The 60,948-nt window shown below is 44.8% G+C and overlaps 2 protein-coding genes across 3 annotated transcripts; one reads left to right on the top strand and one right to left on the bottom strand.

Annotated features, from left to right (window-relative positions):
• Positions 1–1,782: 1,782 nt before the first annotated feature.
• On the top strand, positions 1,783–54,483 carry STX3 (syntaxin 3). 2 transcript variants are annotated; one of them, XM_049892087.1, is made up of 11 exons: positions 1,783–2,030; positions 23,320–23,403; positions 37,437–37,536; positions 39,106–39,180; positions 40,260–40,327; positions 41,894–42,002; positions 43,417–43,490; positions 43,675–43,809; positions 45,799–45,909; positions 47,431–47,546; positions 49,977–54,483. In XM_049892087.1, the coding sequence occupies exons 1-10, from the start codon at positions 2,001–2,003 to the stop codon at positions 47,527–47,529; spliced, it is 885 nt and encodes a 294-aa protein (XP_049748044.1). In that variant the 5' UTR covers positions 1,783–2,000; the 3' UTR covers positions 47,530–47,546; positions 49,977–54,483. The 2 variants fall into 2 exon arrangements, with proteins under 2 accessions (XP_049748044.1, XP_049748043.1); XM_049892086.1 differs by having other exon boundaries at positions 50,397–54,481.
• Positions 54,484–55,343: 860 nt separating this feature from the next.
• On the bottom strand, positions 55,344–60,582 carry MRPL16 (mitochondrial ribosomal protein L16). Its single transcript, XM_049892089.1, has 4 exons — positions 60,407–60,582; positions 59,980–60,045; positions 56,889–57,037; positions 55,344–56,033 (listed from the first exon to the last, which is right to left on the bottom strand). The coding sequence occupies exons 1-4, from the start codon at positions 60,459–60,461 to the stop codon at positions 55,548–55,550; spliced, it is 756 nt and encodes a 251-aa protein (XP_049748046.1). The 5' UTR covers positions 60,462–60,582; the 3' UTR covers positions 55,344–55,547.
• Between the last annotated feature and the right edge of the window lie 366 nt (positions 60,583–60,948).

The following is a 60,948-nucleotide window of genomic DNA, read 5'->3' on the forward strand; positions in this document are numbered from 1 at the left end:
TTGTTTTCCTGGTTTCCTTTTCAAAGTTCTCTTTGTTGGTGTATAAGACTCCAACTGATTTTTGTATGTTGATCTTGTATCCCACTACTCTATTAGTTCCAGTAGTTTTCTTGTGTAATCTTTAGGGGGTTCTCTATGTATAGCATCATATCATCTGTGAATAGGGATAGCTTTACTTCTTCCTTTCCAATTTGGATGACCTTTATTTTTTTTTCTTGCCTTATTGCTCTAGCTAGGACTTCCAGCACTATGTTGAATAGGAGTGGTGATAAAGGGCATCCTCGTCTCGTTGCTATTTACTTATAGCCTTTTAACCTGAATACACAGAGCAGATTTTTCTTCCTAACTTGAGAATTCAATTCTTGGTCCATCAGTCCCATTTACTGAGTTCCATTCTCTCCTGGATATGCCATTTGTTCCTAAGAAGACAAATACAGAAGGGTGGGGGAAGAGGGAGAAGAGGGAGTAGAGACTGACAGCAGTGCAAGGAACCTTCCCACCTTTTCAGAAGATAAAACTCATCTAGGAATGGTCAGAAAAATAAAAAACAAAAGACAAACCAAAACCCATTGCCACTGAGTCGTTTCCAACCCATGGTGACCCCATGTTTTACAGAGCAGAACTGCTTCATAGGGTTTTTTTTTTCTGAGTGGAGTCTTTATGGAAGCTGATTGCCAAGCCTTTCGTCTGAGGTGCCACTGGGTGAGTTGGAAACGCCAACCTTTCCGTTAGCGGCCAATAGGATCACAAACTGCTTGTCCCACCCAGGTTCCTTGGAATATCAACATCACATAGGAAATGAGAATGATTTAAGCTTTTCAGTACAAACATCTTTATCATTTCAGTCCTGCTCTGTAATTAACAAATTACATTTCCACTTCCTCATATGGGCTTCACAATAAACTATGAAGTGAGTTTTATCTCCGATTTATAGACACAAAACGGAGTTTCCTAGAGAAACAGTGACTTTCCCAAGGTTATACAAATTGTTAGTGGCAGGTGTTCTGACTTCAGCATTCAACCGCTTATATTTCTGAGGCATCCCCATTGCCAACAGCATAAAATGCAAATTCTTAGCCCAGCCTGAACCTTCCTGCCCCAAACCAAAAACCAAACTCGATTACGACTCATAGCGACCCTATAGGACAGAGGAGAACTGCCCCATAGCTTTTCCAAGGAGCACCTGGTGGACTTGAACTGCTGACCTTTTGGTTGGTAGCTGTAGCACTTAACCACTATGCCACCAGGCCTTCCTGCCCCACCTCCAGTTATTTCCTCTTGGAACACCCTCCCACCCCGACAGAAATTCCAGCTGCTTCTGTGCCTGCTCAGTCGCGGTGCCAGTTACTGGGAATGCCCTTCCCCCAGACAGGATTGGTTGCTTTCTCTTAGACAGTCTCATAATATTTTCCTCCCACCGATTGGAGCAAAAATCCATTCTTAAGAACTTGTCACTTTTTTACAGTATACTGTCCCTTCCTAGCAGTAAGTCTGTCGAGGGTGGATCCTAGTACAGAGCCTGGCCCAGGCAGGAGACTACTGAATGACAGTGGGATGGAAAGGGATGGGTTTGAGGTCACACAGGCCCACCCGCTCTTCCTGGGCCTTGAGGCAGGATCTAGTAGGGCCCGAGCACCCAACCCACTTCCCTGGAGGTGCCCGAGTTAGGGGAGGTGGGGCTCGAGACCCCGTGGGTGGCGGGCCCTTTAAGGAGGCGCGCGGGCGCGGCCAGGTGAGGGGCGGGCCGCGAGGATCAGCGCTGCGCCGGCGCCGGCCCGGGAGCCGGATTTAGAGCGCGGCGCCGGCTGGGACCGGAGGGGGCGGCGCGGTGCGGCGCGGCGGAGCCTCGGTGGCCTCCGACGCTCCTCCTCGAGCGGCCGCCGCCCGCCTGCGGCTCGAGCTCCCTGGTCCCGGCCGGCTCTGCCGCCACTTCTGGCCGCTCACCTGGGACGCGTTCACCTGGGACGCGCTCCCCTGCCCACGGGCGCTCGGGCCCCAGGATGAAGGACCGGCTGGAGCAGTTGAAGGCCGTGAGTGCCGGAGGGCGGGGGGCTGCCGGGGGTTCCCGGGGCTGGGGCTGTGTGGGACAGGGCCTGCCTTCCGCTCCCTAAATCCAGTTGGTAGGGTTTGGGCACGGGGCTTGCGCTCCCCCAGCCCCCGCATCCCATGCCTGTTGCGCACCCTCCGTTCTCCTGCAGGGTCATGTGCCGAGTGATTCATCTCCTGGCGGCAATTTCCCTGAACGCCTCGGGCCCCCCTGCACCCCCGGATTCACAGCGGGGGCGGGGGTGGTGCTTGGGCTCTGCGGGGCTCTCACTGAGGTCAGGCCGGGGGTCACCTCACCACCTGTCCGCTGTTACCTGGCACTGTGCCCGGAACGGCGTCCTCCCATCCTCGTTTCTCTCCCGGTGAAGGGGAGGGGGTCTCGGAACATCCGCCCGCTTTTCTCCGGGGCAGCGGCGCGGAGCCCCTGTGTGACCGCTGGAACTGCAAGCCGGCCATGTGCCGGGACGGGTCCAGCTCCTCGATGTCCGGCTGTTTGTAATTATTAATTTCCCCTGCCATTCCTTCGGGCAGCTGTGGTCAGGGCAAAGGATTTGAAGGTAGACTGCCTCCAGCGGTTATGCAAAAGTTGTAAGACTATTGGCTACTTACTCCTTTTTGAGCCTTTGTTTTCTTATCGGTCAAATGGGGACGATCCTTCCGTACCGGGATCAAATGACATAGAAACAAGGCATAAAAAAACCAAAACCAAACCCATTGCTGTCCAGTCGATTCCGACTCATAGCGATCCTATAGGGCAGAGTAGAACTGCCCCATAGGGTTTCCAAGGAGTGCCTCCCTGGTGGATGCGAACTGTCTGTCTTTTTACAGAAATGTTAAAGCGTGGGGTTTTGAGTCTGATATACATTGACTCATTCAATAAATAATCATTGAGCGCCTTCTGTGGGCGGGGCCCAATGGTAAGTCCTGGAGATTCCCTGACGCAGCCTCTGTCTGAATGGATCTTAAAATTGAGCCCTTGCTACTCAAAGTGTAGTCCATTTTCTTGGGAGGTTGTTGGAAATGCAGAAGCTCAGGCCCCACTCTAGACTTACAGAATCTGCGGTGTTCATTAATCTCCCCGGGTGATTCACGAACGCTGTAAACTTTGGGAACCATTGAGCGGGATAGAACTGGCTTTCATCCTGGTTCCACCTGCTAGAGCCTAAGGGTGGTTTTGAGAACTAAAAGCAAGATAGCATGCAGAACCCTTAGTACGGTGCCTGGTACAGAGGACTTAATAAACGTTAATATTAGCATAACTGGAAAAGCCCTTTGAAAAAATGTAGGTCATGCCCAGGTGTCACAGACTATTGGGATGGTGTCGCAGTTGGTTTTCTTTCTCTTCTATCGTCTTGGGTGAGACCCTCATGATCCTGCCACCTGCTCGGGGTGGTAGGGCTAGGTAGTAGGGAGCTGGAGGAGGGGCAAAGGACAGTTGTTTATCGTGCCAGTGAGCCTCCTTGCCTCCTACTTGCCCTTGGTCACCTGAGCTTCACATCATGGTGACGTTGACAGGGAAGAATTTATTATCCCTACTTTTATAGATGAGGAAACTGGAGCTCAGCCTGGTAAGTGGTGTGCCCCAGGTCACAGAGCTCCCAGCTGTCTTCCCAGCGCATTTTCTCCCGACGGTGATGGTTTGAGGAGGCAGGAAGGAAAGAAGGGCATGGGTTTGCAGATCATCCCGTATCAGCACACACAGCGATCATAAAACAGTGCAGAACTGAACGGCAGACGGAGGCATCTCCTTTCCTTTAGGTAGGAAACTCATTTCCAGAGCATGACCTCTTTCAACAGCCCAGTGTCAACAAACAGCAGAGTCTGAACTGAGCTTTGCTTTCCAAGCATAAACTCAACTTGCCAGGGAACCCGAGCAAGTCCATCAGCTCTCTGTGCCTTGATCTTATCCTTTGTTAGATGGAGCTAATGACCTGTTTCCTCCCATTGCATCTTGGGGATGTGGTGAAAGTGAGACTGTAGATGGGTGCTGTTATTATGGGACTGTTCTGAAATTATGGGTTGGCTGCTCTGGCATTTTGGAGCAGGAACATGCGTGGAGCTGGAGTGCAAAGAGGATGGAATTGCAGGTTCAAAAAGTTCTAATTGTGATTCTGCCGCTTAATAGCTGTGTCCCTTTGTGTCGCTTTACCTCTCTGCTTCTCGAGCCCTCCTTTGTAAAACCAGGAGTTGGGTTCACCTCGGAAGCCTCTTCTGGCAGTGTTACTGTTTTCCGTGAAGAACGTTGTTAGGGTTTATGTGAATTTTGGGTCTAGTTCCCCTCCTGTGTGCACTTCCCCAGTAGAAGAGGAATTTCCCCACTGCAACAAGATACATCATCTTCTCTATCTGATTCTCACTATCAAGTGTCTGTTAGCCTGCACCGAACAAATTTCACAGTGGGCAGCCTGTGCAGTCTTTCTGCAGAAATCTTTCTAAACCCTTGGGGAGGGAAGATGATAACTGTCTTCAGAGAGCTGGAGGGCTGTCATGTGCTGTGTAGCTACAAGGAGAAGACTCTGGGGTTGATGGGTAGAAATCAGATTGATGGGTAAGAAAGCATTTTTAGCACTCAGAGTTGCCCATTGGTGGGGTAGGCTGGCTGGAGAGGTAGTGGTCCCCCTGGCTTGGGAGGGAGTCAAAAAGTTTGTTGGAATGTTGGAGGAATTTGGAGCCCTGGTGGCATAGTGGCTAAGCGCTTGGCTGCTAACTGTAAGGTGGCCAGCTGCTCTGCTTCAGAAATACATGGCACCCTTCTGTAAAAATTATAGCCTTGGAAACTCTATGGGGCAGTTCTACTCTGTCCTGAGGGTCTCTGTGAGTCGGAATCGATGTGACGGCAGTGGGTTTGGTTTTCTTTGTGGAGGGAGTAGCTGAACTAGGAGGCCTCCATCCACCCTGGGAATTTATGGTTCTATAAAATGCTTCATTGCTTGTGACTGTATTCTAAAACCTAAAAACCAAACTCACTGCTGTCGAGTTGATTCTGCCTCATAATGATCTTACAGGACAGAGTACAACTGCCCCATAGGGTTTCCAAGGCTGTGAATCATTACAGAAGCAGACTGCCACATCTTTCTCCCGCAGAACAGCTGGTGGCTTCGAATTGCCATACTTTTGGTTAGCAGGCAAGCGCTTCAACCACTGCATCACCAGGGCTCCTAACCCTGTTCTAAGTCCTGTAAAAACATAAGGCTCTGGGGAAGGACTTAGGGCTCAGAGTTGCATCTGTGAAATGGATCATCATACCTTCCCCAGAGGATCATTGTGAGGGTGAAGTGATATCATCCCTGACAATCGTCCACCCCAAGGGAGAGAGAGGTCTCATAAATGTCAGTTCCCTGAACTTGGCCTGCTGGAAGCAGCATCCACAGGGAAGGACAGACCTTGCTGAGGGCCTAGTCATAAGATCTCCTTCGCCTTATCTCTTGCCCTGCTCCTCCTGGTCAGCTTTCTCTACAGTGACCTAGGACAGGCTTATCAGGAATGTGCAGTGCCCACACCCAGCCTATCTTGGAAGGTGGTTCCTGCTGATTTCCCACTAGCTGAACTTTGCATCCCCTGAGTCCAGACAGTTCCTTCTCCAGGGTCCTTTTGCCTGGCCGTCTTTTCTTTCAACAGGCATTTACTGCTCACCTACTAAGTCCCAGGCCTTCTGATAGGTGCTGGGGTGTAGTTGTGATTAACACGTTCCTGGCCCCTGGAAGTTCACGGTCAGGTTGGGAACACATAAGAAACAGATATTATGATACTGTCTTTCTGAGAGAGGCAGCCATGGGAAGACTGTATTGGCTGGCCTTGGGGAGTTGGGGTCAGGACATTGAAGGGGTGGCATCCTGGAAGAAGTGAGACTTGAGCTGAGGTCCCTCTTTAAATCCTTGTTAAGATTCACGTCCAATCTCTTCAGGTGCGCCAGTCCCCTTAAGAAGAAAGGCAGGGGTCCTTAACTTTCTTGACATCTCCCATCAGCAAATGTTTTATGTGTACTCCATCAAAACCATTCAAAATGTGTGGAGCATCTCCAGAGACACATGCCTATGGAACCCACCAACCACCATGACCAGTGCCTTTTGAACCCTGTGTCCCTAGCACTCTGCTAGGCATGGCATTAGTCAGAATCACTATACAAAGTCCTGATCTTAAATACAGTCGGCCCACTGTATCTGCGGGTTCTGCATCAGTGATTCAGCCAACCGTGGATCGAAACTATTCAGGAAGAAGAAAAAAGTTCCAAAAAGCAAAACTTGCATTTGCCACATGCCAAGTACTACATTGAATCCAGGCGAATAAAATGATGTGTAGGCAGCCCCTGCTGTAGCCTCCCACCACTTCGCAGAGCCTCAGTCTCTCTCTAGCACTTGGTGTTTCAGCATTGTTCACATCTTGTCATTATTCCCTAAGTGATACAGTGTAACAACTTTTTACATAGCGTTTACATTGTATTAGGTATTTTAAGTAATCTAGAGATGATTTAAAGTATACAGGGAATGTGCATATGCAAATACTATGCCATTTTATATAAGGGACTTGAGCATCCTCGGATTTTGTTACCTTGGGGGGGGGGTCATGGAACCAGTCCCCTGTGAATACAGAGGGATAACTGTAGTAAATGGCCATATAAAACCAAAACAAACCAAACCTGTTGCCATCGAGTCTATTCCGATGCATAGCAACCCTATAGGACAGAGTAGAACTGCCCCATAGAGTTTCCAGGGAGCGCCTGGTGAATTTGAATTACTGACATTTTTGGTTAGCAGCCGTAACTGTTAACCACAACGCCACCAAGATTTCAAAATGGTCATATAGGGAAAACAAAGTAATGTATTTCATGAAAACAAAACCCGTTGCCCTCAAGTTGGTTCTGACTCACGGCAACTCCATGTGTGACAGAGTAGAACTGCTCCATAGGGTTTTCTGGGCTGCAGTCTTTATGGAAACAGATTGCCAGGCCTTTCTTCACTGCTGAGTGAGTTTGAACTGCTAAACTTTAGGTTCTTAATCGAGCGCAAATCATTTGCATCACCCAGGGACCTATTTCATGAAAAAAAAAAAAAAAAAACCCCACTGCCGATGAGTCCGTTCCGACTCATAGCAACCCTATAGGACAGAGTAGAACTGCTGGATAGAGTTCCCAAGGAGTGGCTGGCAGATTCGAACTGCCAGCCTCTTGGTTAGCCATAGCACTTAACCACTCCACCACTAGGGTTTCCATTTCATGAAAAGACATCCAAAATCAAAGGTAAGTGATGATAATGGAGAAGCTGTATGTAATGATGGGGAGCCCTGGTGGTGCAGTGGTTAAGCACTTGGCTGCTAACTGAAAGGCCGGTGGTTTAAACACACCAGCAGCTCCGTGGGAGAAAAGACCTGGTGATGTGCTCATAAAGATTACAGGCTAGGAAATCCTGTGGGGCAGTTCTACTCTCTCCTATAGGGTTGCTAGGGGTCGGAATCAGCTCTATGGCACACAGTAACAACTTATATTACGATAGATGAACTTCTTTGGAGACTACAGGGAACTAGAAATGACTTGTCCCTGGGTGATACAGATCGTTAATGTACTGGGGTGCCAATTGAAAGATTAGAAATTTGAGTCCACCCAATGGTACCTCGGACGAAAGTCCTGGTGACCTGCTTCCCAAAAATCAGCCATTGAAAACCCAATGGAGCACAGTTCTACTCTGACAAATATGGGGCGTCCGTGAGTCAGAACTGACTCAACAGCGACTGGTTTTAGAGATGACCTGGGATGTGCTGGTTCTTTCAAGGCCAGGGCTGATAGGGACACACTAACGGAATCAACCAGCCAGGGCTCTAAAGGCCGATCTTGCTTTTGATTCTGTTCTGTCTTGTATCTGGCTGCTTCCTAAAGGGCTTGTCCTTGAAGCCTTCCCCCATTTGAAGTTCCAGGATCTCTGTGGCATCAGGGTTCCACAGGATAGCAGCTATACTGTAATTCCATCAGAAATATGGAACCAATTTACTTACCCTCCAAAACTTAATTAGTTCGTTCAACAAAGATTTATTGAGCCCTTACTGTGTGCTGTGTGTGTCGGATCATAACCAAGTCTTAAAACATACCAGCTTGCCCCTTCTTTGAGACTCCATCCTTTTTGTGATAATTTGGTCAATGAATCCTTCCTCACTTCTGCTCTGCACTGCAGGAATTCGCTCCCTGGCAGAGCTGTTTTCTATGAGCAGACGGGAAGCAGAACTGAGACCAGAGTGGTGGGGATTGAGTAGGGATTACAGACCCATCAGCCGGTGGCCAGAAGAGATGAGAGAAAGGGATTAATTTTATTTTTATTCCTGTGAGTGTGGGGGAGCTTGGGGAACTAGCAGGAGCTAAAGGAGAGATGTTACCTCATGTAGTCCTTTGTCCCTTAAAGTGTTACCTTCCCCATTTGCCCAAATTCCTACCCATCTTCCAAAACTCTTTGTACATAGTAGTCCCACACTGCAGCCTAGAATATTCTTCCCATTACAGGAGCCCTCATGGGCTATACCTTGCGTTGCAATGAAATCCTTCTATTAAGTTAGTAGAGTTTTTTGTTTTTGTGAAGTGGGTTTGAAACCACCTTCTGACTTGTTTTTTATGAGCTGGACTCTTTGTTTCCTGTGTCCTGTTGTTTTTAGATTGATGGTTCCCTGTACTTGTCACCACATCAACTGCAATAACAATGATCACTTATTGAGCAACTATTTACTGTTGGACAAGGCTTGTGGTAGGTGCCTTACGAACCTTGTCTCTAATCCTCTTATTAAGGTGGTTCTATAGTATCCTCATTTGTCAGGTGAGGGAATTGAAACTCAGATTTGGCTGAGATCCTCAGAATTGAGCATGTTTATCTGGCTTCTTTTTATCACCCTACAATGTATTTGATCATCTCCTCAAATACACTGTATGACCTTTGATGCAGAGGCAGATATACCATTCCTCTGGGGCCCCAGTGCCTAGCACTCTGTGTGGTATCTATTAAACATTTGGCTTTTGGCCGATCAACCCAGATTGGCCCTTAAAAAAACCAAATTCATTGCCCTTGAGTCAATTCCTACTCAGTGATCCTGTAGAACAGAGCAGAAATGCCTCATAGGGTTTTCATGGCTGTAATCTTTACAGAAACAGACTAAGGAGCCCTGGTGGTGCAGTGCTTAAAGCAATTGACTGCTAACCAAAAGGTTGGCGGTTCAAAACCACCAGCAGCTCTGAGCAGTCTGTTTCCGTAGAGATTTACAGCCTTGGAAACCCTATGGGGGTTGTTATGAGTCAAAATCAACTCAACGGCAATGGGCAGTGGTGGTGAGTCTTTATAGAAGGAGCCCTGGTGGTACAGTGGTTAAGCAGCCAGCTACTCTTTAAGTTACCTAGTGCTGCTATAACAGAAATATCACAAGTGGATGGCTTTAACAAAGATATTTGTTCTCTCACAGTCTGGGTGGCTAGAAGTTGGAATTCAGGGTACTGGCTCTAGGGGAAGGCTTTTTTATTATGTCGGCTCTGAAGGAAGGCCCTTATCATCAATCTTCCCCTGGTTGAGCACCTTCTCCTTGCCGAGACCCTGGGTCCAAAGGACGTGCTATGCTTTTTGTGCTTGTTTCTTGGTAGTATGAGGTACCCATGTTTTTCTGCTTACTTCTTTTGTATCTCAAAAGAGACTGGTTTAAGACACACCTAATCTTGTGGATTGAGTCTTGGCTCATTAACGTAACTGCCTCTAATCCTGCCTCATTAACATCATAGAGGTAGGATTCACAACACACTGGAAAATCACATCAGATGACAGAATAGTGGACAGTCACACAATACTGGGAATCATGGCTTAGCCACATTGATACACATTTTTGGGGGACACAATTTAGTCCATTACAGCTACTAAGCAAAAGACCACCTTGAAGACTAAGGTGCGCCTGACCCAAGCCATGGTGTTTTCAGTCACCTCATATGTATGCGAAAGCTGGACGCTGAATATGGAAGACTAAAGAAGAATTAATGCCTTTGAATTGTGGTGTTGGTGAAAAATATTGACTATACCATGGACTGCCAAAAGAATGAACAAATTTATCTTGGAAGAAGTAAAACCAGAATGCTCCTTAGAAGCAAAGATGGTGAGCCTCTGTCTCACATTCTTTGGACATGTTATTAGGAGGGATCAGTCCCTGGAGAAGGACATCATGCTTCGTAAAGTAGAGGGTCATTGAGAAAGAGGAAGACCCTCAATGAGATGGATTGACACAGTGGCTGCAACAATGAGCTCAAGCATAGCAACGATTGTGAGGCTGGCGCAGAACTGGGCAGTGTTTCATACTGTTGTACATAGGGTGGCTATGGGTCAGAGCTGACTTGATGGCACCTAACAACGGCAGCAAACAACAACCAAAAGGTTGGCAGTTTGAATTCACCAGCTGCTCCTTGGAAAACTATGGGGCTGTTCTACTCTGTCCTATAGGATCGCTGTGAGTCGCAGACTGCCACATTTTTCTCCTACGGAGTGACTGGTGGGTTCGAACGGTCAGCATTTTTGTAAGCAGCCAAGTGGGTAATCACTGTGCCACCAGGGCTCGCTTTTGACTCATAGCAGCCTTTTAGGACAAAGTAGAACTGCCCCATAGGGTTTCCAAGGCTGTAATCTTTTAGGAAGCAGATTGCTACATCTTTGTTCTGTGGAGTAGCTGGTGGGTTTGAACTGCTGACCTTCCGGGTAGCAGCTGAGCACTTAACCACTGCGCCACCCTTACACATCCCCTATTCATCATGATGCCTTTCCCTCTCCCTGTGCCCCAACTGTGAGTTGGTAGAACTGCGCCTGCCTGGAGTGGATCATTTACTCAGGGAATCCATAAATTTGCTAATGAAGCCAGAGACCACTGTTTCATTCTGCAGGACTTCTGACGAAAAAACCAAACCCATCGTTGTCAAGTTGCTTCTGACTCATAGAGACCCTTTAGGACAGACTAGAACTGCTGCGTAGGGTTTCCAAGGAGCGGCTGGTGGATTTGAACTGCTGACCTTTTGGTTTGCAGATGAGCTCTTAACCACTGTGCCACCAGGGCTCCCCAAGGCTCCTAGTTATAGCTAAACCCTCAGCCCAAGATGTCATGGGTCACCCTTGTCCAGAAAGGTGATAAAGGAGAAGATATGATACTACAGTGAAAATGTAGCTGCCCCATTCTTCCCCTGGCAAAATCCTCATCCCTAAAGGCTCATTTCCAGTGTTACCACCTCCCGAAACTTCCACATCCCAGGCAGAAAGCATTGACCATGCCCTTCCTGGGCTCCCACAAAGTCTTTATTTTTGTTGATCTATAACAGCAGCCACGTGATGTTGTAATTTCAGAAGCTGCCAGCCTTGCTAAGTGCTGTGTTCTGGAGAGCGTACCTCGTTCTCCGTGTATCTTCACTGCCCAGTCCGCAGCCTGAAAACTGTATGCCAGGTGGTCCAGTGGATGAACGAGGATATTCTGCGAATGTATTCACCTGCGATTCTGTGGTCCCCAAGGGTCCCAGGCACCTTTACATTCGGCCCCTCCTCAGTTCCCTCTCCCCATCGCCGCCTCCACATTGGGTCAGCCTGTTTTTTTGGCATCGGGCCATTTCCATGGCAACATTCCCCAGTCTCTGTCTTGAGGCTGAGTGAAGTTCAACCCCCACCTAAAGAGATTAGTGGAGCATTTACTGTCTGGGTGCTTTTCACAGCCTGGGTTAGGGAGGCTTGATATGTGAGCAGGGTTGTTTCTTTTTTTAAAATAAACTTTAAATTTTGCAGTAGTTTTAGATTTACAGAGAAGTTGCAAAGATGGTACAGAGATTTCCATATATCCCTACCCCAGTTTCTCCCATGATTAAAATCTTACGCGACAATGATAACATTTGTCAAAATGAAGAGACCCACATTGGTCCGTTACTGTTACCTAAACACCAGACTTCATTTGGATTTTACTAGTTTTTCCACAAACGCCCTTTTTCTGTTCTAGGATCCCATCCAGGATAGCATGCTGCATTTGGTTGTCTTGTCTCCTTTGCTTCTCGGGCCTGCGGCAGTTTCCCAGTCTTTCCTTGTTTGGATGACCTTGTCAGTATGTTACTTGTATTTTTTACAAGGCTTTGGAAGAGAGTTTCCTGTGGCCTGAGCTGCAAGCAAGCTTGGGGTGGGGCCTGGGGGATCTCTTAGAGGCATCTCAATGTGATGGTGGAGAGCAAGGCTGCTGCAACCCGCTGCCCAGGCTTTCCAGGCGCAGGCAGCCACCAGTTGCGTGATCTTGGGCAGGTTACTGGACATTTTTATGCTTTAGGTTTCTCAGCTGTAAAGTATGGAACACTCCTGGGAAGGTTGTTGTGGAGATTAAAAGCCTTAGTAAATATAAAGTACTTGTCTTAGAAAAATCCTCAGCACATGTTGAGTGTGCAATAAAAATCCTGTTGCTGTCGAGTCTATTCTGACTCATAGCGACCCTATAGGACAGAGTAGAACTGCCCCATAGGGTTTCCAAGGCTGTAATCTTTCCAGAAGCAGATTGCTGCATCTTTCTCCCTCGGAGGGGCTGGCGGGTTCAAACCACCAACCTTTTTGGTTAGTAGCTGAGCGCTTAACCATTGTACCACCAGGACTCCTTCAGTGTGAAATAGAGGTTGTCTGCCATTGAAAGAAAAAAATCTGATAAATAAGTCAGTTAGAGTTCAAAGGTTTTATTGGGTGGAAAAAACTGTTCTTGAACAGGGAGCCCCCCTCTGAAGAGATGAGCTAGTCACATTACAATTGTGACCTGTTTATATACAGTACAAACTGTTAACGGATTTCCCATAAGGGAGATTTAAAATGACTAGTTGCTGTTCACTTAATCAGCAGGAGGTGGCTTGGACTGGTTTATTAAGTTTGCATGTCTGCATTCTGTAGGCTAGTTATGGCTTATCTAATTATTTAAACATTTCCCAGAACTGTCTTTATTACAAGTTTTTAGTTTCCATAAAGTCTTAAGAGTTTAAACGGGGAGGGGGGCATTTTCTTTAACACGATTTTAACTATTAACTAAGTGTTCTGGAAGGATCTAGAGGGGAAGGGGCATGTGGGACAGAGGCTGAAAGGAAGACCTGGAAAGAAGGCTGAGGATGGAGTAGGGAAGAAGACATTGTTAGTGCCTTCCCTCTTCCTTTCTGTATCCTTGAGAACTGAATGTTGTGGGAGTGTCGAGGGGCATGGAGAAAGGGAAAGTAGGTCAGAAAGAGCATGAAGAATGCTGAGGTACTACCAAGAGGAAGGACCTGAAGTGGAATTGGGTGTTTTAAGAGGAAGTGGAAGATATTCTTTGAATCTCATTGACTAGCTCCTGAGATGAGAGAGAAACCAGGAAAAAGGTGTGGTTCCCTCGCCCTGAGTGGCCTTCTTTTGGGTGTCCTTTGGGTAAAGCTGTTCAGACTTCAAAAGTAAGCCCAGGAAGTCACTTCTGTGAAAATTCGCTAATGCCTTCCTTCTTCCCCTGGCTCTACTTTGGATTCAGGTGAGGTTGGGCACCCCTTCTTCTTCTGGTTGTATGGTTCCTTGTACTAAGTGCTGCCTGACATCCTGTGTCATGTGGTCTTATAATCATCTCTTTGCCTGTCTGTCTCCTGCTGCAGATCCTGAAGGGCAGAGGTGCTAAGTTTTGTTTGTGTATCTCCAGTACTTCTGCTATTGTTTAGCAAATGGTAGACATCTAGTACATGCTGTTGCATGAATGAATGAACTAATGCATCTCGTTACTCTGGATGGGACCCTGTAGTGAGGAGGAGAACACTGTGGTGTGGTCGGTTGTAAGACCCTGAGATTCTCCTCTAAGTAATTGAACCAAGCTGGGTTCCAGTCCTGGCTGTACACCTTACTGTGTGATTCCGGATGAATTAACCTCCTAACTGAGGAATCCTCATTGGTATAGATGACATCCACCTGGCGGGCTTTTCCCCCTCTTTTTCTTCAGGTCAACTTCTATCCTCCTCCTAGGAATGATCTTTGTGAGCAGGTTGATTGGGGAGGCTTTCCTGGAGGTGCTGGGGTTTGAGCTGATCTATAAAGGGTGGGTAAGATTAGGATAAAGAGCCCTGTGGTGCAAGGGTTAAGCCCTTGGCTGCTAACCAAAAGGTTAGTAGTTTGATTACAGTCTAGGAAACCCTAAGGGGCAGTTCTATTCTGTCATATAGGATCATTATGAGTCGGAATCGACCTGACAGCACACAACAACAAGATTAGGATAAACAACCGGGCTAGATTCCCTGCCAGTGCACCTAACGTGCAGCCACCATCCATCCGTCAGTAGAATTTTCTGTCGCTGGAAACTACCGTGTTGCTATGATGCTGAACAGATTTCAGTGGAGCTTCCAGACTAAGATGGATTAGAAAGGCCCGTCGATCTGTTTCTAAAAGGTGTGACCAACCAACTCACTGCCGTTGAGTCGATTCTGACTCATAGCGACCCTGTAGCACAGAGTAGAACTACCGGCTGTAAATCTTTAAGGAAGCAGACTGCCACATCCTTCTCTCAAGGAGCGGCTGGTGGGTTTGAACTGCCAACCGTTTGGTTAGCAGCCAAGTGTCTTAACCACTGCACCACGAGGGCCCCTTCTGAAAGGTCACAGGCATTGAAAAACCCTATGAAGTGCAGTTCTACTCTGAAATCATGGGGTCACCATGATTGGAATTAACTTGAGGACAACTTTTTTTTTTTGGTGTTACCAAAGTAGAAAGGGCATCTTCAAGTAGAGTGTGGAGGGTAAGAACAGGGGCCCTTGACTTTCATCCTAAGCTGAACCACTTTGCATTAATTATTTAACCTAATTAAGCTATGATTGGCTCATCTGTCATGGGGAAAATAATATATGTCCCTCCCAGACTTGATGTGAGAATTAGTATATTTGAAAATGTGAGCATGCCTGTAACAACACACACATATTATCTTGTATTGGTATTATCATTGTTACAGCAGAATGTGTGGATTGGGGTCACCAGGGACTTTGGCTTTTGGCCAGTTGTCCACCTCTTCACTGGCCCTGGGCTGATGTGAGAATGAGTTGATAGCTCAGTATCTTCCTCTTTCCCTTGGGGTTAATTCCTCCCTCAAATTGCTCAGCTGAAACAACGTCTTGAAAGCACAAGTGTGCAGCTCACCTAGGGTATCGTTGTCCCTCCATTTCCTCTGGATTCATCTGAAGAGTGTGTTGGGGAAGATGCAATGCGGGGAAAAGGGGAAGTGCCGCCTGTGGGGAGTTTCACTGCAAGAGAAAACACAGCGTGGGAGGGAGAATTGGGCATAGAGATGGGTCATCTGACTCTTGAAACGGGGAAGAGAGTACCCAGTGCTTATAGGGAGCTGACATGCTTCCTCAGAATTCCTGGCTCCTGAGGTCCAAGAAGAGGGACTGGAGAAACCAAATGCTGGGCAGTGTGGGCATGGGTGTGTGTATGTGTGCATGGAGCCCTTGAAGTGGTGGTGTTAGTCTTGAGAGTCCACAGACCCTCATCCCGGAGGGAGGGAAGTGGGCAGCAGGGACAGGAAAAACCAGATGTCATTGACTCTGAGTCAGATTTATCTGGAGAAAAATCTGGGTTTGTAAACAAGAGTCTGTGCCTGTGGAATAAAGAGCTGTTTAAATGTGGAGAGAAGTTATGAGGCTTTGTGCTCACTTGCTTGCTTGTGCTGGAAGGGCCCCTGCCCCCGCCAGCCAGCTAGCCCACAATCCTTTAATACCCTGCTGGGGGAAGTTAAGGACCAGATGTCCCTTTCTAGCCCAGGCTGTGGGTCCTTTCCGCTGTTATTATTTTCCTCAATCAGAAACCCTTTCCTGGTAGCCCTCTTGTCTCCCTGGGGCCTAGCTCTCATGACTGGGAGGGAGTCAGAGAGCTGGTGAGTGATGCCCTCTCTGTTTGGGATGACTCTTTTATTTTTTTCTTTCGTCTTCCCTTCCTTCTGCCTTGCTGCTCTGATTTGTAATTATCTTTAAGGAAATGCTGATGATTTGAAATTACGTTGCAGCCATGTTTTAACTTGGAAAGGAGAGAGAGGACTGTCTTCCTCTCCTCCCTTCTTTGAAGGCATCCATTCATCTACTTCAGTGGTTTTTAACTTTCATGTTCTCACACTCATGCTTTTTTTTGACAGCGGAATTCTTTTTTAAAACAAAATCTTATAGAGTAGTCCCCTCTTATCCGCGGTTTTGCTTTCTGTGGTTTTAGTTACATGTGGTCAACCGCGGTATGAAAATACAGTAAGATATTTTGAGAGAGAGAACACATTCACATAATTTTATTATAGTATATTGTTGTAATCATTCTATTTTATTATTAGTCATTGTTGTTACTCTCTATGTTTAATTTATAAATTAAACTTCATCAAAGATATGTATGTATAGGAAAAAAATAGTATATACAGGGTTCGGTACTATCCATGGTTTCAGGCGTCCACTGGGAGTCTTGGAATGTATCACTTGCAGATAATAGGGGGACTATACAACTCTAGTGTATACAGAAGATAAAAGTGGAGCCATGCAGATTGGAGGGGAGAGGTGGGTGCCGGAGAGCCCTACTTCCTTGCCCTTACCCTCTCCCCTGGCTTCCCTGGGTAGTTGCTGAGCCATGTTTGAGGTATCCTGGGGATCCACAAAGCCGCATTGGAAAGCTAAGCTTCTTACTTTGTGAGAAAACCAAGGCTTAATGGAGACAAGGGCCATCCCCAGCTCTTCTTTGTCAGCCCAGTGTGCTTTCTCACAGCCGGGGTGCTGCTCCCCTGGGCCCATAGCTGCTTTTGGTGATAGGCTCCTTTGCAGGGGGTTGTGATGGAATAAGCAAGGGCTTAGAACAGGCACCGTGAGTTTGAGCCCTGGCTCTGCACGTTGGTAGCTGATAGCCATGAATAACTTGTAACTTCCCTAAATTGCAGTTTTCTCAACTACGAAATATAGATGGAATTTGTAAACAGCAAGATCAACACTGTGCCGGTCTAGCACCTAGTAGGGACTTGGTGGGTGGCAAACATTTTTATTAATTAAATGAGCTAATTAAGAGGGACCTGCAGAATCCCAGAGTGGTGTAATCTATCAACATGCTCAGCTGCTAACTGTAAAGGTTGGAGGTTCGAGCCCTCCCAGAGGCTTGATCTGCTTCTGAAAAAATCAGCCATTGAAAGCCCTATGGAGCACAGTTCTGCTTTGACCCACATGGGGTTTCCATAGTCAGAGTCGACTCAATGGCAACTGGTTGGTTTTGGTGGTCAAATAGACTAAGGGTGATGGAGAAGGCAGTAGAGTGGGCACTGACTGAGGAATTGCATATTAAGCTTCCTGAAGCTCAGTTCTGAGTCTCTGAACTCTTTCCACTCTCAGTCCAGAGGAGGTTGTAGCCCTGGCTGTCCTCACCGAATTTTGGGACATGTTTGGGGAATGGAAGGGAGATGGGCCATTGGTTCTACCTCAGTGCTGCCTAAGTCATTGGCGATATACCCATGTCTTTGTTGGAGAGGCGATGAGAGGCTGGGGAGGTGGAGGCTGGGAGGAAAGACTTGGAAGGGAGAAGGTGGATGGCTGGGGCTGTGGTTCTCAATTACATTTTTATAGTGGCTGATATTGCAGCTACTGCACCATTGCTGTTACCACATACCATGATTCTTAGATAACGATGCTGAAGTTCCCTTTCTGCTATAATCAGTCATGTGGGCTGAGGCTAAGGGGCTTTGTGTGTTTTCTTTGCCCTGGGCCCCCTTGAGCCTATCACTACCTGTGTCAGAAGATCCAGATCCCACTTTGTGGAAAAGTCTGTGGTAGCTCCAGCTCGAAGCTAAACTTTATTGCTGCTGTTGTCATTGTTATTTTATGTTTTTGGAAGCTGCATGCTATAGTGGGAAAAATGCTTCATGGGAAGATAGGAATAGGAAACCTGGGTTCTATTCCTGGCTGTGTCAGTAACTCATTATTTGGTCTTGGGCTTTGGTTTCCCCGTTTGTAAGTGAAAGGATTTGATGATGGAATCTGTAAGGCTGTGTTCAGCTCTAAAATTCCTTTATCTTTTTTCATTTCCCCTTTAAAACCGAAAACCAAACCCACTGCTGTCGAGTTGATTCCTACTTATAGCAACCCTACAGGACAGAATAGAATTGCTCCATAGGGTTTCCAAGGCTGTAAACCTTGATGGAAGCAGACTGCTACATCTTTCTCCCACGGAGTGGCTGGTGGATTTGAACTGCTGATCTTTTGGTCAACAGTCAGGTTTTTTAACCACTGCACCACCAGGACTCCTCTCCCCTTTAAAGATAATTAAAAAAAAAAAAAAAGACAAAATACAACCATACCTGTTGCCATTGAGTTGATTCTGACTCATAGTGACCCCATGTGTGTCAGAGTAGAGCTGTGCTCCATGAGGTTTTCAATGGCTGTAATCTTACAGAAATAGCTCACCAGGCCTTTCTTCTGTGGTGCCATTTGAGTGGATTCCAACTGCCAACCTTTTGGTTAGTAGCCAGGCACAAGGTGTTTGTGCCACTCAGGGGCCTTAAAGATACTTAGGTCTGAGTTAAATCTTCTTTAGAAGCTGCATAGCTTGATCTTAGCTGGTGGTGTTTGCTGCCATTGAGTTGGCTTTGACTCACGGGCAATCTCATGCACAACGGGATTGGGCAATTGTGATCCATAGGGTTTTCATTTGCTGATTTTTCTGAAGTACTGTTGCTTCCTTGAGTTTTTACTATGTGCTTTGCATTGCCTAAGAAACTTTAAAATATTTCATCCTCACAATAGCCCTGGTAGACACTACTATTCCTATTTGACAGATGAGGAAATCGAGGCTCAGAGGTGTGAAACCATTCGTTAAAGCCTCAGTGACTGGTATGTGATGGGGCAGCTTACAACCCTGGTCATCAGGATGCTGTGGAGCTGACCTTACTGACATAGCCTTTGGTGTGAGAGTGTTCTCCTGTGGAGGAGGAAGACTCAGAGTAGACTCTGCTTTCTCAGACCCATATCTTTATGGCTAGATGACAGGGAAACTGACACTTGTTAGGCACTAGTGTGTGCCTGGTATTCTGCTAGAGACTTTCTATATGTGATCTCCTCTAATCCTCGTAAAAGTCATAAGGTATGTGGTGTTATTACCATTTTACAGGTGAAAAACCTGAAGCTCAGTGAAGGTAAGGGACTCAATTGAGGTCTCACAGCTAGTAATTGGTAGCAACAGATTTTGGACCTAGGTCATGGGTTCCCAAAGACTTCCCTTTTCCCAGTTCATACATTTCCTCATTGAAGATGGACCAGGCTGCTTTGCTAGAATCTACTCTAAGCCAAGAGGTGGCCATCTTGGATGTGAGAAATCCCTGTACAAATTGCAGGGATGTCAAAAATTTGTACAATGATGGAGAGTTAGGTACCTGGATCTCATACCCTAGGACACAGTTGTTCCTGCATCTGGAACCTTCTTTTAATCCATCACACTATGGTAGCTTCTTCTTACTCCCTTAGCACTTGTGATTGTTTGAAGACTGAATTGATGCACATGTGTGTGTCTCTCTGTGTGGGGGTGTATGTGTGTACACATACATAGTAGGGTCTTTCCCCTCAGTGTGGGTCCCCAGAAGACCTCTGAAGAGAGGACACTCTGAACAAATGTTATCTTAACTCACCTTCCTAGAGGAAGATTGTGTTCCTGTTTTTCTGGTAAGGATCACAGAGATCCTTCTCTGGAGATGGAGCTCTCTGGAAGCCACTGGGAGGCCTGAGTGTGTGATAATATTTGAAGAGAACATGTTGCCTCAAACTTTACAGTCGTCTGGGTGAATCCAGGCTACTGATCTCTGGAAGCTAGTTATTTATTCAACTAAAATGGGTTAAATTTCTGTTACATACCTAGTGCATGGTAAGTGCTCCGTATACATGCTCAGTAAATTAATTAGTGACAAGTGCAGTGCTGAGTTTTAAAAAAAAATTGTGCTTTAAGTGAAAGTTTACAAATCAAGCCTGTCTCCTACAAAAATTTGTATGCACCTTGCTATGTTCTCCTAGTTGCTCTCCCTCTAATGAGACAGCACACTCCTTGTCTCGACCCTATATTCCCCATGTCCATTCAGCCAGCTTCTGTCCCCCTTTGCCTTCTCATCTCCCCTCCAGACAGGAGCTGCCCATTATCTCATGTGTCTACTTGAGCTAAGAAGCTCACTCCTCACCAGTATCATTTTCTGCCTTATAGTCCAATCCAATCCATGTCTGAAGAGTTGGCTTTGGGAATGGTTCCAGTCTTGGGCTAACAGAAGGTCTGGGGACCATGACCTCGGGGTCCTTCTACTCTCAGTCGGACCGTTAAGTCTGGTCTTTTCATGAGAATTTGAGGTCTGCATCCCACTGCTCTCCTGCTCCTTCAGGGATTCTCTGTTGTCTTCCCTGCGGTGCTCAGTTTTAATTGCAGGTGACAAAGGTCTATTCTGGCTAAATGAATCTTAAAAATGTATTAGAAGGATACTGTTCAGCCCATTGAAAGAATCCCACTGCTATCAAGTCAGTCCAACTCCTAGCAGTAGATCTCTATGGAAGCAGACTGCCAAATCTTTCTCCCAAAGAGCAGCTGGCGGTTTTGAATCGCCAGTCTTTTGGTTAGCAGTCAATCTCTTTAACCATTGAGCCACCAGGGCTCCCCTGGGGACAATCTGTAGAACCTGCTCTCAACCAAAGAGTGGCTCAGGAAGGAGAGGAACTAGGGCAGCTCTGGGAATCTCATGGACAGCTCTTGGGTGCGGCCATGGTTGACTTGGTTCCATTTACTTCAGACTCCGTTCACCACCCACATTCCTTAGGGAGCCTGGGTCATGATGATAACTTCCTCAGGATCACATGAGAAGAGCGAAGGGTAGCTCCCCAAAAGGAATGTGCTCTGGGCAGACAGATGCACCCTCAAAGTATTTACTCTCATAGATACATAAGGCAGTGCTTATGCTCCAGGAGTGTATAGTCATCTGGGAAAGGCAGATAAGTAAAGGGAGAATTAGTAGTAGGCTATGATGGTTACAACGAAAGGTTTGCACAAAGTGCAGTGGGTGTTTAGGGGGATTTTTAATTTTGCATGGGGGGTATGTGTCAGGGAAGGTACAAAGAGAAGGTTGTTGAAGCTGAGTTTTAAAGCCTAAGTAAAATTTGCCAACTAGTCCAAGACATTCCAGGAAGAAGCCCTTGTGGGATATAGCTCAGCGAAATGAAAGAATGGTATGTTCTGGAAATGCAAGGAGTTCCAAGTGCCCATTCTAGAGAGTTCAATATAGGTGGGAAGTGTAGGTGAGACCAGATCTTAAAGGGGCCTGCATGTTCTGTTAGGCATGGGGACTTTCAATCCTAGGAGGTGACTTGTCACTCAATTAAGTGGCAGAGGGGCATGTTCAGTTCTCAGTTTTAGGAAGGTGATTGTGGAGGCTGTGGCAAAAAACAAACAAACAAAAAAACCCAGAAACCAAACCTGTTGGCGTTGAGTCAGTTCTAACTCGTGGCAACCCCATATATGTCAGAGCAGAACTGTTGCACAGAGTTTCCAATGGCTGTGATTTTACAGAAGTAGATTGCCAGGCCTATCTTCTGTGGAATTGCTGGGTGGATTTTAACTGCCCACTTTTCATTTAGCAGCCACATGCAAACCATTTGTGCCACCTGAGGCTGTAGCCAAACCAAACCAATCCAATCCCCATTGCTGTTGAGTTGATTCTGACTCATAGTGACCCTATAGAACAGAGTAGAAATGCCCCATAGGGTTTCAAAGGAGTGGCTGGTGGATTTGAGCTGCTGACCTTTTGGTTAGCAGCTGAATGCTTAATGACTATACCACCAGGGCTCCGGAGGCGGTGGGAGCAGTGTCCTCAAATGCAACTCAGTGAATGTGGCTGTTAAGCTTGGGATGGCGATGGTTCCAGACAAGCCAGAGGTTGAGATACTAGGCAAGCCAGTTAAAAGAAACTCCCCAAGGGGCTGGAGAGCCCCAAATTCCCATGGGAATTTACAAAAACTCTATCTTCTGCTATGGCCGGGGGATTGTAGAGAGTGGAGGAGAGAGGCTGCTGGTGGCTTTCATTGCCCCTGGAGTTCTGAGTGTTTGAGAGTGACATATCTCGGGCTTAGATCACCACAGGCCACTGTAGGTTGTGTAGGGTTTACCCTCCCCTCCCACCCCCAACCTAGCTCTTGTTATGTGCCTGAAGATCGGCAGTGCGTGGTACAGCAGTAGCCTGGAGAGAGAATGTTCTGGAAGAAAGTAGAAACAGCTCAGGCCCTTGATGCTGGGTGGGATTGGAAGCACTTTAGTGTCTAAAGTGTCTTCCTTTAGACACTTCTTTCCATTTTGTGATTTTGCAGAGGAAATTTGATGAGATTGAGAAAGCTGGGGTCCCAAGAGGTTGCTGTGAGCTGAGGGGGAGAGCGTCCGTTTCCTCATAAACATGAGCTCTCTGATAGGGAACAACACACAGGCCTGTTTCCCTGGCAAGATAAACAGGAAACTCTTTCCTGAAACAGGCAAATCTTTGCTTCTATGGTGAGGATTTGGTGCTTTGGAGGAATTGTGGCTAGAAGCTGTTCTACGATAGACTGCTGGTTGAACAGTGTGGAGAAGGGATTAGGAACACATGGTCCAGACCGTCCCACCCTCACATCCTAGTTATGTGACTTCAGCCAAGTTATTAACCACCTTAAGCTTTAGGCTCTCCAACTGAAGTGTCTTGTATGGTGAACCCTGTAAGAGCCAGAATGCAATGTGACTGCCTTGTTTTTCTGAGTCTCCCAAGTCTTCTACCTTTGATGGGATGCAGTCTTACCACTTTTCTCTCTCTCCTTTTAGTGGAAAATATTTGAGTTTTCCTTCCTGAGAGACTTCCGCCTTACACAGGTTCCAGCTTCACAAATAACTACAAAAGCTAGCATTCACTATTTACAGTGTGCCAAATAAAGTATTTCATATGCATTATCTCATTTATTCCTTAAATAACCCTATGAAGTAGGTGGTGTGATCATTGGCATTTTACAGATGAGAAAACCGAGGCACAGAGAAGTTAGTAACATGTCCCGTCAATCCCCCTAAAAATCAGTACACGGTGGAGCTAGGATTTGAGTTTAGACATTGTGACAGCAAGCAGAGTTTGATACTTCATAGAGTTGTGGTGAGTTTTAAAAGTGATTATGTCTGTAAAATGCTAAATGTAGCTCCTGGCACTTCATGAACGTTCACTAATGTCCACTGCTTACTGTGAGCGTTATTAATAGTAAAGTTTTTTCTCTTACCTTGCTCCTTTTTGCTGTTACAGAAGCAGCTGACACAGGATGACGATACTTACGAAGTCGAGATTGCTATTGACAACACAGCTTTCATGGATGAGTTCTTTTCTGAGGTAGGCGACATTCCTGTGGCTTTTTTTCCCCCAAATGTACATAAGGAAACATATGCTTCCTCAGTAAAAAGCTAAAAACCTAGATCTTTCAAGGGTGGCAGCAGAAAGTCAGTCTTCAGCTGGGGTGGAATGGCTGGGCCAAGGAGTACAAGGAGATTCTCTTCAACCCTCACTTAGGTGGATTTGGATTTTTAATCTTACTAAAAAAACCAGCAGAAAGTAAATTATATGTAATTAAAGAAATGCTTGAGAGTCCTGTGCTACAATGATGACATTTTAATAATAATCCTTTTCTTGCCTAAAAGTGCATAACTTAACCAACCACTGGTTCATGGCTATGAATGTGTATAGAACCCTTGTATCTTTAGGCCTGTGATTCAGATAGGTCAGATTTATAGAAATGCCTGTAGTCCTTTTGACTTAGTTCTAGTGGTAACTGAGAAACCAAGAAACCAATGTATTTTTTTAAATTTCACAGAGGCAAAAATGGTTCTACCGTGTCTACAGGTTCACGTACTCTGATTTTGAAGGTCTTCACTGGGCCTGCGCTGCTGTAAATGGGTGGTGGAAAGCTTGTTAAAGGCAGTAGTGTATTGTGGACATATCTGGCTTTGGAGCCAGATAAACTTGAGTTCAAATCTCAGCCCTGCTTCTTACTAGTGGTTAATTTCGGGCATGTTCCTTTACCTGCTAAGCCTCGATTTCCTTATGTGTAAATTGGGGCTGATAATAATTACCCCATACCGTTATTATGGGAATCGCTGGGTGGTGCAAACAGTTAAGTGCTCAACTACTAGTTGAAAGGTTGGTGGTTCAAACCCACCTAGAGGTGCCTTGGAAGACAGGCTGGAGACCTGCTTCTGAAACCCTATGGAGCAGTTCTACCCTGACGCACGTGGGGTTGCCATGAGCCGGAACCAACTTGAAGGCAACTATGTCAGAGGTTTCTTGGCTGAAAGCAGATGATAACAGAAAGATGTTTACCCGTGTTTTATTGACTACGCAAAGGCATCCAACTGTGTGGATCATAGTAAATTATGGATAACATTGCAAAGAATGGGAATTCCAGAACACTTAATTCTGCTCATGTGGAACCTGTACATAGACCAAGAGGCAGTCATTTGAATAGAATGAGGAGATATTGCATGGTTTAAAGTTTAAAATCAGGAAAGGTGTGCATCAGGGTTGTATTCTTTCACCATATTTATTCAATCTGTATGCTGAGCAAATAATCTGAGAAGCTGGACTATATGAAGAACGGCATTGGGATTGGAGGAAGACTTATTAACAGAACGCGATATGCAGATGACACAACCTTACTTGCTGAAAGTGAAGAGGACTTGAAGCATTTACTGATGAATATCAAAGACCACAGCCTTCGGTATGGGTTACACCTCAGCATAAAGAGAATAAGACTCCTCACAACTTTTCCGGTAAACAATATCATGATAAATGGAGAAAAGATTGAAGTTGTCAACGATTTCATTTTACAATGTGTCCGCAGTCAACACTCATGGAAGCAGCAGTCAAGAAATCAAACGACACACTGCACTGGGCAAATCTGCTGTAAAGGACCTCTTTAAAGTGTTAAAAAGCAAAGACGTCATTTTAAGGACTAAGGTGTGCCTGACCCGCCATGCTGTTTTTAATCACCTCCTATGCATGTGACAGCTGAACCATGAATAAGGAAGACCAAAGAAGAATAGATGCATTCGAATTATGGTGTTGTTGCAGAATATTGAGTATACCATGGATTGCCGGAGGAACGCGCGTATCTGTCTTGGAAAAGCTACAGCCAGAATGCTCCTTGGAGGTGAGGATGGTGAGACTTCATCTCACATACTTTGAGCGTGTTATCAGGAGGGACTGGTCCCTGGAGAGGGATATCATGCTTGGTGGAGTGGAGATTCAGTGGGGCAAGAGGAGGACTCTCAGCAGGATGAGTTGGCACGGTGTCTGCAACGATGAACTTGGACATGGCAACAGTTGTGAGGATGGTGCAGGACTGGGCGGTGTTTTGTTCTCTTGTTCATAGGATCACTATGAGTCGGAACCGATTCAGTGGTGCCTAAGAACAACAACAACAATGGGGTTATTAAGAGGATTAAATGGGATAATGTTTGTAAAGCATTCAGTGTAACGCAGATATGTGCTCCATGGATACTCCCTACTCCACCGCCCCCCAAACACACACACACACACACACACACACACAAAAACAGAAACAAATCTCATTGTCACTGAAGTTTCTGCCATCCAGCTATAGTTTCTTTATTTAGGTTTTTTATTTTCTTGGAAAGATGACAAGGCACATAGTATTGTATTCTTTTTGCAGGGAGAATGCGGTAGCCTCCTCTTCTTTAGACCGCAGGTGTGGAAAAGTAATCTCTTAGTTCTTCTCTGAATGGAGTTGAGCAGGGCCTGATGGTTTATTCTGTTAGAGCAGTAAATGCTTTTAAGAGCAAACCTGAGTGCGTGTGACCTCACTGGAGAGTTGAGTGTAAACACCCGGCAGAGCTCTCCCCTCCCTCCCTCATGGGTAGGTCCATCCTTTGGTCAGGAAGTCATAGTGAGATCAAACAACACGTGGGTTTTATGAGTCTGGCATCATTCTACTTGTGGATTGTGGAAGGGAAATGACTTTCTGTTCATTGGTGTTGGGGGTGGGGTGGGAGGGTGGATTCAGGGAGATGTTTGAAGTCATTATAGCTTGTCCCTACACTCTTTAACACATTAAAGAACTTCCCTATGGATAGTTTGGATAGATTATGGATAATTATGCATTGATCCTTTAAGGATAAGGAATCTTCCCCAATAACTATGTTCTACCACTTTTCTTAAACCAGTAAGAGGATCCCTGAGAGGCAATTTCCCTTGCGAGGTTGGAAAAGTGTGGGATTTGACCTCCAAGAAATGGATTTGAGCTCATCTCAACCACTGAATAGCAAGCTACTTCACTTGTCTGAGGAGCCCCTGAGGGGCACAAATGGTTAAGCGCTTGGCTACCAGCTGAGAGGTTGGTGGTTTGAAACCACCCAGAGGTGCCTTAGAAGATGGGCCTGGCAATCTGTTTCTAAAAGGTCACAGCCATGAAAACCCTGTGGCGCACAGTTCTACTCTGTAATACATGGAGTCGCTGTGAGTTGGAATTGACTGGAAGACAACTGGTTTGGTTTGGTTTCACCTGTCAGGGCTTCAGTTTCCTCCTCTGGAAAATGGGGATGTTAATACTTACCTTTGAAGACTGTATGAAAGGATTGTATGAGAGCATGTCTGTGCAAGCATTAGCTGAACAGAAAAGCGCTAGATGGATGATAGTTATTTTTGAAGAGAGCTTTTTGAGGACTTCACAGGGCCTCTGGGGTTGCTTCCTTATTGTTTTCTCTCTGTTTAAGTGCTTTACTATCATTTGTTGTTGTTAGGGGCCATCGAGTTGGTTCTGACTCATAGTAACCCTATGTACAACAGAACAAAACACTGCCCAGTCCTGTGCCATCCTCACAATTGTTACAGTGCTTGAGCCCATTGTTGCAGCCACTGTGTCAGTCCATCTTGTTGAGGGTCTTCCTCTTTTTTGCTGACCCTCTACTTTACCAAGCATGATGTCCTTCTTCAGGGACTGGTCCGTCTTGATAACATGTCCAAAATATGTGAGATGAAGTCTCAACATCCTTGCTTCTAAGCAGCATTCTGGCTGTGCTTCTCCCAAGACAGATTTGTTCATTCTTCTGGCAGTCCATGGTATATTCAATATTCTTCAGCAACACCATAATTCAAAGGCATCGATTCTTCTTTGGTCTTCCTCATTCACTGTCCAGCTTTTGCCTTAAAAATACCATGGCTTGGGTCAGGCACACCTTAGTCTTCAAGGTTACATCTTTGCATTTTAACACTTTAAAGAGGTCTTCTGCAGTAGTTACTATCATTCAGAAAATAGAAATACCCTATCACATTTGGGGTGGAGAAGGAGGCAGCATGATGAGGGGGAAATGACATTCCAAATCTGGCACTTCTTAACTATGTGGTCTTGAGCACATTTCATAACCTGCCTAAGTCTCAATGGGTTCGTCTGTGAATGGGGAGAAAAATATTCACTGCCCAGATATATTGGGGATTTCTTTAGGAGATAGCCCTCACAAGGTGCTTAGCCTGAGGTAAGGAAAATGTTACTTTCCTTCTTATCTGAGAGCACAGAGAGGATGAAAGTTGGGGGGCAGGGGAGAGGCAAGTAGGAGTACATGGAAAGAGAGTGTGTAGGCTCTGGCACCCCACAAACCTGGGTCTAAATCTCAGCCCTGCCCCCTCACCAGCGATGAAACTTGGAAATGTTGTTCAATTACTCTAAACTCCAGTTTCCTCAAAAATAGCAATAGTGATATGACTATGGAATCCATGGGTAGCGTAAGTGGTTAAGTGCTTGGCTGCTAACAGAAGGGCTGGTGGTTTTAAGTCCACCCAGAGGCACCTCGGAAGAAAGGCCTGATGCTCTTCTTCTGAAAGATCAGCCATTGAAAACCCAGCAAAGCGCAGTTCTACTCTGAAACGCGTGGGGCAACTGGCCGTTATTGTGAATGTCAGATAAGAAAGCACAGGGCACCGCTAGCACACTGCTTGGTATAAAGTAAATTCAACTTCAGTATATTTTAGTTTTTATCTCCATTGTGTCCCCCAATGTTTTCGTGACTAAATGGACTACAAAGTTCATTTTATAGAACGTGGTCTGGAAAGATCCTTGAAAATGAGGTAAAGTACATGCTGCCTAGTGGGCATTTGATGAAACGAGGGCGTTTCCTTCTCCATGTGACTGGCAAACACGTCCAGGGCACCCTGCAGGCTGTATCAATACAGATCTCTTGGGGAGGCACTCTTGTGGTAAAACTGTTTGGCCCACTTCCAGCAGGTCACCCTAGGTTATTTGCAGAGGACTGAGAGTGTGAATCATAGCTCGAGAGGCGTTTGCATGTGACCCTTGCTCTGCCAGGTGCAGACAGGGAGTCACAGGACCAGGGTATTTTCAAAAGGTGCTTTGCACTGTAATATTCAAGTGGCTTCTTGAGCTTCTTGGCTGCTGGAGAGAGAAGACTTGGGCCCCTGGGATTTCAGGTCACCTTGGCTGATTAAGCCAGAATCCTGTAAATGATAAACCCCAGGTTTTTGTATTATTTGCTGTTGTCTACGTTTTTCTTGTTCTGTTTGCTCAGTTGGCAGAGGGATCAGAGTTTCAGAAGAAACAGGCCTGCCTTAGGAAGCAGAAACATCAGGGCTTTATTGTTTAGTATTCATTCATTCATCTGTCCCTCTGTTCATCCAAATGCTTGAGTCTTTACTGTCTTCCAGACAGGTTATTAGGTACTGGGCATGCAATGGTCTATGTTGACAGGGTCCTTGGCCTCTGGTGTCTCCATATTTCACACCAGTGAGGGTGATAGAAAATTTTAAAAAGTTCCCTGATAATAGAAATGTATACAAGGTGGTATGGGGACACTGAGGAGGAAGCATTAAATTCGGCCTGGAGGAGGGGAGAAAGTAAGGGAAGGCTTCGGTGGTTCTTACCAGACATACACATCAGAATCACCTGGGGGCTTTTTGCACATGCCTGATTCAGAGGGACTGGAGTGGCTCAGGCTTCTTCATTTTAGGAAGCTTTTTTAGATGATTCTGTTGCCTACCACAGTCGTGAACGCCATTGCAAAGTGAGGGTTTTCAGTAAGAAAGTGATCGGATCAAAGTATGTTTTAGAGTAGTCACTATGGTGGCAGTTTGCGGAGGTGGGGAGTGGGCAAGACGAGAAATAGAGCAGAGAGTTGATCCATGCACCAGCCCATGGTAAAAAGATGAGAGCTCTGGCCTGCCTCTGTAACCCTGTGCAGTAGCATGGCATATCATTTAGGGGTGCTTTAGGCCAACTGGAAACCCTGGTGGCATAGTGGTTAAGCGCTATGGCTGCTAACCAAAGGGTTGACAGTTTGAATCTGCGAGGCGCTCCCTTGGAAACTCTATGGGGCAGTTCTACTCTGTCCTATAGGGTCACTATGAGTCAGAATCGACTTGATGGTACTGGGTTTGGTTTTGGTTAGGCCAGCTGTGGCTTGAGCAGTAAAGATATGTAAATTATTTCACATAAGAAGTGTATAGAGTTAGAGATAGTACAGTGACTCAGAGGTGTAAGGGTTCTAGGTCAGCGTCTCTGTGAATTCTCTTAGGATTGAGAGACAGAGTCTCTTTCGATTATCTGTTGCTATGTAACAAATCACCCCAATAGTCAGTGGTGTAAAAAAACAAGCATTTCATTATGCTGACAGATTGCATGATCAGGAATTCAGACAGGGCACAGTGGGATTGGGTTATCTCTGCTGTGCAATTTCTGGGACCTCCAACTGGGAAGACTTGAACAGCTGAAGTCTAGGATCCGACGGAGAATTCTTTACTCACATGTGTAGTGCCTGGGCTGAGGTCACTCCAAGGGAAGCTCAGTAGAGAGTTCCACTTGGAGTGTCTACACTGGCCTTTATGTGGCTTGAGCTTCTAACAGCATGGCAGACTTCAGGTAGTTGGACTTGGTACATGGAGACTCAGGGTCCCAAGAGCCAATGTTTCTGCTACGGAAGTCATATAGCACATCACTTCTACTGTGTAGTCATAAGCCCTCCGGAACCAAGAAAGCAGTACATAGACCCCACCTTCAATGGGATGAGTGTTCCAGGATTTGTGGCAATGTTTTAAACCACCCAGAATCAAGCTCCAGGTATGACCTCACAGCAGCATCTCAAACAGTAAGAAAGGGGGCAGGCAGAAAAACCCAAAAATCTTTTTATCAGGGAGGAAGATTACCCAAATCCTCCAAGCTGACTTCCCCTTGTGGCCCACTGGCCAGCACAAGGTCACATGTCATGGGCATGCTTAGCTGGAAGAGAGACCAGGAAAGTAAGGATTTAGCAAAGGGACTGTAGAACCAATCATGTTTCATCCTCTGGGGCTGGGAACATTGCTGCCCAAACAAAATCAGAGTTTCATTAACAAGAAAGAAAGGGCAGGGGCAGGGGGAATGGATGTTGGGTGGGTCAAAGTGTTTGTCACTGAAGGCAGTGTGAGATGCTGCCTTAGTTATCCGGTGTTGTTGTAACAGAAATACCATAAGTGGATGGCTTTAACAAACAAATTTATTTTCAGAGTTCAGGAGGTCAGAAGTCTGAATTCAGGGCGCCAGCTCCAGGGGAACCCTTTCTCTCTCTGTTGGCTCTGAGAGAAGGTCCTTGTTATCAATCTTTCCCTGGTCTAGGAGCTTCTCAGCACAGGGACCCCAGATCCAAAGGATGCAGTCTGTTCCTGTCTCTTCTTGCTTGGTGGTACTGAGGTCCCTTTCCTCCCTGCTTGCTTCTCTCTCATATCTCAAAAGAAATTGACCCAAGATACAACCTAGTCCTGTAGATTGTATCCAGCCTCATTAATATAACTGCATCTAATCCTGCCTCTTTAACATCACAGAGGTTAGGATTTACAACACATAGGATAATTACATCAGATCACAAAATGGAGGACAACCACACAATACTGGGAATCATGGCCCAGCCAAGTTGACACACATTTTTGGGGGACACAGTTCAATCCATAATGGATGCAAATGGCTTCTGTGATTAAACAATCTTGAGAAATGCTTCATAATGTTTTCTCGAGATTTAAAGAGCTCATTAACTTAAACTTTGGGTTTAAGAAGTCCTGTAATAAAGAAACCGGCTTAACTTGATTATGCTAGCATTTTTTTCACAGAACCCTTTCTCTCTCTCTTTTTTTTTTTATTGTAAATATATATGTAAGGAGCTCTGGTGGCACAGTGGTTAAAGTGCTTGGCTGCCATCCAAAAGGTTGGTAGTTCAGACCCACCAGCTGCTCTGCAAGGGAAAGATGTGGCAGTCTGCTTCTGTAAAGATTACAGCCTTGGAAACCCTCTGGCTATAGAGGTGCTATCAGTCAGAATTCACTTGATGGCAATGGGTTAAATGTATATGTAACAAAACATTTGCATTTCAACAATCTTCTCATGTACCGTTCAGTGACATTAATTATGTTCATCATATTGTTCAACCATCACCCTTACCTATTCTCGAATTATACCATCTCACAGAACCCTTTTCAACATGTAACGCGACATGTAACTTATATTAACAAGGATGAATGCTGTATGGATAATGCTGTTATAAAGTTTTCTTTTTTGGGTATACTTAAAAAAAAAAATCCATGTAACCATTTTGTAGTTGTGTGTGGAGCATGCTTGTCTTCTGAAACTACTTGTATTCATTCATTCAGCAAATTTCTGCTGAGTGACGACCAAGTGCTTGGCACAATGATGGGTATCGAGTAGCCTATGAGGAACAAGACACAGCCCCAGCCCGTAAAGAGCTCTGAGGTGGGAATGGGAGAGGTGAGAGTGGACAGAATGTGGGAAAAGTGCTGTGGACCCCTGGAGGGTGGAACAACTACCTGGCCAGAAGGTCTAGGGAGGTGAGCAGTCTTGAAGGCATAGGGATTCAGTGGGTAGGCTTGATTTTTGATAAGAACATCAAAGTGAATGTAACTTGGAAATCTAGGCATTAAATCAAATCTAGCAGATTAAAAAAACCCCAGTGCCGTCAGATACTTCTAAATTCTTTCTTTAAGTAGAATGTTTGTATAACAGGAACCTATCAGCCCAGTTGGTAGATGCTACGTTTCTGCGCTTTTTTTCAGTTGGGCAGACAGGAAATCCCTGTCAGTCATTTGCTCATTTGCTTTCAGGTCCATTCCTTGTCCTTCCTGTGCTCTGGATTGCAGGGAACAACATTTCTCAGGTAGCCTTGCCAACAGGCTTTAGGTGTGTTTGATCAAGGGGAGGCACTGGCAGAAGACTCGAGGAGGGAAGAAGCCACAGTTCTCCCCAGGCATGTCTCCTCCATGGCCTTGGCTTCCACTTGATAGTCCCTGGCTCTATGGCCCCGGTTCTGCTGGTCAACTTACCCTTGACTCTAGTTCCAATCAATAGGGCTTTGACTTCAGGCTTCAGTGGCTCTACCTTCTTTCTTTGTCCCTCCTGCCTGCTATTGGTAATTTCCAGAGTACCTGACCATCCTCTGTTTGACTTCTCAGTCCTTCCATCACTGTGTGAACGATTTCCTCAATTAAATTACTTTGGTTAAAATAACTGGATTGTACTTTGGCTAAAATAACTGAATTGGTTTCTGTTTTCCTGACTAAATTTTGAGTGATGCAAAGCCCAGACTCACTTAACTGATTTGGTATTATTGTCTAAGAGCATTTGTTTTCACTGATCGGTATAACTGACATTCTTTATTTCTTATTCATAAAAGGAAAGTTGGAACAGTCTTTCTAGTCTTGATGAAACTTCTTAGGGACTTGATTTCTGTTGCTTGGTTCATTGAGGTGATTCCTGTCTCCATTCTCATTAACGTTTGTTTTCTAAAGCAAAGAACGGAACAAATTAAGGAAGACTATTTTGGATTATACTATTTTTTGGGGGGGAAGGGGAGAGAAGTAAAGGTGTATGAATTGTGAAATTCATTTATTTGACCCTGATAACCCCATTACTCTTGTCACCTTAAAGGGGTGGCATGTAATGGTTTTTAATAAGTAAAGAAGCACTATTTGATGCCTAACTAGGGATACAGGGCAGATGGGAGTTTAGGGGAGGCAGAGACTAATTCATGGGTCGAATGGACAAAGCTTTTTGCCTAGCCCTCCACCCTACTCCGTGGAAATCTGCCAGTTCTCCAAAGTAGTACTTTCTCTGCTTTCCATTGTCTAATGAGATTCTACTGGCTAATTAGGTCCAGAGGGAAGAGGCCATGCCTTGAAAATAACTCCTTCATTTTAAGTAGGTGATAGTGATTAGTATAATATAGTAATTATAATTGGTTCCATGAGGTGGACACCGAGTGTGAAGAATGGTTGACTTTCTGTCCTTGATTTCCTTGGGTGGCCACTCATGACACCACAGAGAGTTTTGTTAATATTAGAATTGCTTTGAGGATTAAATGAGACATGCTTGTAAAGGCACAGCCCAGTACCTGGCATAAAATGCATGTACAGTAATTGTTGATTGTTTTTGTATTTATAATTACCATTGTCTGACCTTTATTGAGCATGTACTTTGTGTTAAGCACCCGACATGCATTATTTCATTTAATCCTCATAAAAACTCTGTGAAGTAGGAATTATGATAATCCCCATATTGCAGATGAGAGAACTCAAGCTCAGAGTGGGTAGGTGGCTTGTTCATAAAGCGACTAAGTGGTGGGGCCGAAGTTTGAACCCAGTCTTTTTGACTCTAAGCTTGTTTGCTTAAACCCTGTACTCTCTGGATTCTCACATTACTGACAAATTATTAAAAAATATGTTAAAGATAATGTACCATAAGGAGGCATTGGGGGTGTATTAGCATGGTGATTAAAAAAAATCTTTTAGATTGGGTCACTCATTGTGTAAAGAGCTCTTGAGGGCGAAGCATGGTTAGAGAACAAAGAAATAAAGTACATTATGTCAGTGAAGGGTGACTGAAACAATCACGAAAAATAGTGAGCTGGGCATGTACATTACGCTGATGCAGGCTGAATACACAGAGACTTGGGAGAGAAGATAGGGGAGCCTGGTATATGTGGTTCTTGCCCCTTTGCCTCGTTCTGGCGATAGGGTGTGGCATCTAGCAGATGCCTGGATTCCAGCCTTGGCTTTACCTGTTTCTGCAGTGTGGCCTTGGGTAAGGGCCTCTACCTCTTTGAGCCTCAGTCTTCTCGTGTATAAAAAGGAGATAGTGGTGGTGACCTCACAGAAATACTGTGAAGGGCCTAGTACCGTATCTGATTCAAGTGTATGTTCAGCCGGTTTTAATTCTGCCATATATATTGTGCAGAGTAATGTTAGTATTCTTAAAACCGCAAACCCTAGACAAACACACAAATAGCTGTTGAGCTTTCCCATTCAGCGTGTATAGATTTCCCACTAGGTTCCCCTCACCCCATGATTCTTTGGTTAGCTGGCGGATGTGCAAAAGGAAATAGCATGTACCCGCCACCATGAAATACCCAGAAGTCACCTTTGGAGAAGACCAGTACTTCCAAGAACAAAGAAAGACCCAGTTCAAAGAAGAAAGCTCTGTGATTGGCCAGTTGCCCATCCTGAAGTCCTCATGATGAAATGGGCTCAGTGATTATTTACTGAACCGATTAAGCTGCTGTGAAATCAAAGTTCCTAAATCACCCTCAGACGAGGTTGATGAGGACAGAGGAGAGAGAGGAGCTATAATGGGCGGACAAGGGTGGGAGTAGGGTCCACACATTCCCTGGGCTTAAGTAATTCTGCAGGCCAGTTGAAGATGGAGCACGTGGGGTCCAATTCTCCCTGGAGCTGGATAAACCATCTACTATTTTTATCTAGTCTCCAAATGCCTGGAGTGACTCTGCATGAGGCCCAGCAATCTTATCCTAGCGTCTTCCTTTCTGCTGTCTTTCTATCATTGACCAAACTTCAGGTCAGGGTGCTCTTCAATTTATGAAATAATATTCCAGAAGAGATTTTCCAGGCATCCAATCCATCAAAAAAGCAAAAATCTAAGGCCTTATAGCTTGTTAAAATATGTTAAACTCATTTAAAAATGGTTGGTGCATATTTTTTCCTTTTTTTAAAAAATTTATTGTGCTTTAAGTCAAAGTTTACAAATCAAGTCAGTCTCTCATACAAAAACTTAAACACACCTTGCTATGTTCTCTTGGCTGCTCTCCCCCTAATAAGACAACACAGTTATCCTCTCCACCCTGTATTTTCCATGTCCATTCCACCAAGTCCTGTCCTCCTCTGTCTTCTCATCTCACCTTTAGACAGGAGTTGCCCACATAGTCTCATGTATCTACTTGAGCCAAGAAGCTTCCTCCTCACAGTTGGTGCATTTTATCCTCCTTAATCTTGTAAAACAGTGTAATTGCTTTGGCAAGACTTTCCTGTGAAGGAAATGGAAACATGGTGTGGTGCAATGACGTTTGATGAGTTGTAAGAGTAGCTAGTGTTCGATGTGAGCAATAAAGAGGAAGGGAAGGGTAAGGTGGCAATTTCTGGGTTACCTAAGGGCCAGTTTCTGAGGTGGTAACCTCAAGAGAAAAGCAGTGTTCACAAGTGGTAACACAGGCCCTTTGTATACTTGGATAAGTTTGGGATACTGCTAAAAGCGGAGCAGGGTGGAGAAGTGAAAAAATTAAGTGTTAGATCTAAGAGAGAAAGCATTCCAGTTGGAGTCTTAAGAGGCTGTTTGGGTGTTGCTTCTGTCACCAGCTGTGTGACCTATGACCTCTCTAACCTTTAGTTTCCTCATCTGAATAATGCTGCTAATACATCCCGCGATTTCTGTGAGGAATAAATAACATTTGTGAAAGGTGTTTTGCAGACTGATAAAATGCTTCACAAATGTTTGGGTATATACGCGAATGTGTATTTATACTCTGATGATATTAATACATTAATATTTTATTCTACATCTTTAAGCAAGTGATTGTATTCTCAAACTGTGGTACATCAAAATCAATATACTTGTAGACGGGGAAATTTCCTGTTCCAGTGGCAGAAACACTGACTTGAGTGTTAGAAGAACTCGTTTCATTTCAACTACTTTCTGTGCAATTTGGAGAGCTACGATCAGGTTTTTTAATACAGGTGAGCCATTCCCTGGAAGAAAAAAGGGATGCTGGAAGCTGGGTCTATAATGAGTACTATTTTTGTTGCATCTCAGATGTTAAGATCCTACTCTATGGTATTTACGGATAGTGGTTCAGCAGTAGAATTCTCAGCTTCCAATGTGGGAGGTACAGGTTTGACTCCTGGCCAATGCACCTCGTGTACAGCCACCACCCATCTGTCAGTAGAAGCTTGTGTGTTGCTATAATGATGAACAGATTTCAGGAGAGCTACCAGACTAAACAGACCAAGAAGAAAGGCCTGGCGATCTGCTTCTGAAAAATCAGCCAGTGAAGATTCTATAGATCACAGCCAATCTTGGGGATAGCGCAGAAGCAGGAAGCGTCTTGTTCTATCGTGCATGGGGTTGCCGTGAGGTGGGCCACAACTTGACAGCAGCTAACAGCAACAACAACAACAACATACTGTCTTGTACTAGATTTCTAATTGTCAGTCGTTCCAGTGTTGACGGGTCCCTCATTCTGAATGTGCGGCAGATAGACGTCATGGGTGGTGAGTCACAGGTGGTGAGGTCTCTCATATGTGGGCAGCTACTACATCTTTGCTCCCACCTCTGCAAGAGCCATGGTGCCAAGAGCTGCTGGTGCCTTTGAAGAGGGAGCTGAGCTTTCTTTTTGTACTTAGTCCTCATTTAGTAGTGTCTTCTGATGGCACCCATCTGGGAATGATATACCCTTATATAATCAGGAATCTTTGGGATGTGAAGAGACTGGCCTGGGCTTCTGGTTGCTGATTTTCTGATGGAATTGGTAGTAAGACGCCTTTTACCAGAACATTTGCCCAAGAGAACCTCTCTGGAGGTGGGGTCATTGCTCAGTCTCTCTCTCTATTTCTGTTTTTGTCTTTCTCTTCCTTGCATTTTCATCTCTGTTTTTCACTTTCTAGGTTTGCTCTCTCTTTTCACTTTCTTTCCTTCCTTTTTTCCTCTCTTCCACCCTCACTGTCTTCTGTTCTCACTATGAGCAGTTAAAATGTCTGTTTGATAAAGTGAGCTGATGATTCTTCCTGGATTTTCATGGCTTTTCTGGACTCTGGCCTGAATGCTCCCATTTAAGGTTGCCATATTTATCCCTCTCAGGGAGCAACGTATATGGGTTTTTGGTGACTGCCCTGCTGAGATGAGTTTATGTAAGTATGAAAAGGGTACCCTCTTGGGAGTTGAAAACTTTTTAGTCATCATACTCTACTGTAAACCCAGAAGCTGGGTGGCCTTCCGTGGGGAGCTCTCTTAAGCTTTTATCTCCGTTTGTGGACATATCCTTCCTCTTTGATGACATAGGTTATTCTCTTCCTGACTGTAGATTGAGGATACTCGGCTCAACATTGACAAGATCTCAGAGCATGTGGAGGAGGCGAAGAAACTCTACAGCATCATTCTCTCTGCACCCATTCCAGAGCCAAGTGAGTGTTTAGTCAGAGCGAGCCACCCAACAATGGCTTTGCGTTGGGGCTGAGGCAGTCTTGTTTCCTCCCCTCTGTGAGCAGCAGGCGAGTGTACATGTTATATTACGCTAATGTACACGTCATGTCATCTCCTATCTCCTTTACTCTATCTGAGCTCACACTGCCCAGCCCCAAGTCAGCTCTTCTCTTCATGGTCTCATTCAAACCATTTAGACAAATTTTCCTCTACATCCCAGCTAGTGTCTGTCATGACTAGCAGTGATTCTTACTGCTTCTCACATACGCCATGATGTCTTGCCTCTGTACCTTTGCTTATCTGTTTCTCCTGCCTAAAATATTTTCCAGCCCTCTTTCCAAATCCCAACCATCCTTCAAGACCCAGGCCAAGTCCCATTTTTCCCATGGTGCTCCAGAATGGTTCAAGTACAGCAATCCCTTCCATCCCTAAACTCCTGTTATCCCCACTGAGGCAAAAAAAAATTATTTTCCCCCTAATTGTTCCACACTCTTAGAGTTTAACGCTAATTTTAGGTTCCTTTATGACAGATTTCAATCCTGATCTTGTTATTTGATTTCTTAAATTCTTCAATGACTCCATTATCTAAAGATTAAAGTTGAAACATTAGCGTAGCATTTGAGAATTGTCTTGATCACATTCTTGCCGTTCTCTCCATCCTTTTCTCCTGCCATTCTCCCCCATTTTACCTCTGCTTAAACCAAACAAAAACTCCAGTTGTTCTCCAAATGCTTCTTACTCCCTCCTGTCTTTTACATGTTGTTCCTTCTCTCTGGGACTCCTTCTCTGTGTCTCCTTCTCTACCTGGCTAACTCTTAGTCATTCTCTGAGACTCAATCCTACTGTCTTGTTTCTAGAAACCTTTCCAGATCCCTCCAGGCTGTGCTAGGAGGTCCTTTAAAACCACCTGTGTGCACCTTGACCAGAACCCATACCTTACTCCATACTGTATGTTAGAATTGCTGATTTATGTCTCTTAACCCTCACTAGGCCCTGAACAACTTGAAGGCAGCTTCTGTGTCTTCTCACTAATCCCTTGGTTTCTAGCTCAATGTAGTAGTTGGTCCCCAAGGGAGGGTTTTGGAAAGAATGGCCACAGCTAATACTTATTTTGCCTCATAAGTCCTAGGACACCACTGGGCTTAGCTTGATGAGTCTTGATGAGAATCTCTTTTCCCCAGAAGTTCCACCGAACCCTTCCCTCCCTTCTGAGCTAAAGGCCTCATGATAGACCAGATTATTTCCTCTAAATGCAAGGTCCTCAAACTTTTGTGTGCTGGAGAATTACTCGGCAGGGCTTGTTAAAAAGGTAGCTTCTAGGGCTCCAGCCTTGGATGTTTTTATTCTCTAGGTTGGAGGTGGGGGACCTGGAAAATGCCTTTGCAAAATAAACTCCATGTGTGATTCTGATGACTGATGTCTGGGGAGCACAGCTAAGAAACACTGCTCTCGGGTATGGGTGCCAGAGAAAGTTCCTCTTGATTGCTGTAGTACACATAGCATTTAGTCCTCCCTTTTCTAATGGCTTCTACCTGCCTTTGTTTACCCAGAAACCAAGGATGACCTAGAGCAGCTCACAACTGAGATCAAGAAAAGGGCCAACAACGTCCGGAACAAGCTGAAGAGTAAGAAGGGGACAAAGGGAACAACCCAGTCACCACCCCATCTTAAATCCCCAGGGTCTGGCTCCCCCAGACACTTCCCTTGATGGAAGTGACACCACTTCTGCCACCTGGGCTTGTGGTTGGGGCACTGCTCCTTGAATGACCTATCGTAGCCCCAGAAATCTGCCTTTCCTTGAACCTTGACTGTAGGTGAAAGAGTCTAGGATTGAGACTTTAAGAGATGAGAATTAAAATGTGTAGTTGTGTGATGTGGTCCATTAATGTTATCCCTTGACTTTTCTTTCGCCAGTCCCCAATTTCCCCAGCATTTTCATACATTTGAACAGTAATTTTAATAGATCTATAGAGGCAAAACATGTTATTCAGTCTGTAGACATTGCTTGGGGGACCAGGTGCATTCGCCTCCTAAGACCCTCTACTTTAAAGCATAGTTCAGTGAATCTACTGTCCTAGATCTAATTCTCACGGGCGCCCAGAAAGTTTACTCAGTGTCAGGGCTACAGTCTGTACTCTTGTCTAGTGCATTTGGTGAAGGTGTGCTGTTGGCCAGAGGGTGAAGGCAGCATTGCTCAACCCAGTTCACCATTTCTTCCCACCAAGCAAATCACAATATTGTTTTCATGGGAGAAGAGGGTGGAATCATTAGTAGCAGCTTCCAGTAACAACAGGGATGGTGTGCCTGCCACTGTGCCAAGCAAATTGTGTGCATTCTCATTCAGTCTTGACATCAGTACCAGGAGGGAGGTACTGTTGTATTCCATTTTACAGACAAGAGAGAACAGGAACACTAAGAGAGGTTAAACGGCTCCCCCAGAGTCATACAGCTAGTAAGTGACACAATAAGGCTTTGAACCTAAGTCTCTTGGCAACAAGGACCCATGCTGAGGTGCTGTTCAAAGAGCTGGTAATAGGTGGGGTTGAGGCCCCCCTGAGAGCTGGCCGTTTGAGATTGCACCGATTGGTTGTTACATCTCCACGGGCTGGCTGTGTGAGAATGAGAAGAGGTTTGCAGTGAATGGTGTGTTTCTTGGAAGAGAAGGGTGGATCTGTTGCTGGAATAGCCCTTTTCTGCTCTCCAGGCATGGAGAAGCATATTGAAGAAGATGAGGTCCGTTCGTCAGCAGACCTTCGGATACGGAAATCCCAGGTAAGATTTTCCCTGATCTAACAGTGACCTGCTCTACTCTTTTAATTTTTTTTCTTAGCCATGGAGTCTTTTTTTTTTTTTTAAAGTACATTTCTTATTTGGAACTCAATCGAAGAACTGGTGAAGGGGAGCTGCCCAGGTTGAAGCAGCAGTAAGAACTAGAGTTCAGCCCATTTGGCCCCCCTCTGTCACTCCCCTTCTCTAAAGAGGCCCCTGAAGAACTAAGGGGCCACAGAGCACAGCTTAAGCTGCTGATTTAGTATGCCTGTCCTGTTTTCCAGATGAGAAAATTGAAGTCTTCTCTCTCTCTAAAGATTTTAAGTCATCAGGTGTCCAGTTTGGAGCTAGGTACTTTGGAGCCATCAAAGATACAATCCTCATAATGAATTGATATGACATTCAAGTGATGTAAGGGAATTATTACACAAGACCTAATAGGAGAACAGTATAAGAAGATACATAATCAAATGCATGGTGCTCTCAGTATTAAAAGATCTCAGGAAGTATTGTGGGTACTCAGTGGAGGCCTTTTATGTGGCAAGAGTACCAACACAGACAGGCTCAGAGGGAGAGTTTCCCCTTTCTAAGAGGCATGAGAGCAGGATCGGTGTGTCTGTGTGCTGGTGGCAGCGGTGGTCAGTGGTGAGGGGCAGGCAATGAAGAGAACAGTCTGTCAGGAGAAAAAAAATTGTTTTGCGATAATGGGAGTTGATTTTTTTGATAGCTAATGTAGTGTCACATTTTAGAGGTCTTTGAATACCAGTCTAGAGAATTTGGATGTGATTGAATAGCCTATAGGCATTCACTTCAGGCTGTATTATTATTGGAAGATAATCTGGCAGCCTTTTGAAAACTAAATCAGAGTTGGGTAGAGTCAAGAGTCAGGTAGGTCCCTAGTTCAGTTTTTGTAATGATTTTGGTCTGAATTAGCATGGTGGTAAAGAGATTAGACAAAGTATGAATATTGGTGATTTTTGCAAAGGAGAAAGCAGGGCTGGATGCTGAGAAGTAGGCCAGGAATAAAAAATATTATGAAGATTTGAACTTAGGCCTCTAGGACAATCTTAAGGCTGATGAAAGAATATATCTAGTTATAAGCAAGAAAAGTTGGGGAGATCAGTTAGGGTAAGAACTCAAGGATCTTTGGCAGGTATTATGTGGGAAGGGAGCCTGGCAGTTGTGGGAAGGGAGCCTGGCAGTTGTGGGAAGGGAGCCTGCCAGTTGTAGAAAGCAAGCCAAGGGTGGTGCCAGCAAAATGTTCACAGTCCATGTGAATGCTGGGCTCTAGATCAGAGATTATCTCCTTTGACATTACAAGTCCTGTGTGAGGTCAGCAGGGCAGGTAAACCAATACAGAAAGTATGCTTTTGAAAGGTCAGTGGACTCTCTTAATAGAGCAAAGCCAGGAAACTGAAAAGTTGAGTCTCATACTTGGTCTTTTGATTCCAAGTCCAGTGCTGCCAGAGACCAGGCAGGCTATGTGGTGGCTGGGGAAGGGTTCTACAGCCGTTAAGGACATTCCCCTCCCTTACATCTCGTGGGCTTACATTGTACCTTTTCCCACAGCACTCTGTCCTCTCCCGGAAGTTTGTGGAGGTGATGACCAAATACAATGAGGCTCAGGTGGACTTCCGTGAACGCAGCAAAGGGAGAATCCAGCGGCAGCTTGAAATTAGTATGTAATTGGAGTCTGGAGGGTGCTTCTCCACCTCTTCCTGCCATGTGATTGTCCATCCCAAGCTGTGAGATCTGGGAGAACAGAAAACAACCCTGTGTGTCTTCTGCATGATTATTTCGTCCCTGAGTCCAGGACAGACTATAGCATTGGCATATTCTGGATAATGTGTCTTAGGCTGAAAGTTGGCACAGTGCCTATCAGGTCCAAGTAATTTTACTCCTTTGGGATCTAGCATTTCCTAATATGTTAAGGGGAAATACTTGTTAAATCAGTGGTCTTCTGTGCACCACCCCATCAGATCCTTTTTTCTGCCTGTTGGACAGCCAAGAATATTTATGAAATAAAAGGTGCAGTGATAGTTGCTATGAGGAATAAAGAAATGAGTAAAGCCACACCCTTTAGGAATTTAGTCACATGGGAGGCAGGGCGGAATGTGCTCCAAGTGGGAGAAGACTATGAACAAACACACCACCAGGGCAAAGCAGGTGTGTGGAGGAGTGGCAGGTTGTCCAGTGCCTGGGAAAAGCTTGCGTTTGGGAGCAGCAGTGTAGGTTAAGATGGATTGAGGGGGCGGGGGCTCATGTAGGACCTCGCACATCATCCTAAGGGCCTTGGGCTCTGTGGCATAGTGAACGGGGCTAGGAAACCTTCTCAGCTGGGAGCTAATACAGTCAGATGTGTGCTTTAGGAGGGTAATTGTTGATAATGTTAGTATGGATTAGATTAGGCGAGAAATCAGGAAACATTAGGAGGCTATTGGGGGAATGTTATAAAGACCATAGTCTGTATGGTAAAATCACCTTCTCTGATAAGGACCAAGATCTGAAGATTAATCCCATCTCCACTTCCCACTTACCTATTCATTATCTGTGACACCAGCCTCCCCACTCCCCCTTTCTCTGCTGGGTTTGATAATTTGCCTGTAACGTCTCGCAGAGCTCACAGACTGTACTTACGATTATGGGGTTTATTAGGGTAAAGGATACAACTTAAGAGTAAAAGGATATCAGCGTCAGGAAAGGCACATGGGCTCAGTCTGGAAGGGTCCTGGAATCTGAGCTGCCATTTTCCCAAGGAGAGCATGTCTCTCCCGTCAGCACTCAGACACATCTTATTGCAGAAAAGCTCTCCCTTTGAGCCCCCATGTTCCAGGGCTTTTATCAGTCAGTCCACGGGCTCATTATCAGTTACCAGTTAGGCTTCCTAGCCAGACCAGGGCCCAACAAATGCTCAGCTATAATCAATGTGCCTTAATTACTTAGGAAATCCCTTAGGTTATTTTTCAAAAAACTAAGGGCAAAGGCCAAATAAAGGAATTCATTGTACCACATCATATTCCTAACTTCTAAGGAACTTTTGAAGTGGTGTGCTTTGATCTTATATTTGACTGTACTTTTTTTTTTTGATAAAGCCGGCAAAAAGACGACAGATGAGGAGCTGGAGGAAATGTTGGAGAGTGGAAACCCTGCCATCTTCACTTCCGGGGTGAGTGATTTGGGGGCTAGATGGAAGACCCAATCATGGAGAAGAGAGGCCATTGTGGATCTCCGCGTAGTGTTAGCAAGTGAAGGCGGGAGGCAAGAAGCTCTCAGGCGTGTGTGTGATGTCCATGGCAGAGGTGTGGCCTTTAGGGCAGGGTGGCTGATGGTCTGTGTGTGGCCTGTGGCAGATCATCGACTCCCAGATTTCCAAGCAAGCCCTCAGTGAGATCGAGGGACGGCACAAGGACATTGTGAGGCTGGAGAGCAGCATCAAGGAGCTTCACGACATGTTTATGGACATCGCCATGCTGGTGGAAAATCAGGTAACCAGCAGTGGCCCCTGGTGTGGGGAGGGAGGCGAGGTGAGCTCAGCTTCTCCTGGAACAGCCAGGAGGAGGATGACTGATAATGGAGAATACTGGAAACAGGTGTGGTTGGTCGGGAGACTTAGTGGGGACTTGCATAATGAGGTAACGAAATCCCAGCACACCTTTATTGCATGCTGACCCTTTGGGTGACCTCAGCCTTGCCTAGCAGTTTGGCTTCACAGCCATTGCTGTGGTACTACTCTGTCCTATAGTGTTGCTATGAGTTGGAATTGACTCGATGGCAACGGGCTTGGTTTTTTTTTTTTTTTGGTCGAGTTCCTAGTTCCCTCTGGACTCAGGACCTCTGTCCTGTTTCATTGGAGATATGGTTCTGAATGACGATACTTTAAAACAATGAGGTATTTTACTATTGACGTTGAAAAGATAGGTGATCTTTTTCTAAGTTCTCAATGAAAACATAGGTTTAACAGAGGTTTTCCTTTTGTTATATTTCTGTTTTTTTCTCCTGTCTTGTGTTTTTCTAAATCTTTTTACACTTTTTGTTAAGGAACACAAGGAGGCAACAGAATGAATGAAGGAATAGCAGATTAGTATTTACAGAAACACTTGAGACACACATGGTGCATAGTTTGGCAGCTTGTCCCCGGGCATACTTGCTTGGGGATGTGATTCTAGATGGTCTACATATGGTATGAGTTTCACATAATCAGATGATACAGTTAAAATGCCAGAGGTTCGTGGTATTGGGTCACTATTACCGTGAACTTCCAGTTGCTTGCCACCTGAATAGGATTGAAAACTGAATGTGATTCCTTAGACCACAGGACCTCACTGAGGCCCAAGCACTGCTCGACTGGTTGTTGCATCAGTTCCCTTCTCAGGGCCCAGGTGCTGAGCCCCGAGTCCCTTCTGGCCTTTGAGAACATTTCTCAAGTCCCTCCATCCCCACTCTTCTTTTTCCCCCACACTGCCTTGCCGAGGAACGGGCTTGAGATTCAGGTGATGGTGGGTAAGTGCCTTTCTCTGTTTACAAACTGCCACAGAGTGGTGGGGTTAGGTTGAGGAGAATCTAGGTAGATGGTGGGAATTCCCATCCTAAAATGCCCAGGAATTGGCTGAAGGAGTGACCAGACTTCTCCATCTGGAAGTAAAAGCTGGGAAATGGTTGGAAATCATATGAAGAGACCATTGTTTGGAGGGGAAGATATAACCAGATAAATGGCTTGGGTAACCCAACTTCTGTGGCCTGGGAATGTCTCTTAGAGAAAAGCAGATGTTCCCAACCTCAGATATTTTGAGCCTCCACTACTGCCAGGAGTCACTGGGTGGTGCAAATGGTTAAGTGCACGACTACTAACCAAAAGGTTAGAGGTTTGAACTCACGCAGAGGCTCCTCAGAAGGCCTGTTGATCTGTTTCTGCAAGGTCGCAGCCTTGAAAGCCCTATGGAGCAGTTCTGCTCTGCACACATGGGATCACCATGAGACAGAATTGACTCGATGGCAACTGGTGTGTGGGACTACATGCCAGGCAGAATCAGTTCAGGGCTGAATGAACTTGATTTATGTCTGTTGGATAGAAAGAGGCCAGTATCCTGGTGGTGTCCTAAGAAGGTGAGGTATTCTTATTTTGGTTCCTACCCAATTGCTTAAGTAAAAAGCATGGGGATATCTCAATATATATATACATTACCTGGCATCTGGACAGTATGCTCCAGGTGCCCAGCACAGGGCCTGTCACAGAGAAGGAATTCAGTGAATATTTCTGGAATGAGGGACCACCACCAGGATTGGGGGACTGCAGGTAATCACATGGGAAGTATGAGTGTGCCCCACTGGAGTGCTTCTGGTAGGCTACTCTTACAGGTATCTGGGTGCTCCTCTTGGCCCCTGATGGTTATAAGAAAGAGAGCCCCTTCCCTGCATCAGCCAAGCCCTTTCTGGGGTGGGTTCTGTTGGGTGTGACCATTGTCTGTTGTTTGCAGGGTGAGATGTTAGATAACATAGAGCTGAATGTTATGCACACAGTGGACCATGTGGAGAAGGCCCGGGAAGAGACTAAAAAAGCAGTGAAATACCAGAGTCAGGCCCGCAAGGTGAGACTCTCCCCCACTTTTTGAGAAGAGAGTCCATTCTGCTTGCCGTCTCTCGCTCTCTCCCGCTCTGCATCTGTTTTCTGCTGCTGCCACTTCTTGCATCCGGGGAAAGGGAGCCATGATTGACCGTATCGAGAACAACATGGACCAGTCTGTGGGCTTCGTGGAGCGGGCTGTGGCCGATACCAAAAAGGCTGTCAAGTATCAGAGTGAAGCCCGGAGGGTGAGCGCCTTCACCTTGGCTGGCCTTGCTTGCCCTATCCTCTCTCTGTTCCTTACTTACCTCTCCTCCCATGCCCTGGAACCCATGCCTTTGCTCTCTACCCTGGCCTCATCCAAACCTCGACATGAGCCTTTTCCAGAGACTAGCTACCCTTCCTTCCCAGGTGTGCCTTGCATGGATCTGGCTCACATGCTTTCAACCCAAGAACCCACATCAGAAAGGCAGTTCTGTAGGACTTATTTCCCAGGTGTTGTTACTAATCTTCTTCTGGACATAGTTCATGAAGCTTTCAGATGTTATACTGGACTCTTCTGCTCTTCAGAAACTTTCTCTTCATTGTCTTCCACTAGCCCTAGCCTTCCCTCTTTTTCTCTATTATGGGTACTTATGTAAATATGATCTCATATCTTATGGAGCACCTATTATTCTACTTTATAGAGGAAACAATTGAGGGTCAGAGGTTAAGTAGTTAAACAATTGAGGGTCAGAGGTCAAGTAGTTAGTCTACCTAGTAAGTATAGGAGCTGGGATTCAAATTCAGTTCCCAGTCATGCTCTTGCCACCACACCATCTTGCCTACCTTTCTGGTGCCCCTGCTGTTTGAGGACTCCTGAGCTTCTCCACTTGTTGACTGTGAGACCTCAGCTCTGGTTGCTTCTGCTTTTTGGACTATCCTTTCACTATTCCTCTTGGGCTCTGATATTTTTGCTTTTGGTTCTTTGTTTTGCTTCCAACTTTACCTGTTGCTTATGCAGGGATTAGGGAGCTGGGAAGTTATTTTCTATGGTAAATCCAGGCTAGTTCAGAACAGGACCACAACCCTGCATTCTGATCCCTAATCAACATGGGTCTGATAGGTCAGAGTGCACTTTAGGGAGGAGGTGGTGGACAGACCTGTGAATTTAGGACTATATCAGAAACGTCTTTGGACTCCCTCTTGAAAGGGAAAAATTGGTCATTTTGTATCTTAGCTGGTTGCTGCTTAGAGACGCAATGCTAGTTCCTCTTAGTGTGAGTGTCCGCGTGTATAAGGCTTCGGTGGGAGCCGAGAGCTGGTAGAAACCGCCTACTCCCACCTGCTGGCATTGCTAGGAAAGGATTTAGGAAATGTAAACTGTCCTCATAAGGATATCTTTATGTAGAGATGAAGGCTCCTTATTTGGATCCATAAGATGCTTTTTAGAGAAGAGAGAGGGGCTGAGTTTTTGGGTATATATATATGTATGTATTTTATTTATATATCATTTTTTGGTTGTTTGTAATAATAATGTTTTTGTTTCTTTTATTCCTCTCTCCAGAAATTGATAATTATCATTGTGATAGTGGTTGTGTTGCTGGGCATTCTAGCGTTGATTATTGGACTTTCCGTTGGGCTGAATAGTAAGGGTGGCCCGTGAGGCTGCTGCACTGAAATGTAAGTAAACCAGTGGTTCCTGGGGCCTCTGAATTGGTTCTTTCTCAAGGAAATCAGCCTGGGATTTCATATTTCGCTTCTTTCTCCTTATGTTTGCCCTTGGACATACTGAACTTCCTAAAACTTTCAGCAGCCTATGGATTCTTTCATTGCCTTAAAATCCTGTTCTCAGGTTCTGGCTGTACAAGTGGGTCAGGTTTCCTGTTTGTTCCTATCCTGTGGCTTCTGTCCCTGCCCTTGGTCTTAGGATGTGTGTACCACCTCCCCTGATATTTCTTGAGCTTTCTGACTTCTCACCCAGGAAGCATGGCTCCTCAGCTGGGTATAGTCTGTGTCTTGGACTTGGGGTCTATCTTCTGGATTCTCTCTAGGCTTTCATGGATGTTGGTCTTTGCTTTGTGTGCCCTTTTCAATGTAATTGAAGCTCTGAATTGAGATTTGGCTCTGTGGGATTGTTTGGGGCTGACTGGTTGGATCTTGAGTGATAATAGTGGCTAATATTTTTGAAGTTGTGCTAGACGGTGTACCAAACACTGTATATACATTATATCACTGGAATTCTCACAACACCCTTATGAAATAAGTACTGTTATTATCCCCATTTTACAAATGAAGAAACTCAGGCTTAAAGGGGAGTTAAGTAACAGGACCAAGTTCACACAGCTAATAGTGGACCCAGGAGAGTACTTTACCAAGCCAAAATGTATCTTAACTTCTCTTTGTAAAACAAAATAGCCATTTATCATTGTCCACAAAGTCTAGAAAACCTTAGAGGATAAAACCCCCCCAAAAAACCAAACCCAGTGCCGTCGAGTCGATTCCAACTCATAGCGACCCTATAGGACAGAATAAAACTGCCCCAGAGAGTTTCCAAGGAGTGCCTGGAGGATTCAAACTGCTGACCCTTTGGTTAGCAGCTGTAGCACTTAACCACTATGTCACCGGGGTTTCCCCTTACAGGACAGTGATTTTAAAATTTAGGCTATTTCTTTAAAAATTTGGTATAAAAGCTAGAGCTAACCACTGAATCAGGCCTTCACATGCACAGCGGTAACATATCAAGAATGATCTAGTTACTGAGATTATTAAAACTTTGGTGGCATTTTAAAGTACTTTTTTTCTGAGTAAAACCTGGTATGTATTGTTAAAAATAAGCTTGTAGTATGCAGAAAAACATGAGAGGAATGAACTGTTAATATTATTACTGGTAACCTTGTAGCATGTTCACACACCCAAGGACAGTTTTACATAGTTCAGACTGTATTATTAATAATTTTGTATCCAGTTACAAAATCATAAACATCATTCCATATCACTGAAATCTCTTTGTAAATCTAATCCTAGAACAGCTGAGATTGTGGATATACTCTCAGTTATTTAACACTTTTACAGTGACACTGCAATTTATTTTTGCTTCAGTGTGCATCTTCTCCTTCCTTCCTCCTCCCTCCCTGTGACTAAAAGGTCTGAAGGTCAGGCTATTTCAGCACTAACCATCCCATTTCTTTCTGAGAGAGAAGCAGCAATGAGGTGATCAACCTCTCGTAGGCAATTAATTCGTTGTGTTTTTACAGGAAAGTACTTGGGAATCTAGTATTTGGAGTCTAGTCCTTGCTTTTTTTTTTTCTTATAAAGGTCAAGATTTGTTCTGACTCTCACTGGCAAGAATATTAAAATTAAAAAAATGGTAAAATTATTATTTTTCCATATCCTTGGATCAAAGATGTCTTACAAGCTCATGGTGCCTCTAACCATTCCTAACTCAAAGAATGTAGATTGTAAATGAATGATTTTTTAAGATGAGGAGACCAATTTATATATATATAATATATATTTCTAATTTTTTAAGATGACACAAATTAATATTTTTTTAGTTTATTAACTCCCATCTTAAGCTGCTAAGTTGCGGAGTATCTACTGAGTTGTTTACCATAGTTTATTCTAGATTCCCTAATAAAGTCAAGACTGATTGTTACTTAGGACTGGATGCTATCCTCCCCCCTCCCCCCGCAAAAGTGACCTGAGAGAGAGAGGCCTCTAAAGAGAAGGGAAAGAAGACAACCTACATTTATAATCCCAGTTGTGTGCCAGCTACTGCTCTATGGTAGATGTTATTGTCCCCATTTTACAGATGAGGAAACTCTTTGAAGCTCCAAAAGGTTAAGAACCTTGTCCAGGCTTCTCGGACATATAGCTAGTACGAACTGACCGCTTTTCACTGTGCCCTTCTACCTTCCAAGAGGAAGGAAGGAGTCATGGAGAAGCTTCAGGTACCAGAAAGCTTCTGAAGCTTACATTCAAGAGATGTGCTTCTGTTGTCCCTGTAAAGATGTGCCTCCCCACTGACAGGTCCTTCTAGGGCATATGACAGCCTGTGTGAAGGCTGATAAAAGACTAAGACATTTGCCTATTTTTTTCCTCTCATTGTAGGGCTTTTAGGGTCCCTCGGTGGCACAGTTTATGTTTGACTGCAAACCTAAAGATTGGTGATTTGAACCCACCCAGTGGTACTGTGGAAGAAAAGGCCTGGAGATCTGCTTCCATTAAAATTACAGCCAAGAAGACCTTATGGAGCAGTTCTACTCTGTAACACATGCGATTGCCATCAGTTGGGATCGACCTGATAACATCTAACATAGGGCTTTTTGTTCCCTGTTCAATGTGATGTAATTCCAGGTCCTGTCTTGGGTATATCTATTGATGTTTCCGGTTTAGTGTTGACTTTCTTGTTCTTTTTTTCCCAGTTATTTCTGATCTTTCCTCTCCCCCTGCTGGGTTTTTGGCTGACTCTTCCTGCTGTTATCCCACATCATTGCATACACTGATCAGCTCCTTCTTCCCCTGCCTTAGAACCTGGTTTTACTCCAGCCCGGGGTGGCCTCCCTTGTCTTCAGATGGGACTGGAGTTTGAATGGCCTTCCTGAGAGCGAGTGGGACCCATTCCTTTGTTTCCTTGTTACCATCCTTGGACCTGATCCAGTCAACAATATAGCCCTGGAGGAATCTAATCTGCCTGATGCAACCCTGAGTTCTCAAAACCATCTCCTGCCCCGCCAGCTCTGAAGTACCTTCTCTCCTGGACTGTGTGGACCAACCCAGCTTCTCTTTCCACCCTCTGGTGTCAAATTAGGCCTTGTACCTTGGAGATCCTTCCAAGGTGCTGTTATTTCCTACCTCATGGAGTGCTCCTTTCCCAGAAATTGCAATACATATGTATTTTTAGGAGGGTATCCTTAACAAAGGGATTCTTCCAAGTTTGGCAACGATAAGGCAACCAATCCTCAGTTTGTTGTCCCTGTGTCCTGAAAATATGAAGGACTGACAGATGTCATGTTGGTCTGAGAAGCTGACTTGTTTGAAATTCAACCTTAAATTAAGTTCTTAGTATGTTCAGCTTGGGGGCCAACTTCAAACTCTGTCTATGTTGTGTTCTCTCATGTTTACTCAAGGAGGGACCAGGATGATTCAGTCATCTGAGGTTACCATCTGCAAAGGCTGAGGATGTGGGATATTTGAATCTTGGAAACAGGCTGTTCACTGTTAAGAGTGATGCTTTGTGAAAGCATTGCCTTGAGGCCAGAAATAGCCAAGGACTTAAAATAGGGCCAAGGGCAAGGTGCTTGCGTGTCAGGCTCTGGGAATGTGTCATCAGACTGGTGCAGGTATTCAGTCACTCATTTCATGTGTTCCAGGTGTATTTTTATAATCGTGTGTGTGAGATGTATGCCCTTATATATGCATGTGTCTCTCAGAATGTAGGAAACTAGAAGTGGAGGATATTATGACCTCAAAAAAATAACCCTGACCTAGGCTAAAAATAAGGCTGTTTGCTTACCTGCAAAGGAACTGCAGTAGAAATTGATTTTCCCATGTCTTCAAGAAACCCATTTCCTGAATGAGTACTAGGAGAATCATAAATCTTTGGGGTGAGGACTTAATTGATCCTCGTTAAGTTCTGCTTAGCAGACCAGGTGTGATGTGTTTTGACACCTCTCCCCACCTTGCCTGAGAACATCCCATAGCAATTTGGTGTCATTCAAGTGATTTATGGGATGTCCTGTCTCCAGGGCTGAGTCAGCTGGGGGAGAGCAGGGACTACTAAGTAGTTCTTCTTACTATCAGGCTAATGAGCTTGAAAGGTTATTTGTCTCCCCTAATTCATACGGTGGAGAAGGCAACAGCCTGGGGTATTTTCAAGGGTAGTGACTCTGATGAACCTGTGGTAAGCCCCTCAGAGTCCCTGCTGGTCCCTAGCAGTTTCCCTGATTTTGAGTACTAGGTATATTTCAGCTTTGACTTTAATGCTTTCTAGGACAGGGTGAGCACCCTAATCCAGGCACTGCCTGTTAGCCTCCTTTGCAAGAGCTACTTATTCCCAGTCATCACCCAGCATTCAGACAGAGCTGAGGGAATGCCCTTCTTGCCCACGGCTATGATGTCAGACAGTGGATTGGCTCTAGCAACAACGACCAGCTCTAATCACAAGCCTTTGCTCTCCTCTGAGATCAAGGCCCAGGGCTTATGTTTTGGAATACAACATGTGAAGGGTTTTGTTGTTTGTATTTTTCTTAATGTAAACTTGATTATTTTATTTCTAATTTAAAAATAAATGACTTTATATTGATCACGAAACAGCTCTGGCTCTATCTCCCTGCAAAACATGTGGTGATTGCGAGCCTCCATGTGCGGTTTTGGATGGGGATTCAAATCTTTAACCGTGTGCTGGACCAGACGGGTTGAAAGTTGTCTTATCTTTGAAAATGGTTATAACTCTCAGAGGATGCAATGCGATCATATGAGTTTCAGATTTGAGGTGCTCCTCTCAAAATAATTCAGTTCATTCCCTAAGAGTCTTTGGCTCTAGAGGGAAATGGGAGAGATCTGTTGGGATGGTACCTGGGAAGACAGATGACATACTAAACATCCTCTGAGGGTCCTGTTGATCAACTTTCTCAATCTCTCATCTGGAAATAACATTTCTGTTAACCCTCTGGGTTTTATAAGCCAGATCCATGTCCTCTTTCCTCCTTTTGTTCCCTTTTTCTTCGTATCGTCCTCCTTGTCCAGACCCATTTTGTCCCCCCTTTCGGAACTCTATCTCTGCACAGTGATGTTGTGTCTCACGTGCTTTTTCTTCCCTTGTCTGGACGAGCAGAAGAAGATCATGATCATGATCTGCTGTGTTATCCTTGTGATCATCTTAGCGTCTACTGTTGGGGGCATATTTGCCTGAAAAAGGTGAGCCATCAACGGGGAGGGTCAAGCCCGCTGTCACTTATCTGAGACTCTTATGTCCTAGGGTATCTGGTGGGAATAGGTGCTGGGATAGATAAAAGGTTGGAGAGAATTAAGGAAAGCATATTTCATGGAAAAATGAAGAGTGAAGAATAAGTTGGTAGCAGGTAGACAGAAGGTGGCAGTCTGTCCCATTACCAGGTCTGTTAGCAGAATGTTTTGTACAGGCCAAGGATGTCGACTTCCTACTGCAATATTTGGGGCTTGGTATCTGGGAATGGCAAAGGAGAAAGAGTTCTTGCATTAGAAGCACCTTGAACTCTTAGGAAAAGGGCCACACATTAAACCCAAATAATTGCAGTCCTTTACAAGGTTAGGACTAGTTAATACAGCCTCATGATTAGTTTCTTATCCCTGCATCAGGACTTGGTGACCTGGCCTCAAACACCATGCTACGTAACCTATGATTTTTAAGATAATAGATTCTTCTGTCATCTTCCTCAGCCCCCACAGATGGATTCTCGACTGGCATTTCTAATCCTCCTTCCACCTCTGTGGTGCCATCACCTCTCCACTGCAGACTCCTCAACCGTGACTCCTCTTTCCATTATGAAACCTCTTATGACACCAGGCATCGATGAACTATTAAAACTTATGCAAAAGGAGAACAGACTTAGGAAAATACAGAACTGGGTAGGGGGCAGGGGCGATGGAACAGGGAGCCCAGTAATATAAAGCTGGTGGGGCAGACAGTTTAAAGGGACTGTAGGGTAGAGAAGGCATGAGTACCTGTTCAGGAAATGAGACTTAGCGCCTGCCCTGAGGGTATGGCTTTGAAGAGACAGATATTATAGAACACCTAATTCAATAGGGTCTTATTTTAACTGCTCTAAGTTGATCAACAAGATCAAGGCATTTGTTACTTCTGCTCTTAACCTTCTAGGGCTCACCTCTCATCAACCCTGTGTCTAATTTCTCCTTCAGGGTCTGACAGTAGTCCTCAAGTGAAGATTATCTAAGGATAAGCACCACACCTGTCTTGCTTTCTGCTGTGTCCCTAGTGCTTAGCACAGCGCCTGCCACTTACAGGTGCTCAGTAAATATTTGCTGACTTAATTATCTATAATTAAACTCTGATTTTGCCCATGAAAGAGTCCTTGGATTTGACTCTTAAGCCCTTTCAGGCATCACTGGGAAGATGGTTTTAGTGTCAGAGGTTGTGTAAAGCTGACTGGGAATGGGCTGACCCACTAATGCAAAAATGCTATAGCAGGCTCCCTGTTATCACAACATATACTTTAATGTGCTTTTTCTAGGGGTGCTCATGTGGAATTCTACTATCATAGCCTCTCATCCTGGTAGATGGGCCCCAGGATCCTTGAGTTCAGTAACCAAAACAGACCCAAAACAAAAGATCTATGCCGACTGAAATTTCAAAGTCATCAGTACCACATTCGATAAGGCAGATCAGATTACGAACCATAACAACAACAACAAAAACATTAAGATGTTAGGTGACAAGGTGAAATGAGGCTTTGCTTACGTCACTTCTTACCTGATTCATGTTGTGCAAGCTGCAACTGTTGGTTACCAGTGTGTAGAAGAAACTGTTCTAGACACTGTATCCAATTCAAGGTTCAGGTGTGTTCAGCTTTACAACTGCTACCTGGAATATGAATTCTAATACAAATAACTTATTTAGTGATTAGTTACATTACCAGAGGTTCACTAAAATACATTACATATCAGTGTCCAACTCTTGAGGACTGTTTAAATTCATACCTTTGAAAGTAAATTCTTTTTTTTTTTTGGCTGGAGATCTTATAAGAAAGTGAAAGAGTGATATTAAAAAGCAAACAGTTTGGTATTTCTATCAAGTTGTATTTCCTTAATTTGAATAGGGGATAGAAGACTACTACTGGCCAGCTCTGAAAATACAGATTAATCTTGTTAAGGGCCAACGGGGAGTTGAACAGTGGGATTTGAATCACATGGGTCCTCATTCTCCTAGCAATTAATTATTTGAGTGCTTTGTGGCACATGACACTACTAGATCCTGCAGAGACACAAAGATAGAGTCAAATACTATTGGAAAAGGACTTCAGACCTAGGAAAGACCATACAATTCCAACTTGTTTTTATTGGTTCCTCTTGTCAAAAGGCAAAGGTATGCTATCCTCCTTGCCATATTGTCCCAACATCCTTCCCTCCAAGACTAAGATGGGTAGCTGGGCATCAATAAATATCTGCTGAATCAATTAACCAGAACTCGTTTTTTCTTTGCTATTCCAAAAACATTACTGAGTTTGTTTGTAACCAGTAAAATCTCATAGAAACTAGCTCCTGAAGGGTGTACACATAAAATGTAGTACAGACCTCAAATCTGACTTGCATCAGAGGTGGGGATGCAAACACTTGCTTTAGCCCTGAAGATGTTCATCTTATACTCGGGAGAGCCAGAGCTCCGAACAGTCAATCAGGCCTATTTCTTAATCACTTAAAGGATTACGAGTGACCAGTGAAAACTGACTCGACGGCACCTAACAATGAGAAGCTACTTCCTGACATGATGCTCAAACTTTATTATAAACATATGTACTTAAAAAAAATGTAATAGAAAATATACATTTTTCAGAAATCATCTACTCATATGCTGCTCCTTAGATATAAGGGCCACCCAAACCTTGTGGGGTGAGCTGATGGGAAGAAAAATGCAGACGATTCCTTCTCTCTCAGTAGCCTACATACAGTTATTTTTCACACTCACTACACTCGCTCAGGCATGTAGAACTTGCCCCAGTATCGCCCCTTCTGGGTCAGGTCATACGGGCTCAGTACTTTCCGTATCCCCAGCATGTTGGCAGTAGCTATGCGTTCAAAGGTCCAGGGGTTTTGGTTGTTACGTTCTCGTTCCTCTTGATCTTTCCGCATCTTCTCTAGGGTCTCGCGGCTCACAGCCTTCGCTGCGAAGGGCAACTTTTGGGCAACCAGGTTGAGGAAACCCTGTACCTCTTTGAATTCACAACGCCCACCCACCTCTACTATGAGACGGCCAGCCTTTACAGGTGTCACGTAGCGATCAATGGCACCTTTGCCTCCTCCCATGCGCTGCCCCACACTCTTTCGGGTGATGGCCTTAAAGGGAGCTGGTACTCGCCAGATGGCAAACATGTTCTTAGTGTCCATAGAGCGGTTGATTGTCAGGCGCATCATTTCAAAATGTCCCCAATGGAGGTAGCCACCACCCAGTGCCTAAAAGTAAATGAGAAAATCAGAAACACATGGAGACTTAGATATCTTTTATGGAACCTCATGTCTCCTCTTGTAGTAACTGTGGCTTCAATGATACACATGAAAATGAAAATATTAAGTTCTAATATTTTTAATAAATACCATGGAGGAAGAGTGAGGATACAGTCATAGAGAACAAGGGTGGACCCACTTCACTGGATGACCAGGGAAAGCCTCTTTGAGGAGGTGATATTTAAAGCTGAGGCCAGAATGATGAGGACCAGCCAAGTGAAAAAACATGTTCCTGCAGAGGAACAGTGTATGTGAAGGCCCTTATAGGGCAAAGGGCTTGGTGAGTTTGAATAAAAGCCAGTGTGGCTGGAACAGAGGGAGGGATGAGAAGGGTAGGCCTGAGGTTCTGAGAGGTGGGTAGGGGCTGGTCCTGCAGGCTGTCGGAAGAGGATTTTAAAACACCGCTGTCTGCCTGGTGGAGAATAAACCCTAGTCCACATCCATTTGTTTAGCTACGGGTATGAAGTCTTCAAGGAAGCTACTCAGTAAGTAAGGAAACAGCTACTCCATATCCTAAGTCATGGCTATTTTTATATTTACCAGTGGTCTGAAAAGATCTGATGGTCTGATTATGGGCAAATTAGGAAGCTCCTTCTGCTTTTACATTATTTTCATTCTACATAAAGAAACGATATATACACAAATGTTTACTGGGTACCCAGCAGCCTCTGTGCACATCAGTTTAAAGAGCAACTGGTGGCAGCTCTAACAAAAACTACGGAGAAAAAACTAGAATTAACTCGAGGAGTTGACATTTTGTTAATCTCTGGCTTCCATTTTGTAGCTGCTTGTTGCTGAACTCACCAGGATTGCAAAGTTGCCTTCTGTGAACTCGGTGGCTTCAGTGGAAGGTCCTCGTATGTCACTCAGGTTTTTACGTTCTCGTTTCACTTTCGGCACAAGTGGCATCCTTTCAACAAATCTAAGCTTAGGCTTCTCAGGCATGGAAACATCTAAAAGGAGCACAGACAACCAAGAATAAATAAAAGTACACACCTCAAAAGACCTATTTTCTTCCTAAGAAGATAACAATTGGGTGAAAGTCTTAAAAGGAGGTTGCCACTGAACGATGATTCCAAAGGCCTCTTAAGTTTATCTTGTGGATGCTTTTACTGACACTGGAATCTTTCAGCTCTGACAATGGTTAATGCAAATAATGTTTCTTCAAAGACAGCAAAACAAAATGCATTTATTAAATGTCTACTCCATGCCGAGCTTTCTGGGAAAGTATAGTGTATGTGACACTGTCAAGAGAATAACACTAGCATTTTTTTTTTTTTTTTGGGTGAATGTTTACTATGTCCTAGACCTTGAGCTAAATGCTTTACATACATCATCTCACTTAATCTAATCCTTAAAACAATTTTATAGCCTTGGTGTTTCCTTAGGGTTTTTTTTTTTTTTGAAGTTTTGAACTTAAACTTTAACATGAGGGCCAAATAAAAAATGTAGAGCTCAGCGAATTATCACAAGATGAATGTATGAACACATCCACATAACTATCCCTCAGGTCAAGAAACAGAACATTAGACAGTATTTTTATCTCCGTTTTATAAGAGAATAGGAGGCCTAGAGACTATAGATTGAAACCCAGAGAGTAAAACACCTTTTTAAAAAAAGTTAATGGATATTAATGGACACAGTGAAGGAAAAAAAAAAAAAAACTATTGTATGTGAACATATTTAAGTTTTCCAGCACTGCCACTTTCTTGCTGGGAAATTTATAACCCAGGAATCCTTTGATCAGTGCTCTCCCCTTTATATAACCAGACTTCCCATGGTGAGACCTGCACGGACCCTGCAATGTGCAACACTGTGCCAGGTGAGGGTGGACAGGCACATCTGCAGGCCAGACATGCTATATCTTCTTAAAGTATGGTCTTTACTTGACCATTTAGAAAAAAAAAAATGTTATAAATCATTTAAAATATTTCTATGGTAAAACAAACGTGGCTCTATGATGGATTCAAATATAGAAGAGAAGGAATGTTTAAAATAAAATGAGAAAAAACTCCCCCTCCTCAACTTTTATGTGCAGTGACTGAGTAAGTTAGTACGGTAATACTTTCTCTAAGAAGTCAGTATGGTCATGCACTGGATAACGTCCGTTTAGGCAACATCTGACTGCATATACGTCCATGGTCTGCTTGTCTTTAATGTTGCAGCATTATCTGTTTTTCATCTGAAAATATTAGTGTGAAATGCATTGTGGCTCCCAAACACAGCAAAACCAGTGCTACTAATAGCTGCAGCAAAAGGCAGAGGAGAAGTATTGATTCAGAAGTGAAATAAAAGGTTATTAAATACCATGAAGATGGAAAATCAGTGAATGCTATTGCTCACGGTTTAGGCATATCACACTCGACGAGCATGATCCTCAAAAACAAACAAAAAAATTCTCCAGGCTGTTACAGGATCAGCTTCAGTGAAAGCTACAAAGCTAATGAAAATGTGACAGGGACCTATAGCAGATAGGGAGAAATTGCTAATGACATAGACTGAGGACCGGATATAAAAGCGAATCCTTCTCAGCATGTGGACAATCACTGCTAAGGAAAGTAGCTTGTTCACACAGCTTCCAAATCATGTAACGTCCTATTTCACAGAATGCACTGTGGATGTTAAGGGACACATGCCTGTACTTCTAGGGCATGGCATATTTTAAAAATTATGTGTAGAAGATAAGGCCCTCAGAGGTCCAGGCCTTTTTAATTTTTTTTGAGATTAACAGAGTTAAAAAAAAAAAAAAAGATTTACAGAATTATGGCATACCTTAAACGGTTAACAAATTAATGCTTTTCAGGTATTTTTAAATGACTGCATATTTGTCACCTCATTTGGAGAACATCAAAAATCCAAATTTGAGGCCAATTGGCCCTGGCTGAGGGTTGACCAGTGGTAGGCCCTAAGGGAAATATTCCACTAGATATTTCCTCCATAAGAACAGGGATTCCATCCCCCCGCCTTTTTTTTCTTTATCTCTAGTGCTTAGAACCCTGGTTGGCATGTAGTATGCCCTCAATAAACATTTATTGAATTAGTGAATGGGGATAGGAAGCACAAGAGCGCTCCTATGTCTTCACCTTCACAACCTTGATTGTTGAAAGTGAAGAGGACGTGAAGCACTTACTGATGAAGAGCAAAGACCACGGCTCAACATAAAAAAAATCCTCACAACCAGACCAATAAGCAACATTATGATAAGTGGAGAAAAGGTTGATGTTGCCAAGGATTTCATTTTACTTGGATCCACAATCAACACCCATGGAAGCAGCAGTCAAGAAATCAAAAGACCCACTGCATTGGGCAAAACTGCAAAGACCTCTTTAAAGTGTTAAAAAAGCAAAGATGTCACCTTGAAGACTAAGGTGCACCTGACCCAAACCATGGTGGTTTCAATTGCCTCATATGCATGCAAAAGCTGAACAATGAATGATGAAGAACGAAGAACTGATGCCTTTGAATTGTGGTGCTGGCAAAGAATGCTCAATGTATCATGCACTGCCAAAAGAACGAACAAATTTGTCTTGGGAGAAGTGCAACCAGAATGTTCTTAGAAGCAAGGGCAGTGAGATTACTTCTCACATACTTTGGACATGTTATCAGAAAGGATCAGTCACTGGAGAAGGACATCATGCTTGGTAGCGTAGAGTGCCAACGAAACGGGAAGACCCTCAACAAGATGGACTGACACAGTGGCTGCAATAATAGACTCAAGCATAATAAGGATTGTGAGGATGGCGCAGGACCTGGCAGTGTTTCGTTCTGTTGTACACAGGGTCGCTATGAGTCGGAACCGACTCGACAGCACCTAACAACAACATGTCTTCACCTACTCTGTGCTGGGTTCCATCAGAGAAAAGACTTAATATGAAAATGACCGATAAGCTCTCACCTTCAAAAGTTGGCACCGGGAGCAGCCTCTTTAGGCCGGCACTGGCGGGCGCAGCCGCCCAAAAACCTACAAAGACAAATCAAGTTAAACGGGAAGGAATCAAGGCCGGGGCCTAGTACAGTCTGTGACAAAGGTAGTAAATCCTGACGGAGGTGTCCTGAAAGGTGGGACACAGGTCTCACTAAATGGGCTCACAGGCTGAGGCCCCGAAAAGAGACCAGTCGGGTCTCCGGACGTCGACCCCATACGCGGCTGTGATCCCTTAGTACGAATCCCTGTATGGGGGCGGCGTCTGGAAGGCGAAGCCCCCTAAACAAGGCTTGAGCAACCATACACAGAGCCTTCTGTGGGTATGGGAGGCACAGCATTGGGGGGTGCAGAGGAAAAGGGGTGTATTTTTCTCTAGGGACCAAAGGAGGGCTCTCACCTGACAGTGGCACTCGCAGGAGCGGGGCAGCCGCGCGTGCCAGCTGCAGCCACATGGTCACGTGCGTTCGGACACCCCACGGTGACGACGCAGGTACCTCCACCTGGGCCAAAGGAATGAGGGACTGGACTCTCACGCAGGTACCTGGCTCCCGGCGACTCTCAGTCCGGCCGGAAGTTGCATCCGCGCGCGCTCAGCTGCAGAGGACGCCGACGGAAGCGGAGGAAACCGGAGCCACATAAGTTGGGTTCCGGTGCTTGTGTCTGCAGGTCAACCACCGGATGTGCCCAGCCATCTGAGGTTTTCCAGCCAATCCCGGGTCTGTCCCTAGACGAGGGCAGCACGGTAGGAAGGTGTCTCGGCGGATGACCACGCTGAAAAAAACTAGGTTTCGCTTAGTAAGTTAGTTCCCTAGTGTTACTGCCTTACCCTCAAAGTCATGAAAGAGCCACTGATTCGTCCTCGGCTTAATATTTAACGGGGCGCATGCAGTGGGCCAGATATTGAGTACCTACCTCATCGTTGCATTTATTCCTTCCAAC

The sequence above is a fragment of the Elephas maximus genome, chromosome 7 (genome assembly GCF_024166365.1).
Source record: "Elephas maximus indicus isolate mEleMax1 chromosome 7, mEleMax1 primary haplotype, whole genome shotgun sequence".
Classification (NCBI taxonomy): Eukaryota; Metazoa; Chordata; class Mammalia; order Proboscidea; family Elephantidae; genus Elephas; species Elephas maximus.

Coding starts and splice junctions, on each gene's coding strand:
- STX3 (XM_049892087.1), top strand. CDS start 2,001: ATGAAGGACCGGCTGGAGCAGTTGAAGGCC. Junction 2,031..23,319: donor GGCTGGAGCAGTTGAAGGCC/GTGAGTGCCGGA, acceptor TTGCTGTTACAG/AAGCAGCTGACACAGGATGA. Junction 42,003..43,416: donor CCAGCGGCAGCTTGAAATTA/GTATGTAATTGG, acceptor TTTTTGATAAAG/CCGGCAAAAAGACGACAGAT.
- MRPL16 (XM_049892089.1), bottom strand. CDS start 60,461: ATGTGGCTGCAGCTGGCACGCGCGGCTGCCCCGCTCCTGCGAGTGCCA. Junction 57,038..59,979: donor CCCGGTGCCAACTTTTGAAG/GTGAGAGCTTAT, acceptor TGCTCCTTTTAG/ATGTTTCCATGCCTGAGAAG. Junction 56,034..56,888: donor AAGGCAACTTTGCAATCCTG/GTGAGTTCAGCA, acceptor ATTTACTTTTAG/GCACTGGGTGGTGGCTACCT.